Source organism: Pinus tabuliformis, chromosome 4_2, assembly GCF_031772625.1.
Source record: "Pinus tabuliformis cultivar Carrire ecotype Pingquan chromosome 4_2, CPIR1, whole genome shotgun sequence".
In the NCBI taxonomy this organism is placed as follows: domain Eukaryota; kingdom Viridiplantae; phylum Streptophyta; class Pinopsida; order Pinales; family Pinaceae; genus Pinus; species Pinus tabuliformis.
Genome location: NC_142304.1, coordinates 653,285,567 through 653,357,655, shown reverse-complemented (window position 1 = coordinate 653,357,655; position 72,089 = coordinate 653,285,567). Strand labels below are relative to the sequence as shown.

The window sequence follows — 72,089 nt, the reverse complement described above, 5'->3', positions numbered from 1 at the left end:
TAGGTGTCTAGTCAATTCATTGATCAAATATTTGCATTAGTAGCCTTATTCTATTATTAGTTATAATATATGAAAGTTTCATGAACTTTTAGAGAGTGGTGTGAGTCTTGCCCTAAAAAGCTAGCACAAAGTATGAGTTCATTGGCTTAGAAATAGCTTAAAACGTTCACATTTGATGGCATGCCCTTTCTATGGGAGTGACCAGAAGGCCTCATTCCCATGCATGGCTTTTCATGGGAGTGGCGGGGGGTCCAAGTCAATAAAATTTCAAGTTTTCTCAGGGCTTGGTCACCTCAAATGGTGGGTTGGCTTCTGAAGGTTTTGTAGCATGTATGGAAGGTCATATTTGTTTGGTTTTGTCATTTCAACTTCCTTAGCTATACATGGGGAGTTAAATCACATCATAGTAGGCTCTAGTCACATATTTAACCCAACAGACCAGTTAAATTTTGTAAATTTTGGAGGAGGGTGTTACAAGGATCCTTATTTCTCCATTGTCATCAAAACACTCAGTTTCCTTTTCATAAAAATTGACTTTGGTCCTATGAAGATACAACCAGTCGATACCCAAAAACATACTTTGTGATCCCAATGGGGAAAAATTCAAATGTGCCGATGTATGCATACCATTCAACTCAAATGCACAACTTCTTACCCAATTATGAACTCTTTTCTTTGTACCTATAGCCAAATGCATGAGCCAAGATTTTGCATGCACTTCTGTATTCAAACCACACTTATCCACCCATTCAGGATCAACATAACTATAATTATATCTAGGGTCAATCAAAATAGAAATAGGCTCATCACAAATCTTATCATCCATGTCAATAATAGATTCCTAGTGATTTGCCTGCCTATTATATAATGTTGCATAGGCACTTGGAATTCTCATTCCAACATCCCCAACATTTTGTGTTTCCTATACACTGCATATATGTCTCCTACCACCTTGATTCTATGGAAAATACCTCTTTAGATGGTCCTTACCACATGTCCAACACTATAACTATCCCTTAGCATCACCTTTATTTTTTTTCCCTCTAGGTTGTGACCCATGTCCCTGTCCAACTATATTAAAATTATTCTAAGGAAAAACATTCTCTTTATTAACTACATCTTGAGGTCTTGCTCGCTTCGGTGGCCACTTTCCCTTAGAGTTTTATTTCCCTTTCCAACCTTGTTGAGATTTTGCTTCAACTTCTCAACAAATCCTTGAAGTGACTGAGGCTCATCATACTATATCTTATGTTTAAATATTATTGATATCCACTCACAAATATATGAACTTTGGATTTCTCATCCTTAAGATATGGTACATACCTCAAAAAATTCAAGAAATTGGTCCTATACTCCTCATATATCATTGATCCCATATTTAGCTCATAAAATTCCTTAGATTTACTATCATAGTACCTCTCTTACAAATATTTATGCATCAAAAGTCCCTTGAATTCATGCCAACTCAACTCTTCTATCCCGATACCTCTAATGAACTTCTCATCTTCCCACTAGATGTCTACTTTCCCTTTGAGTTTGAATATAGCAATTTTGGCCTTCATGTTCTCTATGTAATCATTCAGCTCAAAGAAATTCTTCATCCTAATCAACCACACCTCTAGATATTCCAATTTCATCAAGTCTCCATCAAAGGTAGGCTGATTTCCTTTTTTGAACTTCTCTGGAAATTATACCCTATTATTCCTCTTCTACGGATGATAATGATGATGACCATGGTACTTTTCGAAACTAGAACTATAATAAAACATTTTTCCATCAACTCTCCTATCTAGTGTATCCTAGAACCTGCCATGTTTGATCATGTCATCCCTATTCAACTTGTGCCCACCATTATAACTACTATGATATGCTCTGTTAGTCCTGTCCTCCTATCCATGACTAATCCTAAGTAGCCATTGTCTCTCAAAGTTTGACAAGATATGAAGGATAATTGTATTAAAATTTTCTTGTTTCTCTTGTTGTTAAATCATTTTTTCATTATCTAATTTGAAACTTATTATTTATGCCAACTTCTCAATGTGTTTTTCGTGTCACAAGAGTGCCCATCACCATGCTGCTCATATGATCTATAGGGATAATCTTTTTATTTGAAATACAAATATACCACAATAAGAAAATAGACCACAAGAATAGAGAACACATATTTAAATGACATATATGCACGAAAAACACATTCTACCCATCCAGTCCAAGGGGTGAACCATGCTCTCATACCACTCTATAAAAACATCCTCCCACATTTACCCAATCTAATTGATTGACCGGGATAAACATGTGATGGATTGTTACTATGATTTGATTCAACTTCCCATGTACATTTAAGGAGATGGAACCGAAAGGACAAGACTAATATGACCTTCCTTATGAGCTTCAAAACCTTCAAGATCCAACCAACCCCTCTGGGTATCCAAGCCCTAGGCCAACTTCATGATTTTTTTATCTATACCAACAATCACTCCCATGCCAAGCCTTCCATGCGACTAGGACCTCCAGTTTGTCCCACAACAAGGATTCCATGTGACTGTGGCCTTTTCCAAGAAGTTTTGTGCCAATGACCTCGAATTTTGAGCCACCTTTCAAGTGATAGGACTCAAGCCTCTACCTAGAACTTCATGAAAGTCTCATATATCATAAATGAAAATGAAATAAGGCTACTAATGCAAACACCTAAACAAGGGATTAAATAGACCACTACAAGCCATGACAATAATTCCATCAAACATATCATAGACATGTAATTTATAGGTAATAAAAACACATATGAACATTGGGATCCGTCATACTTATCTGAGATTCATTAAGAATGTCTGATCCCCTCTCACAATATCTAAATTATTGTCAATTAGGAAATACATTCATTAACCATTCATCTACTAATAAAAACATGGTGAGAGCCACAACCAAAGTCTATCATAAACCATGCTTATAATGACCATATAACCAACATATTAAGAATTCTATAGTAACCATTAAAATCACATAATAAAAAGTACATTCACACATAAAACACAAGAGGAAAAGATCCATTATTAACATATGTAAAAGAAAACCAAGTCAGGGACTTCCATGTACCACCCAACCATAGATTCAACTGAACCAAATCATTATTTTAGAAAATAACCCCTATGCCATATTAAAAGCATGAATGTGAGACTCACAAAACACTGATGAGGGATTCCTCAGGATTTAGCGTACATCCTGCCAATACCAGTCAAGGATTCCTAGGCCTGAAACCATCATATATACAACTAGGATTTACTACAATCCTGTCAAGGGATTCCTAGGCTCAAACAAGAAACATAGACTACCAGGATTTAACGCAATCCTACCATATACTAGTCTAGGGATAACTAGGTCTATACAAGCATCGATGGCTCAAAATATCTCCACATAAATCTTGAGGGATTTGTTTGTCTACTCCCTCTAGGATTTACTGTATATCCTTCCATTTACTAGTCGAGGATTCCCATGCCCAGTGAGGGTATACACAATCAATATTTACCACAATCCCACCTTCATTGGTCTATGGATTCCTAGGCCTTGCGTTTCTCCCTGAGACCATCGAACCCAGTTTCAAAACCATCTGGGAATCCATCTCAACAAAATAAGAGAATCCACATCACACCATGGCTATCTAGAAATTTCAATGCAAGGATGAAACCACTATCTAACCTGGCAAAACCCATGCAAATGATAACAAGAGAACCAAATACACACATGTGCGTAGTATGCATGCCTAAACTAGTAAGGAAATCACATATGCACCTTGATACCTATTGATCGCCACAATTGTGCTTTTTTCAACCCTATCTTTGTCCTAAATACACTACCTAATCCTATGTTTTACAATTAAAATTAAACCTTTACACACAATTTTTGGTCCTTTTCTGTGATTTTATTGGAGGATCGTAGGGGCTTATTTGTTATTAAAAAGGTTAAATAGATTTGAACTCCTTTGTAACTTATCTTTTCATATCTCCTTAAGGCACAGTGAGTAAATGTCATTAATCAAAAGTGAAGTTCAGTTGGTGCATGATCCACAGTTCCTGTATCGCCCACCATTCCTGTACTAGGTGGACAACTGACATATTAAATTCCAATCAACTCCAAAAATACTACACCTGATAAATATATATGCACATCTCTCATTGAGGGTTTGTTCCATTCTCTTCATTAGGGTTGGACCGTTATGGATGAGCTAAAGATAGGTTTGGAGTGTTATGGATAAACTAAAGATGGAGGTCGGTTACTATTCAAGCGTATTTTCCTGTTAAGTTTGATTATGGACATGAGCCTAGCTTTATGTATAAATTAGGGATTCTAGAGTAGATTTAGCAAGTGATTCTGTGGATTATTTTTGATACATTACAGATGTAAATTTTGTAGGTTTGTATCACCCTATATGTCTAGGATGGATCATGGTTCTACAATGTATATTTGTAGAATACTTTGAATAAAAGGAGCTAGTGCCAGTTTTATATTAGGAATTACTGCTATCATTTCTAATGTTTCCTTCGTACATTTGATTTCATAACTTTCGTAGAGGGAAATGAGTTGGTTGGCTAGGTCACAGGCAGCCCAACTCATTCTCTCTATTTTCATAGTGTTTATACCTGTTTATGGCGGTGTGAGAAAAGTAGTTTCCTTTTACATTCTTGAGCTTGCGATTTTGTGAAACGTTTGTGTGTTTTTTTTCACATGTTCTTACATCTCAGGGTTATCCACTTGTTGGGCTAACTTTTGTTTATAGTCTTTTCATTTCATTTGTTTCCTGAAGCATTGAATGGTGTCTCATTTTTTTTATAAACATTTTCTAAGTTTATTTCCAAAAGATTGGTTAAAGTTATAGGATTAGGTGATTTAAGTTAAATTCATTTATTTCTAACATAAGCACACCCTCACATGAATATAAACATTGATGATCCAATAATAACTCTGTATGTGAATATTAAGTTGTGACAATTTCACATATTATTATAAGTGAAACATTATTTGTAGGAATTAGTTACAATATCTTTCTAGGTTAATGATTTTATGAAGAATATATTTCAAAACATAGTTTTCTTGCTATCATGACTAAGATCTAAAAGGGATGGAGTTTTCTTACTTTTGGATAAGCATTTTTATTTACATCTCAAGTGTGTTTCCTTAATGTTATTGTGAGATTTCCTTTTGAATTTTTCAAAGTCATTTCTATCGAATGCTTGTTTTGATTGGGAATATTTGTATTAATGGTCAAGCTGAAGTTCTTCTCTCTATTTCATTTACTTCCAGTTTTCTAGATAAAACATATTAATATCTAAAAGAAAAGTGATTGAAACTAGATTGTCCTAGCACAGGAACAGTGCATCCTAGTGCAAGAACAATGAAGTTCTAGTGCATGAACAATGAATTCTTAGTGGAGGAATATAGTTTTTCAGTATAGGAATAAAACATTTTAGTATACGAACATGAAGTTCTAGTACATGAACAAGGCATTCATATACTAGAATAGACCCAGTGGGGGAACATAATTCATTTTAGTACAGGAATATGAGTGCCCCAGTATAGGAATGATATATTTTTAGTAAAAGGAATAGATTTAAGAGTATAACATAAAACCATTCTTTATGTTCTTTTAAGCATTGGATTTTGTTCACAGGAGCATATTTTATTTTCCAATATTATTTTTTATTGATTTCAAGGCATGCTTGAATTTTTATGGCAAGTATGTTCTTGAATTGAATCTAGTACCCAGAGTGGCTTAGCATTGTTTTGCTGAAAGGTTTCCTTTTCAATTTCATTTTCTGATTCTGCAAATATAGTTAGAGAATAGAAGTAGAATTTACAAAAGTTAAACTAGACATTCTTATCATTTCCTAATCTACACCTCTAAGTTTACGTAGCCCCATGTTGACAAATTAAGTGTCGAAGGCATTTACTGAACTGTAACTCCGATACCCAACATTTTGGCATCATTGCCAGGGAGGTGTTGAAGAAATTCGGTAAATATTTTTTATTTTTTTATAATAAAGGAAAGTATGATTTATTTTTTCATGTAGTGTGCTTCTATTGTTTGAAGGAATTTTATTTGAATCAATTTCTGTGTAGTTTTTTTATTGCAACATTTGATTGAGTTTTTCAACAAGTTTTTCAATTTTTATTTTTCTTGGTTGATTTATTTTAAAATGTATGGCTAGAAGAGGTAGGGAACTGAAGTCCAATAAGGTTCAACAAAATAGTGATAAATTGAATTTCGTTTCTCATATTGGGCCTTCTCTTGGAGGTAGAAAGTCCAAAAAAATGTAGACCCACCACGCGGGCACTATTCACATGGATTCTAGAGATAATAGTTCATGAGTTTTGTAGCTAGCATGGGGAAGAAAAGAGACTACTCGAACTCAAAATATCAATCTAAACCATAGTAAATTTTCACATTTTGTTAAGAGTGGTTCGATTAGGAGAATAAAAATGGCAGATAATGAGGATCATGCTGAAAGGACTGGTGAGAATAAACCAAATGAGGAACAATCCACTTTTGGATTTCTGATTGTGGATCTGAATGGAGTAGTTCAAATGAAGAATATTCCACCATCCATTCTCCCTCATTTCCATGGTAAGGTACATGAGGACCCAAAATCATTTTTATTTGAATTTGATATAATATATAGGATATATGGTTATTCTTTAGATGCTGAAAAGATAAAACCATTTCCTGAAACTCTCACGTACTCAACATTATGCTGGTTGATGGGACTAGGAGGGAATACTATAGTTACTTGGGACCGGATGAAGAGAGTATTTTTAACTAAATATCAAGAATATTGCAAAACAATAGAGATGCCTGATGAGCTTTCCACTATTGTAGAAGGTGAAAATGAGACCTTGGAAGATTATTTAGAGATATTTTTATATATTCTTCAATGGTTGAAACATAAATTTGATCCAAGTACTATTGGAGCCTTGTTTTTGTGACAACTTACTGATAATGCTAGGAATAATTTGAACTTGCTAGGACAAGGGGATATTTCTCAAAAGAGATTTGTGACTTGTGCCACAAATTATTACGGAACTAATCTAGATCTAGTAGAGGAATTCATAGTTATTCTAAAAGTAGAAGATTTGAATCCACAGATGCTATGATTATTGGTTTAGAAAATAAAATAGAAAATATGAAAACTGAAATTATGAACATTGTTAGAAAAAAATAGATTCTTTAACATTTCGGAAAAAATTAGTAGAATAGAAAGAGACATTGCCCATTTCTTGTCCTAAGTGTAGAAAAAAAACACATTTTACATGAATTTTCTACATATATTAAAAGTGCTAATAAATTTGTAAGATGTACAGGAAAACATCCTACAAAGGAGGGCGCTTCGATATCAGGATTGAAAGCAGCATTCGAAGGAGGGAAACAAGAACCTAAACCATTGCATGTTATGCGAGCATGAATGTCATGGCCTCAGGTAAGTACAGGTATGACTCCTGAACATATTCCATACTTTTTTGGTTATAATCTGCCACCATAGTCCTATAAAAATGTAAATTTCTCACAACCTTGTGAGCATGGGCAACAATTTTAGTATGGACAATCACCTCCACCTTGGAAACAAGAATGGAGAGGATTACCACACTATCATTATCCCTATTATGCAGCAACATAGTCATATCCCACCACTTATACGCCCTATCCCATGGCATAGTCTACAATGCCACCAACATTTCCTTAGCAAACTCAGGCCATGCCATCATTACCATTACCACCACCCTTTCGACCACCTCCACTACCTGCAAAACCAATACCAAACCCAAATAATAAAGTGCTGAAAATGATCCATACTATTAGGCCGCTTCCTTTCCTAGTTTATCAGACTATGTTGGTTGGGGTTAATGAACTTCAACTAATATTGTGAAGGGTAGTAGATCTAGAAAACCAAAAACAAAAATGAGCTATCGTGATCATCGACGATAAAAGTGAGGAGGAAAATCCCAATCATTTGAAAGGCTGTGTCGCCATTCGACCCATTCCTACATGATCAAATCCCTTACCATATTCTTCAAACCAACCTCCCTTTCTAGAGAGGCTAGTTATGGAGAAAGATGACCCCACTCCCGAGTCTAACCTGGTTACCGAAGTTAGGAATATTTGCATAAAAGGTTCCTTTTCTTCAAGACATTAAATAGATCCCCATATGTACCAAAATTATTATGGATCTCTATCTTAAAAAACGAGGGAGGAAGAGAGTAGAGCTTCATACCATCCAGGTCATTGGAAGAGTAGTTGAGTTAATGACAATGAGTGTTCAAATGGAAAAATACATTGATTGTGGAAACCCAGTTGTTTTTGTTTAGATAGGTGATGTCCATTTCTCTAATGTGTTAATAGATCTGGGAGAAACTATCAATGTTATGACTGGGAAAACCATGTAACAAATTTGATTGGACTACATGCGTCCTACCCCTACTATGATTGAACTGGCTCACTGATATAAAATCAAGGCAGATGATGTATTAGATGATGTGGTTGTTTTGATTGATTCTTGGGAATACCCCATGGATATTATTGTTCTTAAGCCAAAAAATCCTATTGGAGGACATCCCTTGATTTTGAGACGACCATGGCTAGCCACAATATATGCTTACATAGGATGTCGCTCTAGTGATATGTATATTTCTCAGGGGGAGGCTAGGAAAGAGATCACCTTGTACCCACTTGCTAGATCCATTTAGGAGTGTTGAGATACCCTATGGCTATACTATGACAATGGTGATGAGGAGACTCAATCTATTTCTTTCATCCATCAATATATTGAGTTAGCCTAGGAGAGTGAGATTCAAGATTTCTTGAACAACTTGGAAACTATGCTAAATTTTGACTCACTTTCTCATATTTTTAGCACAAGTTATAAAGAAAATTATGATTCTTAGCCTTTTCCATTATAGAGTTTAGCTACATCTACTAATATTCTTGAATTTGAGACCACTCTTGTTGAAATTAGTCTAGGAAAATCTTTATATATTAGTTCAGACTTGGACCAATCTCAACAAGAGTAGCTTGTGAGCTTGTTATGAGACCATCTTGGTGTCATTGCATGGAGCTATGAGGACATGAAAGGAATCTTGATTTAAACTTCCACTCATCACATTTATATTCAGGACGGAGCACAACCTATTTGATAGTCCCAAAGGTGCATGAATATTGCAGTATCAGACATTGTTAAGAAATAATTACAAGAAATGTTAGATGCTGGTTTTATCTATCCTATATTTGATAGTCAATGGGTCTCCTCATTCGTGATAGTTTTGAAGAAAGATGGGAGATGGTGTATCATAATTGACTATACAAAACTAAACAAATCCACTTTCAAGGATTAATTTCCCCTTCCCTTTACTGATTAGGTGCTCGAACCCTTGTCGGTAATAAGTACTTTTCATTTTTAGATGGCTTTAGTGGTTATAACCGAATAAAAACCACACCCAAGGATTAAGGAAAAATCACTTTCACTTGTCCATGGAGGAGATTTGCTTATCGAGTGATTCCTTTTAGACTTTATAATGCGCCAACTTCCTTTTAAAGGGCTATGTTGGCCATTTTTTCCGACCTTGAGTTTGTAGAGGTTTACGTGGATAATTTTTCAGTATTTTGTGATTATTTCCCAGAAGCCCTAAAAAATTTAGAAAAAGTGTTTTTTCATTGCCAATAAGCTTGTCTCACTTTAAGTGATAAGAAATGTAGACTGATGTGCAAAGTGGGGTTAATTCTTGGTCAACTTGTCTTTGACAAGAGTATTCAAGTAGGCCCAGATAAAATAGAATTCATTTTACATCTTGATGCACCTAAAACGCAAAGGGAAGTAAGAGGATTCATGGTAAATGTGGGTTATTACCATAGATTCATTGAAATTTTTTCTAGGATAGCTACCCCTAATTTTTTACTTTTAGCTAAGGATAGTAATTTATCTTGGACTAAAGCCTGGAGACAAGCTTTTGAGCCGAAGGAAAATGTAGTATAGGCACTAGTTTTGAGGGGACCTAATTGGTCTTTTCCATTCCATATTTCCTCAAATGCCTTAGATACTTCTATTGGTGCAACTTTAAGACAATAAGAAAATCAACAATCCTACACTATCTACTTCATTAGTAAAAAGTTTTCACCTGCCGAATTGAATTATACTGCGACTGAGAAAGAGTTCTTAGCTATGATATTTTCCATTAACAAATTTAGACACTACATTAAGGGTTATGAAGTGCTTATACATATAGATCATTCTTCCATAAAATACTTAATGAATAAACCTTTGAATAGTGGTAGAGTGACTAGGTGGTTACTTTTACTACATGAATTTAATGTTACTATTATCGATAGACCATGAAAATCTAATGTTGTAGCTCATTATATTTCTAGATTAAACAAACCAGGTGAAATAATTATTGTATATGATTATTTTCCTGATGAGAAACCTTTTTTTGTATCAACAAACTCTCCTTGGTTTTCTGATATAGCTAATTATTTCGTTACATGAAAAGCACCACCTCACCTCTCCCCTCAAGAGAGGTAGAATATTATTCTGAAAGGTGCCTCATATTCTTGGATTCAGGGAGATCTCCTTTACACTCGACCAAACCTCATTATTCGTAGATGTGTAAGAGAGGAAGAAGTGTTTGAAATTTTGAAGCTTCTCGCGATGAACCTTGTGGGCACCATTATGTGAATAGAATGATAGCATACAATATCCTCCGCACTGGCTACTTTTGGCCTTCCTTGTTCAGGGATTCCAAATAGTATGTGAAACATTGTGATAAATGTTAGCGAATTGTGTAACCTAGTCAAACCAATAAAATGACTTTGTGTCGTCAAGTTATGATTGAGTCCTTTCAAAAATGGGTTGTTGATTTCATAGGACCTATAACTCCCACATCATTAAATAGAAGACATATCTTGGTTTGCATGGATTTTGTAACAAAATGGTTAGAAGCTATGATTGTTTCTTTTTCCACTAAAAAATTTGTTGTTGAGTTTTTATTTAGGGAAATATTTACTAGATTTGGTGTTCCTAAAGAAATTGTTATTGATAATGGGCCTCAGTTTGTTTCTAATTTGGTGAAAGGTATTATGGATCAATATAATATCTGGCATAGGAAATCAACATCATATCACCCACATGAAAATGGCTAGGTATAATCCACTAACAAGGTGATTGAGTCCATTCATACCAAAAAAATGAATCTTCATAAGAAATATTGGGCGAACATATTACCTAAAGCCTTATGGGCTTATAGAACTACCTAGAGGAATAGCATGGGTCACACACCTTATCAGATGATGCATGGAAAGCAGGTCTTATTGTCAATTGAATTCCAAATTAAAACTTTTATAACAACATTCCAATTAGGATTGGATCTTGCAGAAGAAAAACAACAGTGTATCTTATAGTTAAATGAACTTAAGAAATCAGAAGAGATGTTATTCAACAAATACATTAATGCAGCAGTAGCGTAGGAAATGACACGACAATTTGATAAAGAAAAATAAGTTCCAACCAGGTGATTTGGTAGTCCTTTATGATTCCAAATTTAAACATTTTAAGGGAAAATTTTGCACACATTGGATGGGGCCATATGAAGTGGTGAAAGTTTTTGAAAGCATAGTGGTAGAGATTAACACCATTGATGGACATGAATCAACCTTCATCGTGAATGGGCATAGACTCAAAGTATACTTTCAAACCACTAGCAAGGAAGAATTCATACAACAAGTACAGCATCAACCGAAATTAAGGATGGTAGCTGGTTATTGGGCATGGGATCCCCCACAGCAGGTTTTAGGGCTCAAATCCCACGTTTTGATCAAAGATGGTGTAGAACTCCGTGAAGTACGGGTGCTGAGTGAAAATTGTATAATTGAGTCATAGGGTTGTCTACCCTAAGAATTGTAATTTAATGTAAAGATGTGTTGGCCTACCCATGGTTTGCGTACCATGGGATTGTATAAATAGAGTGAGGCTCTAAGTGTAAAGCTAAGTAAGTAACAATAGATAGAGATGAAAAGGCATGGTTAAATCATAGAGTTCCATTTGAGGAGTATTGGGTCATAGTAGTAGTAGGAGGCTCTACAATTGAGTGCACAGAGGCCTAGTAGAGTCTGTAGCTAAGTGCGCAGATCCCTACAGCTGAGTGCGCAGGGCAGAGTCAGGTATGTATTTGGAATTGCAAGTTAATAAAGATAAGTTTACTCTATGCATCTGTTCTTGGATCTGTGGTTTGATGTTATGCTTTTCTTTTACTATTTTATTTACTACACGCCATTGATAAATACTTGTATGAATGCTTTTATATGAATATAACCTAAGTAATAAGCTAACAGAGCCTAATTAAGGAAGTCTTGGGTAAATAACATGGGTCGCGCTGTGGGTAGACCCACGCGAAGACAATATCACAGGGTGTGGGGTGCCCACTGGTGCGCATAACACAATAAGTGTGAAGGCTGGACCACAAATCAATAAAATCATATCAGACATCCCTAGGGTGCAGAAACCTAGTTCTAGCACCCTCCCATACTACTTTGGGTAAGACCTTAGTCTGTGCTCTATGGACTGTTGCCGAAAGGGCTAGTAGTACCAGTATTTGCTTGGCTAAATCACTTCTGAACCTAGGTCAAGGCATACGTAGCCAACAAATGGTTCTATTTTTGATACTGGGATCTACATAAGGGATGTCTAATGTTGTTCCATTGGGACCAAATAAAGAAGGAAATTGAAGAGTGGCTGGATAAGAAGATTCACAAGTTCGCAACACAGGAAAACAAAACTCCGCAAGTATCTAAGGTAAAGTGGTTGGAGTGCTACGTGTGTATGGAAATCCATGAGATTTTCTTTGCATCCATTCCATTTGATCTGTATGAGTGGATCACAAAGTTAGCGACAGGCAGGGAAGGTGCAGGCTCGAAAAAACTAATAGTGTCGACTTCAGAATTAGTGCGCAAACTAGAAGCATCAAAGGACAAGATCACGCGAGATGTGGAGAATTGGCTCAACCAGATAGTAACAGGGTTTATCACTAAATTTGTAGTAGACACAACTGTGAGCTACAACGAGATAGAATGATGCTTTCTCAAAGTGTCGCAAGGTAAGTACATTAGATCTTTGAATAGGTGGATTAAGATGCTATTGTGTTTAAAATGAGTCATGCGAATACATTAATGTTTGGGACTATGCGAAGTAGAAAGATCTACAAAAGCAACAAAGAATTTGAAAAAAGTCCCTTAGTTTCACCCTTGTGAGAGAGCAAGGAAGAGCTTGCTAAGGTCTCTCCGAGAAGCGCGATTAATTTGATAAGGCAACGCATTCTGGTGTTACCACCTCCACCTGCGCCACCACCCACTTCACATCCCTCACCTCCATCTCCACCCACTCCACCTCCACCACATCCACAGTTTAGTATGGTGAGCACGATCAAACTACCAGTTTTCAGAGGAGTAGGGAATGAAGATCCAGACCAATTCTAGTTCATGGTAAGAGTATTACAGGAAGCACAAGGTGTCACAGACGACAACATTAAGAAGGCTACAATCGTAAGTGCACTGCAGGATCGCGCATTGACATGGTATATCAAGCACTCTAACTACCACCCAAATGCACGGATAACAAAGTTCTAGACCATGTTGAATAGAGAATTTAGCAGGCCAAAGTCAGAATCACAATCAATCATCGGGTTTAAATAAATCGTGATGCTCCCGGGTGAGACTCCCTGGGATCTAGATCAATGACTGAAAATTATGATCCATGAAGCCAATATGACATTTATAGATGGACAACATTGCACATGGTTTGTAGCATCTCTGACACTGCACTTGAGGATGGTGTTGTCACAACAGAAGCTTTCCACCCAGGCCAAAAAATTGGAAATGGAAATGAGGTTACATGAGACCCCAATACAAGACCGTAGGTTGGGAGTTGAACAAATCCATGTGCAACTATAGAATCTATCTTCGGAAATGCAAAGTTTGAAGCAAGATATGGCACCACATCCAGAGGTGCATGAGCAAGTATGGTGCATAAAATGCAAAGGCCTGGGCCATGACAAGGATCACTGTCCAGTGTTCGCGAACTACTTGGCAGGAGGAGGGCCAATGCCATTGAGACCAGAGGCATAGGTAGGACCGACTATGGCACTCACATTATGGCGCGATATCTATCAAATAGGAGAGATACACATGACGGATAATTGTCATTTGTTGTAGAAGTATACACAGACACTCCAACAATTGTTTTGTAATTTCTATAGGTTGGTAGGCCACGATGAGTGCACTTGCCACAAATATGAGCTAATGATGGATCAGACCCTGGCCTATAGGATGCAGATAGAAACGCAATCCCCCGACCCTACTGTTGGGATGGCACATGCTGGATTTTAGGGGTGAGGTCGAGGACAAGGAGGAATGGGACCAGGAAGGGGCCACAGACAATTAATTTTTTCTAATTGCGGAGGACCAGGGCACTATGCAAGTGATTGTACCAACCCGACAAGGATATCATGTTTGTATTATGCTCAGTTTGATCATGAAAAAATAGATTTTCCTACATTGATTACATAGATGTGTGAAAAATGGGTATTCCATCCTCCTGGAACTCAGAATATACAAATGATGAGGTCTAAGATGCGCGAAGGAGACCATAATGTGAACATGATGCTTAGAAGTGGTGCAACCATGAGAGAGGATAAGGAGAAGCAACTAGAGGAAGATACATGGATTTGCAAGGCTCCTACAAAGGAACCCAAGTTTGACATAGAATGCATAAAGGAGACATTCATGGAAGCTAAGAAGAGCTTCACGGAGGCCTTCACTTTAGGTAGTAAGGATCAACCAGACCCAGGAATGGATCCTTCAATGCTCACTACCTTTCTAGAGACATGCATGAAACTACTACCTGACAGCAGGGTAGTTAAAGGACTACAGGAGCTGATCACCAGGTGCGCGAGGTCAGGAGAACTGTGCATAGTCTGGAAATTAGGGAAGAATGCATTGCACACCGGAAGGGAAATGAGGTTGGGATCAAGTAATCCTAGATTTGAGTTCGGACGCAGATGTATTACCAAGCAAACATGGGAACGCATGGGCAGGCCTGGGTTACAATGGTCCCCTATTCAGTTACGAATGGTGAACCAACAGAAGATTTTTCCCATGGGAGGGTTGCAAGGGATAACAATTGATATTGAAGGCACAAGTGCGCAGACAAATTTTGGGGTGATAGAGATTTTCGATGACAAAAATTCCTATCTAGAACTATTAGGAATAGACTGGGACACTGATATGAATGGAGTCATTAACCTTAAGAAGCATAAGATGACCTTCGAGAAAAAGTCACTACGCATAGTAGTCCCAGTAGACCTAGCCAAAGGAGCGCGCTACATTGAACTAGTGCTTGACGATGAGATGGATTGTATTTACAACATAACTGTGTGAGACCAGGATTGGGTGAATCCGACTGTAGACAGGAGAATTTCGTGGGATAGCGAAAGCTCCTGCACTTCAGATTCAGATGAAGAATTAGAGCGATGGAAGAATTGATTGCATGAATTGACAATGTTGAACTGCAACATGATGGTTAGATCACTGCGTTGCGTGACAACAGAGGCAAGAGAGCTACTGACATACGATGGATTGACAACTGTGGATGAATTCCTTAGCAAATTTGAAGGCATGGTACCAGAACAACAGCAGTTCGATGCGTTGAAATGGGCATTGCGGACAACACCCAGACGATGGTGGGGTACAAAAAACGGAAATTTTGAGGACTGGCGCTGATGTAGAAGGATCATGTGCCAATGGTTTGGAAGGCACCAGCTTCGAACAAAATTTGGTCAGCAAGGACGAAGCAACTTACGTGCCCACCTATCTCGATGGTTACAGACATGTGTTGTGTAGCCTACAAAAGCACACTCCAAATTCAAGATCGAAAATCGGAACAGGACATAGCAGAAGGAAACGCGATGTGCACCACAAACGTTCCATGTAGTAGCATTAAAAAAGGTATGCAGTGTCTTGAACACGGTTCACCAGGCGAGACAAACTGATTGGGACCTGTGCAAGCCAGTGGTTCGATGGGCCTATAGGGCCATGTGAAAATGCCTGAGCATGGAGATGATTCCAAAACTGAGGAGTAGAGTCAAGACCATAATTTTGGAGGAAAGGAATCCTCATTCAATAGCTCCCATAGTTAGGACATTATGCAAGGACTAGGATGAAGGAATTATGCAACTATGCGAGGGTGAACATATGCATATTCAGGAAGCCATTCGGTGAGGGAACCTTGGAGAATATTGAGTATGACTGAGGAAGAACAGCATGTTAATGTACGCGGAGATCAAAAGACTAGAAAAGGAAATCGTGTAAGCATGTCTCCTTGATAAACTCAGAGTGACCAGATAAGATACGGATAGCCAGACTGTTGCAATAGAAGATTTTTTTCGAGGATTTGTGACTCTACTACCATGGTTGGGACCACACCTTACCAAACAAAGTAACCAGAGGACCGCACCATAGAGGGAAGAATGCGCGGTGCTGACTGTCGCAAGGATAATTGAAGAGTGCCCACGGGCTAGGATGGAAGGTGAAGTGAAGTCTCTCACAGGTGCTGTGACCACCTCACTAGTCGTCGGAAGCACAGTCTCAACGCTCCAAGTAGTTGAAAGAGAGCATGGGACTATAAAAGAGTCTGTGTGAGAACTACGCGATAAGGAGGTAGCGCGCAGGATCAATATATCACAGGGGTTGCACCCGCACATAGGGGGCTATGCTGCCGCACGGGTAGGCTGGAAAGTGACCATTGGTGTCACTATTCATGACAAGATGACAAATTTAAGACAAAAAGGAGTGGGTGGCGGGCAATTAAGACACAAAGTTAGAACTAGATTTGGGACAATCTGCTACCAATCTAGCATTAATGGGCCAAAAGTAGGGGGAACAATCAAATTTTAATTCAAAAAGGCCTATAAATTATAGGTGACTATCCAGTGAACAACCCTTGGCATTTTGAAAACTCAGTTATTGTGCTATCAAGTGTGTATGGACCTTACGAATTTTGAGGCTTTGAAAGCAAGTTCAGTGTTTGAGACATTGTTAAAGGAGTCACTGAACCTCCTAACTAGAATGATGTCGACACATAAGGAAGTCACAAAGAGCCCTACGATGCAGGTGGGGGATGTACCAGAAATTCCAAAATTTCCTGGGACACCCAGGCCCAAAACGGATCCACGGGCAACGGGACCAATTCGCATGTCCCTTCGAAATCCATAGTTTGGTAAACATTCTGTGGAAGATAAGGGAAAGACTATTAATCTTGAGAGAGATGATGAGGAGGAGGACCTCTAGGCTTTCATAGAAGAGATAGAGGCAGATGATGAAATGGAAGAAGACACTTAGACGGTGCGTGCCACAGCAAAACTGCCCATGTATGTCCCTCCATGGAAAGGGAAAGCAAAAGTACCCACGGATTTGGATGTCATTAAGCACTCACTCCAAAACCTGATCCTCCCAGATGGAACTCTATTTGAAGGTTCGGCCCTCGGCCATGTGCCCATAATGAAATTTGAATATTGGGACCTCACGGACAACGAAACGTTCCCACATTTGGAGACTAGCAACCTCATGAAGCAGGGCAAGGATGGGTCATTTATAGCGCTAGAGCTGCAGAAATGGCTACGTGTGTGGAGAAGGCCGGGCTACTCCACCTACTATGGATTCCACACTTTCACCAGGCATTGATCACGATCTTTATCATCAGGCAGCTGCTTTGCCTAGTGCACGATTGGTACTTGTGGTTGGAGGAGCCTATTCCCATCACGACAGAGCTTATTCATAAGATTTCTCGACTTCCCTGTACGAGATGGGACCCCACAGAAATAGCTGGCAAAAGCAGAGATTTGGTGCTTACGGAGGCCATGAAGAAGAAATACAAGTTGGAAAATAAGCAAAGAGGCTACGTAATTAGTAGCATTCAAGACAAAGGGGTGCACGTAGCCACCCACCTGCTAGGCGGGAAGATAATGAGAAAATTCTGTAGAAACGACGTACCAGCGATGGTCGTCACGCTGGCCAAACAATGCACGGAGGGGGTCCAATTCAACTGGGCCAAATTCCTCTGTGAAGAATTCCTAACCAAATGAAAAGAAGCTTAGGAGTAGGGTAAGACCTTACACTACACGTGGTTGCTCTTGTCTATCTTATTCGTGACAGGGGAACTACCTGAGGACAGTCAGTTCCCTCCTCTTGAACAATAATTGCTAGAGGTGGAAAAATACGCGTCACTCTGGGTGACGAAAGATGCCACAAGGATCTGTGAGACCAAGATCTTTTGGGTGCTCATGGAGGCGAGCGTCCAGATGTGGATCAAAAAAAGGCCATGCCTATCCCCCACAGTGTACAACAGTCTGCGGAGCTTTGTAGAATTCAAGGTAGATATGCACAATGTGTATATCAAGGCACGTAAGGATTCAGTGCAGAACTCGACAAAACTTCCTCTCATCACGATTGATTATGCCATCTTCATTATGCTCGACTCATGGCCACCTGAGTGACGCGCACCTCGTTTGGCGATGCATGATAAGACAATGGTACAAAAACAAAAGGATGCCACCAAGCTTCTGGCATAGCAAAAGCACAATGAGCAGTTGGCTAAGGAGGTAAGGGCTTTCTGAGATGCAACGAAGGCCACTGCAGATCAAACCAAGGCTACCGAAAAAGTGGCAACAACATCGACAATGGGGGCCACCACTACACAGGAGCAAGGAGACCTAGACCTGACCACGGGACAGGGGACAAAGGACACGATGGAAGGCATGGACCCAAGAACGACATCTATACAACTGAAATGGTTGTGCAGTATGGAACAAATAGGCCCACGAAAGGAGATCAAGGCTTCCAAACTGAATGGTGAACCCATTACATTGACCGAGGGTGACCTATACGACATCGACAACACAATTTGTGAGGTCACCAGGAAAGAAATCTAGGAAGCGATGACGGAGTAGCAGAATGTGTTGGGGGCCCTCAGGGCATAACTACAAAAACTTTAGGTGTGGCCCCCAGAAAAGGGAATGGTAGCCGCATACGGTGCCGCCAGTACATTGATAACGGAGTAGTTGCTGTGGGTTGAAATGGCTAAAACCGTCATGCTACTAGAAGGAGCACTAAAAATGGATAGCATGGAGGACAGAGCCATGGTGGGCTGGCCCAAAGGACTTGGCCTAAACATGGTGACCCTTCTGCGGGATACATTATACTAGATACAAGACAACATGACAATAGAACTCTGCGCTAGGGAAGGACACACCATAGAAATGCTCAGCAAACAACGAATCAACATCGAGCAGATTAGTCTACAATGCGATGAAGTGCTGGCACAGAATTAGCAGTTGAAGCAGATAGTAGAGGAAGCATGTCACCACACTCTTGAGCTAGAAATTGTGACAAACCTACTAGTAGGAGTGCGAATTCACAAATTGGCTAGTGGATTCTGTGAGGCAAAGGAGGAAGCAACGAGGAAACAACTCGACCTCAACCTTCAAATTGCTGAACTATGATTAAAGGTGTAGTCATCCACACCCCTTGATTTTCGTGAACAGCCCACTGGCGCTATCAAAAAAGGGCAGGAGGAAATAGGACAGGCAGTGCAGACCTGTACGATTATGTTGGAGGAATCCTTCACAGTTCTCACTTCTTTACAGGAGGAACATACCATACAACACCTAGAAATAGAGATGCGGGAGCTTCAAGTGGAATATGACAGTGTGCGTGGAATGACGTAGACAGTGGTCCTGACCCAAGAGCTGGTGAAGCTACAATAGGCAAAGGCATTGAAGGAACAGGTCGATGTCGTGTGCCAAAAAGAGGCAGTACTTAAAGTTCACGTCCAACCTTTGATTGATGAGGTCTTCCTCATCACTACCGACATTGAACGAAAGCTCACATAGATGAAAGTGATGCATGCCTTAAGATGGGGATTTTCCCTTGACAGTGAGCATTCAACCGAAAGAGTAGAGCAGATCCAACAGATGGTCAAACTATGCACTGTGGACATTCGCGCAACACGGGCACAGTTAGATGGGCTCCATGCCAAGATCACCGCACAGTGACTCGGGACAAGTCATGATGATTGTGTTGGGGGTCTCTTGGGCGTGGGATACCCCACAGTAGGTTCTGGGGCTCAAAGCCCATGTTTTGATCAAATACAGTGTAGAAATCCGCAAAGTATGGCCGCAGAGCACGAATTGTATAATCAAGTCATAGGGTTTTTCGCCCTAAAAATTTTGATTTCATGTAAATATGTGTCGGCCTATCCATTGTCTGCGGACCATGGGATTGTATAAATAGAGCGAGGCTCTAACTGTAAAGCTAAGTAAGTAACAATAGATAGAGATGCAAAGGCATGGTTAGAGCATAGAGTTGGATCTGAAGTGTATTGGGTCAAAGTAGTAGTAGGAGGCTCTGCAGCTGAGTGCGCAGAGGCCTAGTAGAGTCCGCAGTTGAGTGTACAGACCCTACAGCTAAGTGTGTAGGGCAGAGTTAGGTTTGCAATTGGAATTGCAAGTTAATAAAGAGAAGTTTACTCTGTGCATATGTTCTTGGATCTATAGTTTAGGTAAATAACACGGGTCATGTTGAGGCTAGACCCACGTGAAGGCAATATCACAGGGTGCAGGGTACCCACTGGTGCACATAACACAGTGAGGGCGAAGGTTGGACCGCGAGCCAATCAACTCATATCAGACATCCCCAGGGTGCAAAAACCTGGTTCTAGCACCCTCCCATACTACTTCGGGTAAAACCTCAGTCCGCGCTCGACGGACTGTTGCCGAAAGGGCCAGTAGTACTGAGATTTTCTTGGCTAAATCACTTTTAAACCTGGGTCAGGCCCCATGTAGCCAGTATTGGTGATGCCAACCTAATATGAATATGATTTCTCTTTTCCAAATAAAATAAAATAAAATAAACCAAAAAAATAGCAAATTGAAAAAAAAAAACATTTACCTATGACTATGAAAATCATCTTGCTGACATGGTTCTGGAAGGATCTACTTGAAATCCAGCATTATGGAGTGTGGATCGATTTTTTTAATAAAAAGGAATGTTACTTGATTGTTATAAATGATGATTTTCATTGAGAAGAAGCAGGTATTTGTAAAAAATTTCTAGTGAGAGCAGAATAAACTGGTAAAACCAAGCCCTTATTCAAGTTCTAGGAAATTGACATGGAATACTTTGTACAAGTAACAAAAAACTCCCACTACAATTAATTCATTCAAGGAACAACATTATGTGGTACATATATCTGTGGACTGAGGTAAAAACTTTGTTTTTCTTCTTATTCCCTTTCCATAATTTTCCCTTGATTTATTCTTTGGTCCTAGTTAAAATTTCTTTCCCATTCTTAAAAAAGATATATTCTCTACCAATTTCTATTTTCCCTCTTATCCCTACAATTTTCTTTCCCCATTCCCACTTTCCTATATCCCTCTAGTAGTTTATCTCATTCTATGTTCCCTTAATAATTTTCTTCACTTTCAAAAAAAATTACCCCCACCCTACTTCTTTCTTTCCCTCACAATTTTTTGGAGGATCTAATTAATCTTTGAAAACCTTACTTTGATCAAATCAAGAAAGAATACCAACACCCTGAAATTGGTGATAGAAGAAGCTACTTTGAATTCCACACACCTTATTTTTATTGATGAATTCAACCTATGTATAACAAAGAAATTGTGAGTTTGTGAGGGTCCCTTATGTAGTATAGAAGCCACAACTTTTGGTGTAGGAATATATTTCGATACAGGAATGATGGGTTCTCGTGTAGGAACTCGATCAGAGTACAAGAATGCTACTACAATCATGAACTTTAATGAATTATTTTAACTCATTGTTTTGCAATATGATGTCTATTTTTGAATAGTCACGACTGTAATATTTTTTATTTGATTCACATTATTTCTCATTGTTGCTAGTAATAAATGTTTTAAGTACGAGGATATTATGAGTCTAGTTAACCTTATCTTTAAAAAGTACTACCATATTCCGTTTAAAATTATAGTGAGGATCACGAAAGTGTGTAAAGTATTTTCTCCCAACTGATTGATTACTTGAACATCATCATTCCTTAATATTTTAGTGGTTATCATTTATAAACCATGTGTTTTCCCCTTGAAATTTTAAACCACCGTTGCCACCAATAGTCATCATTACCCTTCTCACCTCGAAATCATACCTAAATTTTGGCCTTTCCAATCAAAATTCTTACATGTATAGGGTGGCAAGTGTGGTAATCACCAACATGAGTGGAGAAGATGTTGAGTAATGTGAATTAAGGCACCAATTCATGTAATTATAATTTGATAAATACAAAGATTTTAACCACAGCAGTAGAATTTTGAATTTTTTTTGTCAAGAAGGGTATTTTCAAAATTTTATAGGAGAGTAGACATAGTTTAGCCTTTGAGCACCATGGCACCAATCCGTATTGATCAATGGTATTTAAAGGAGCTGGAGGGGACAATCGTGTATGAGGGCAATTTTCCCTTATTGCGAGAAACATGGTTTGTTCCATTCCTGCTTAAATTCTATTGTTGTGACTCCACTGTAGCTTTAGAGTTTACACGGACCTTTGATGGAAGGACAACAACAACTGGCCCTTTAGAGTTCCAAGTGATAGAGATTTCTATTTTTCAGGCCATGGAGCTACTAGCCAAGGGTGAAAAATGGTTCAAAAAGGGTGAATTAGAGAAGGGTGTGTGGCACTGGTTTCTTCTTGAAGGAGACCATGATGTGAATTGGAAAATCGGGTTGCAAAGGAATGAAATGGTTGAGAAATTGAAGAATTTGTTGTACAATCTCTATAATTTACTCACTTGTGAAGGGAGGTACACATTAACCTATCTCTATCACATTCAAATTTTGTTACATTTTGAGTCAAGGAAATTGATCAACTTTCTTCATTTCTTATTGAAAAGTTTATATAAGATGTCCAGAAGCGTGCAAAAGAGTAGGGAATATTAGAGAGGTTTTAAATTATGCCATTATGGTTTGATAATAAAATTGGTTAGAAAGGAGTTGGAGAATAGAGGCACTACATGGGAGGCATTTTTGGAGACATTTTAGGGTGAAAGCAGAGTAAAGTGACCTCATGGTAGGAATCAACCATAGAAGGGAAACAAGAAGGCAGTTAAGATAGGGGTTAGCTAGCAATAGGGAAATAATCCACCACCTTCAAAAGGTGGTAAAGGTGGAAGAATAAAAACTGACAAACCCCAATCCAAGAAGATGAAACCTAGGAAGAAGGAGCATAGTAAAGAACAAAGTGAAATTGAGAAGCTTGGACCTTCACAAAGGATTACATGGGGTTAATTAAAAAGAATCGATGTCTCTCTTATGAAAGAGCTGACTATGATATCTAATAAAATGGAGGCAATTGAGGACTCTAAGGAGTGTATTCCTTTGGAAAACCCTCCTTTTGAGGATCATACAAAAAATATATATGGTTCAAAACAACCTTTATATACTAGTGGAAGTTGCACTCATGGGTACTTTGCTCTATAGCTCGAGTTATGTTGAGGAGGTAGATGAAATTCCTCTATCATCATTGATGAAGGAAGTGAAAAATAAGAAAGTGGCCCATAAACACGGTGCCAGAAGTAGCATAAAACCCTACAATGGAAGAACATGAGGATACTATTCCTCTCTATTTTGGAACATAGGAATTGGAAAAGTAAATAGAAAATGATGACACTTTTTATGAGTCAATGGCTTAGAGGGTGATAGTACAAGAAAAGGATGAGAAGAAACATGCTGACTTTGGTGTAATTTAGGAGTTGAAAGAGCATATATATGAACTTGAAGTTCTAAATAGTTGTGTAATGTATCAAAATATTACATTGAAGAGAAGGAATGAGAAACTGTTAATGATGGTCCATGAATAGAAGTGACAGGAAAGGAAATGGAGATTTCTTGCATCTCACTATAAATATCATCTGATGAAAACTGTTAAGATTTTGAGGGGAGCTTGAATTAAGAAGTTGAATATGGAGAGATCAAGCATCAATATTCAAATCCAGCAATAGAGGAAGGCTTTCAGTTTTTCCTTTTTTTTTAGAAGGCTAGTAGTTGTGTGAGGACACACAACAAGATGAGATTGGGGGGATGTATTTTTCCACAATTGTGCATCATTTAACCCTATATTCTTCCTAACTACACTACCTAAGAATTTTTTTTACAATTAAAATTAAACCTTTACACATAACTTTTGGTCCCTTTCTGTGATTTTATGGATATGGATCGTAGGGGCTTATTCGTTTTTAAAATGGTTAAATAGATTTAAATTCCTTTGTAACTTATATTTTGATATTTCCTTAAGGAATGGTGAGTAAATGACATTAATCAAATGTGACTTTCGGTCGGTGCAGGATTTGTAGTTTATGTACTGCCCGCTATTCCTGTACCAGGTGGACAACTAACCCATTCAATTGGCATTGACTCCAAAAATACTACACCTGTTAAATATTTGTGTGCATCTCTCATTGAGGGTTTATTCCATTCTCTTCACTATGGTTGGAGCATTATGGATGTGCTAAAGATAGGCTTGGAACATTATAGATGATCTAAAGAAGGAGGTTGGTTTCTTTTCAAGTTATTTTTTTGTTATGTTTTATTATGGGCGAGAGCCAAGTTCTATGTATAAATTAGGGATTATACAGTTGAATTAGCGAGTAATATTGTGGAGAATTTTTGATACATTACTGCTGATAATTTTGTAAGTTTGTATCGCCCTACCTCTCTAGGCTCGAACATCATTCTACAATGTATATTTGTACAAGCTTTTGAATAAAAGCAGCTAATGCCACTTTTATATTTGCAATTCATGTTATCATTTTTAATGTTTGCTCCATATAGTTGATTTCATAACCTTCATATAGGGAAATGAGCTAGTTGGCTAGGGCCCAACAAACCCAGCTCGTTCTCCCTATTTTCACAGTGTTTAGATATAGTTATGCTAGTGTGAACATAATAGTTTTCGTTTACATGCTTGAGCTTGCGATTTTGTGAAACCCTTGTGCGTATTTTTTTGGCATGATCTTAGATCTGAGGCTTTTCCATGTGTTGGGTTAATGTTTATTTCCATTCTTTGCATTTCATTTCTTTCTTGAAGAATTTAATGGTCTCTCCTTTTTCCAAGAAAAATTTCCTAAGTTTATTTCGAGAATATTGGTTAGCGTTATGGGTTTAGGTGATTTAAGTTAAATTCATTTCTTTCCAGCATAAGCATGCTCTCGTATGAATATAAAGTTTAGTGGTCCAATAATAACTGTGTACCTAAAGACTAAGTTGTGATGATTTCACATACTATTATAAGTGAAACATTATTTGCAGGAATCAATTACAATATCTTTCTTAGTTAATGATCTTATGAAGAATATATTTCAAAATAGGTTTTTCTGGTTATCATGACCACGATCTAAAAGGGATAAAGTAATCTTACTTTTGGATAAAAAATTTTATTTACATCATATGTTTCCTTCATGTTATTGCGATATTTCCTTTTGATTTTTTCACATTCCTTTAAATTGAATGCTTGTTTTGATTAGGAGTCCTTTTATTAATGTTCAAGATGAATTTCTTCTCTCTGTTTCATTTAATTCTTGTTTTCTAGATAACATTCATTAATATTTGAATGAAAAGTGATTGAGACCAGACTGTCTTATTACAATAACAATGCATCCTCATGCAGGAATGATGAAGTTCTACTACAGGAATAATGTGTTCTTAGTGTAGGAACATAATTTTCCAGTACATGAACATAACATTCCAGTACATGAGCATAACATTATAGTACATGAACAAGGCATTCGTGTACCAGAACCGATTATCTCAGTGTAGGAATGAAATTCATTTCAGTACAACAACACGAGTGGTTGTTGGAGATCAGAAGCACAGCAAGCATAAAAAACACATACACAGCAATATAAAAACATGCACAGGGACACAGCTATTTAACGTGGTTCACCCAACCACTCTGGGCTACATCCACACAACTAAGGCATCGGCAATATTATTATTAATCAAACAGGAGATTACATCAATTCTCACACACCACCAGCTATCCGTATGACTACCTATTTTATAGCAAGGAGAATCTAACTGCTTCTCACATCAAATTTAGGATGCATTAAATCTCTCCCAACAACCTGGAGATAATCCAGCAACAGATTTTCTATTGTTGTCACACACTGGGATTTTGCCTATTTTGACTAAAACAGAAAAATCTCAACAATCTCCACCTTGACAACAATTAGCCTGATGCCCAGTTTGTTTATTATTTCTATCTTTTCTGCAAGCCAAGAGAAGCCAAACACCAACGTAGCTTCTCTAACAAAACTGGTTTCGTGAACATGTCTGCACAGTTTTCCTTTGTATGCACCTTTTCAAGAGAAACGCCCCTTTCAGTGATAACCTGTCTTACAAAATGGTACTTAATTGGAATATGCTTTGATTTACTATGATTGGCCAGATTCTTAGCCAAATGTATTGCACTTTAACTGTCACAAAATAACCTGATGTTGTCCTGTAACCTACCAAACTCACCAAGCAATCCTTTCAACCAAACCACCTCTTTGCAAGCATGTGAAGTAGCAATGTATTCTACTTCAGTAGTGGATAAAGCAACAATGTTTTGTAGCTTTGACATCAAGATAACAGCTCCACCTGCAAGAGTAAAGACATATCCTGAAGTTGACCTTCTCTTATCCAAATCCCCTGCAAAATCAGAATCAACATATCCGCAAACAGATTCACTACTCTTATTGTAAGTAATACAATAACTACTTGTGCCTCTCATATACCGAAGCACCCATTTCACTGCTGACCAGTGCTCTTTACCCGGATTTGCCATGTACCTGCTGACAACCCCAACTGCATGTGAAATATCTAGTCGCGTACACACCATCGCATACATCAAACATCCTACTATATTGGCATATGGAATTCGAGACATATAATCCTTTTCTTCATCTGTACTAGGACATAAACTGGAAGAAAGCTTGAAATGGGAAGCTAAAGGGACTGACACAGGCTTCACATTATTCATACCAAACCTCAAAATTATTTTCTCAACATACTTCTGTTGTGATAGCCACAGCTTACCATTACTCCTGTCTCTGAAAATCTCCATGCCCAAAATCTGTCTTGCTGCTCCTAGATCTTTCATATCAAACGTCCTTGCCATCTGAGCCTTCAACCTGTTGATTTCTTCAATGCTTTTGCTTGCTAAAAGCATATCATCAACATACAACACTAAGATAATGAACATGCCATTATTTAGCTGCTTAAAGTAAACACAATGATCATATTCACTTCTTACATATTTCTGACTCAACATGAAAGAATCAAACTTCTTATACCACTGCCGAGGCGACTGCTTCAGGCCATATAATGACTTCTTGAGCCTGTAGACAAATTTCTCATTACGATGCTGAACAAACCCTTCCGGTTGTTCCATATATATTTCCTCATCTAAGTCTCCATGTAGAAATGCAGTCTTAACATCTAATTGCTGCAACTCTAAACCAAGCAAAGCCACTAATGCTAACACAATTCTAATTGAAACAATTTTAACCACTGGTGAAAATATCTCATGAAAGTCTATGCCAGCTTTCTGAGAAAACCCTTTTGCAACCAGTCTCGCTTTGTACCTGTTTTCTGTATCATTCACACCCCGTTTCACCTTGAACACCCACTTGCATCCCACAGTTTTCCTACCTTTGGGAAGTTCAACCAGATCCCATGTGCCATTCTTACCTAAGGCCATCATTTCTTCCTTCATGGCTGCTTTCCATTTGTCACTATTTGAACCTTCTACAGCTTCCTGATAACACAAAGGTTCATCATCATTAGCGGTCAAAGCAACTGAAGTAACATAATCATCATACCTTCTCGGAGGACGTTTGATCCTTGTAGACCTCCTTAAGGATGTTTCTGGTGCTTCCACAATTGGCTGTCTATCATCTGTAGGAACTTCTTCATGATTTCCATCTGAGACCTGTTCATGTCCTCCATCTGAACCCTGTTCATGACTAGAATCTGAACTATGATCATCATGACTATCATCAGAAGTGCTGTCAAACTGAATGTGTTGAAAATCAGATACATCATCATGTTTCAATTTATTATCTACATCTAACTGTACAAGAGAGGATTCATTAAACTTTACATCTCTGTTGATGATGATTTTGCGGGTAGTAGGATCCCACAATCTAAATCCTTTGTTCCATCACCATACCCAACAAAGACATACCTTTTTGATTTCGGATCTATTTTAGTTCGCTGATGTTTAGGCACTAGAGCATATGCATCACAACCAAACACTCTGAGTTTAGAATAGTCAAAAGGGTGTCCTTTCCATACCTCTTGTGGAATCTTGCAGCCTATCGCCGTTGATGGAGATCGTTTTATCACATAACAAGCTGTTGCCACTGCTTCTGTCCACAGCTCCTTTTGCAACTCGGCATTACTCAGCATACACCTTGCTCTCTCTAGAAGAGTCATGTTCATGCGTTCAACAACTCCATTCTGCTGAGGAGTATAAACTGTGGTCTTATGTCTCTCGATCCCTGCATCCTTGCAATAGCTGTCAAACTCCTTGGAAGTAAACTCACCACCATTGTGAGTTCTTAAACATTTTATAGTTCTACCAGTGTTGTTTTCTACCAATGCTCTAAACTACTTGAAAACTGTCAAAACATCAGACTTCTTTTTCAACATGTAGACCCACACTTTTCTAGAAAAGTCATCAATAAACGATACAAAATAAGACGAGCCACCATACGACGCTGTAGGGGCTGGACCCCAAACATCTAATTGAATATAATTAAGTATTCCTTTACTAGTATGTTTGCCTGTTTTAAACTTTCGTTTACTTTGTTTTCCAAACAAGAAATGTTTATAGAAATCTAACTTTCCAGATCTTAGATTAGGAAGTAACTTGCGGTCAACCAAAATTTTCAACCCTCGTTCGCTCATATGGCCCAACCTTTGATGCCACAGGCGAATGGAACTACTGTCCTGTTCAGACACCGACACATGATCTGACCCAGTTCTACCTTCTAATTGAAAAAGATTTCCTACCTTCTTAGCCTTCATCACTAGTAAGATACCTTCATAAATTTTCATAACTCCACCTTGAATTACAGTTTTATATCCATTCGTATCCAGTGCTCCTAATGAAATTAGATTTTTTCTTAGATCTGGTACATTTCTCACATCAGTTAACATTTTGGTTGTGCCATCAAACATTTGTAGTTGTACACTTCCTATTCCAATAATACTGCAAGTGACATCATTACCCATGTACACAACTCCATCATCAACTGATCTATATGTCTTAAACTAGTCTCTATGTATACACATGTGGTTAGATGCCCCAGAATCTAACAACCAATGTTGATCATGTTTTGAAACATTAACAGACAATACCTCATCACTCATACCTGAACCAGATACTAAACCTGTATCTGTGGTGTTGGCTTCCTTCTTTTCTGTCGAAGAGCCTTCTTTAGTAGCCTGCTTTTGCTTCCAACAATCCTTTTTCAGATGTCCATCCTTGCCACAATGCCAACACTTCACCTTTGTCTTTTTTCCTTTGGACTTTGAACGAGAGTCGCGATGCTTTCCCCCAGAGTGTCTCTCTCTTGAGCGACCTCTGGCCATCATTACCTCTGATGTAGAGGTGTCTGCATTCGACCTCTTCCTCGTCTCCTCAGCCAACAAGGCTCCAACAACATCGTCAAACTCAAGGATGTCTGTTGTACTAAAGCTTATGGAAGTAACAAAGTGATCCCAGGATTCGGACAATTAACACAATAGAGTTATTGCCTTATCCTCTGAATCAAATTTCACATCTAGACTGTCTAATTGCACCAGTAAGGTATTAAAAACATTCAGGTGATCAGTAATTGAGGTACCTTCTTTCATCCGCAAACCATAAAGCTGTCGTTTCAGGAGAATCCGATTTGTCAAAGATTTCGTCATATAGAGCTTCTCAAGCTTCGACCACAGGCCTGCGGCGGTTTTCTCTGACACAATGTTGAACAGAACATTGTCTGCCAAACATAACCAAATTGCGCTCAGAGCTCTATCGTCCATCACATCCCATTCATCCTCCGTCATGGAAGGAGGCCTTTTGTTTTTCCCCAACAGCGCTTTCGCCACACCTTGTTGAACCAGCAGATCGTGCATCTTTACCTTCCAGATCTCGAAATTATTTTTTCCATTAAATTTCTCTATTTCAAAACGGGCACTCTGAGTTTTGGCCATCTCGTCTAAAAAACAAATAATCTCCAATTTCAATTTAATAACAAAACAAAATTGAATCTGAATCAATGCCTAGGCCTTAGATTATTTTCGCCTTTAAAAAAAAAAAAAAAAAAAACCTCTGTGCTTTGCTGTATAAAACTCAGATTAGCATGTAAAATACAAATGGTGCTTGCTGACCAGCACCTGAACCACGCCAATTAAGAAACGCTATGAGTGATGACAAATTAGCGCGTTTATACCTTTAAAATTCGCGCTCACCCGAGAATTGGCGCATTGGCGCACTTAAATAATACATTTCTGCGCTAATTCTGTTTGTTGGCGCGACTGCATTTGAATTGCCCGCGCCAATCCCAAAACAAAAATAAAAAACGGAAAAAAAAATAGGCTGCTCACATTTTTATTTGACACGCATCAGCATCAGTGGACATACAATACGTTCCACGCACAAGGTTTACCTTGCAGCTCAAGTCCACAGAAAAATTGACACGCAGGTCAGCCCCACAACGATCTGGTTACCACAACGCTGTTACATATGGCTGTTCCAATGTTCAGCAATCGCTTTCCACGTACAACAAACGTTTACCAACAGCCCACGCAACACTTGGTTATCCCACTGCAATACCAACAGCCCATGCAGCACTTGGATAGTAATACACTTTGTCACTTGTGTTTGAAGCCCCCCACACAGCAGCTACAGGTCACTCAACAGCGCAGTTCTCCATGCAGGTGTCAAATATTCCAACGTTTTGTTTTTAAAATTATATATATCATATATCCATGCTGATATATAACATAACCACGCCTTTTTTTAAAGTAATTCACACCGTTTGTAAAATAGATCCATGCTGTTTTTAAAAATATATATATCCACGCAACAATCTATATTTCACAACGTAAGTTACCTGCACCAGATCGGATTACCTCCACCACGCAACAGCACCCGAACGACTTTAAGGTAGCCAGCGCTCCACCTCCAGCAGTGCCGCTCCTCCAACGCGCTCTGATACCAATTGTTGTAGATCAGAAGCACAACAAGCATAAAAAACACATACAGAGCAATATACAAACATGCACAGGGACACAACTATTTAACGTGGTTCACCCAACCACTTTGGGCTACATCCACACAACTAAAGCATCGGAAATATTATTATCAATCAAACAGGAGATTACATCAATTCTCACACACCACCAGCTATCCGTATGACTACCTATTTTATAGCAAGGAGAATCTAACTGCTTCTCACATCAAATTTAGGATGCATTAAATCTCTCCCAACAACCTGGAGATAATCCAGCAACAGATTTTCTATTGTTGTCACACACTGGGATTTTTCCTATTTTGACTAAAACAGAAAAATCTCAACAGTGGTAAAATACAGGAATGAGATATTTTTAGTAAAAGGAACAAATTTAAAAGTATAACAGAAAACATTCTTTATGTTCTTTTAAGCATTGGATTTTGTTCAAAATAACATATTTTATTTTCCAATATTCTTTTTGATTGATTGAATGTCATGCTTTAATTTGTCTTTCAAAATTTCTAATTGTGTATTTTCTTGAATTGAATCTAGTACCCAAAGTGGCTTGGTGTTGTTTTGCTGAAAGGTTTCATTTTCAATTTCATTTATTGATTTTACAAATTTAGTCAGAGAATACAAGTAGAATTTATAGAAATTAAACAAGGAATTCTTAACGTTTCCTATGCTACACTTCTAAGGTTACATAGCCCTGAGTTGACAAATTTAGTGTTGAAGGACTTTACTGAACTGTAACTTTGGCACCCATAAATAATTACAAGTAATTCTCATGTATCCACTTGATCCAACTCTTCCATGATTCATATTTGTTGTCATTTAATTTATTTTCCTTCCTTTACCTTCCTTACTCCAATGGTAGAGTGCTCGAAGAATACTCTAAGTCATTGAGAGTATGAGAGAGTAGAAACAATAGAGAGAACTCCAAAACTGAATTGACAAAATGTTAAACTAAAAAAAGGTAACAAACTCACCCTGAAAATCCTTTTTATCAATGAGGCCTCTATTTTCTTCAATTTCCCCTATTTTCCTTCAATTTCATCCTCACATCCAACCTCTGATATTTCACCTTCCTTTTCTCCTAATTTCCTTTATCTTCATAAATAAATTTCTAATTAAAACCTCTTTGTCTTTTCAAAGAGTTTTCCATGTCTTTGTCGCTTTCTGTAGCCATAATAAACCGAATTATCACCTACAATATGATGTTAGTCCTAACATTCAGCTTCGAATATGTGTCTAATGATCTTGGTTATTATTTTGACTTTATCAAGTTTATTACGTAAATTTTTAAAGTGGCGCTATTGCAATCACTGAATGAATTGTGTCTTAATATTTTATTTTCATGTTTAAACCATATTAAATAAAACACTACCGAGGAAGAAACTGGTTATTCTAGTCTTGATATATACATCTTGTGTTGTAGGGTCTGAAGCATTTTAATGAGATATTGCAAGAGGGAGTCACTATTTTTCCTTCACGGGGTGACTTAGGGATATGTCTTTGACCATAGAAGGTAACCTTTTTTAATTGCAATCAATTGTTTGCATATATACATTACCTGATGTTTTTCCCTTAGAAAAATAAATGTCGGTATCGTTGTAATTTAACTACGACTCTAGTTGTGTTCTTACATGGTGATGTTTTAGCGCTTTTACTAAATTAAAACCTAACGTTTTAGTGCTTTTAGTAAATATTATTTTATTATGGATTGCAATTTTCTTGTTAGAATTTAAATACCACATCTAATTTATTTTTAGCCCAACAATTCTTTATACCCAGAAAAATGTTTATGCTCTAATAATTCTAAAATTGTTGGAAATAAACACACCTGTAATTTTGACTTCAGAAAATAAAAATTATCTGGTGGAAATAAATAGGAAAATGAACACAAGATCATAAGAGTTCTTTTTCTCACAAATATCCCTTCATTTTTATTAATCTAGAGAATCTAGGGACTTTCCCCATAGAAAATGCACAACAATTCTTTGAACGTAGAAATGGCCCAATATTTTTTTGCTCTAGAGAAACATTTACTTCTGAAAATCAGCTTCATGAAGAAAAACTTATCCTTGGAAAATTGTTGTCTAGTACCTAGAAGTCTTAGCCTCCTTTTGGCTATATCGTTGCACCTTGGACTTCTCAGCTTTCTTGGTAAATTCAGCCTCCAAGTCTTGGCCTCTCACAATTAGGTGGAACATATCCTCCTGTCTCATAGTGTTAGCAACTAACATTTTTAGCCACTCCTTCTCCAAGTATCCACCTCATCTATTAGATTCTTGGCTCCATAATTTTTATCTCTGGAAAAACATGTTTTTTGCTCTTAGTTCAATCACTTCAGCTTTTCACTCCTTGAGAAAATCATTTCCTTAATCCCAATGTGTCTTCACTTCCCTAACTCTCAATCTCCAAAGTGGTAGATGGTTAAGATTAATTCCAAAACCTTTTATATTAATAATAGATATTAGATCTAAGTCACTTTAATAATTAAATTATTTAACCTTATAAATTTAGACCAATAGCCAACTTTAATAAATTAAATTAATTAATGTGCTTTTCCTATGTTAAACTTAGGAAAGAAATCATAATAACAATTACACCTCTCAAGAAAACACCTAAATAGGAAATCTAACATTTTTTGCATGTTAATGCACCAAGCCCTTGTAGGATAAACTGTATGAGATAACAACATCAACATTAATGCTATGAAAGGAGGCTCCAAATTTTGTACAACTTGAAAGAAAAATCAATATAGTAGTGTGAATAGTTATACAAAAATCATATTATTTCTAAAACAATCAGTAAGTCGTTGATGTCATGTTTTCACTATCAAACTTTTTCATATGTCAAATTAGCTACAAGGGAATATTTATAGTAGTGTGAATATTTATAGAAAATTTGTATTGTTTGTAAAACCATCAGTAATTCATTGATGCTATTTTTTCAATGCCAAACATTTTCATATGTCAGATTAGCTACAACAGAATCTTTGAGATGGAAGGTAGTAAACTCCTTGTAGTAGTATTGTTGGTTTATATATTATAAGTTCTTGCGGAGTATTATCATCTTTCCTATTAAAATTCTAATTCTTATGCTCTCCCTTGAATATGGATTCTGTTATTATATAGGCTCTTATTACGATTGACAGAGTGAGCAATGTTTTTTTAAACTAGGACTCTGTATTCATTTCAATTAGAAACAGAGTTGCATCCCTTAAATTCCAAGGCTATAGTACTACGAGGGATTTATGTTATGATTGAAATATGAGTTTAGTTTTTATAATTAAATCAAGCATTTGATTTATGTCAAAATTAGGGGCATTAGCCTTAGCACATGAAAATCCAATAAGGGCTTGAGTATTGTTTTTGTACTTAGCTGTTTCATTATGTTGTAGACGCTGCAATACCCTCCAAAATTTTGGATTACACTCAACTTCATATCATTCCTTGGTATTGTACATTGTTTTCACAAACATTAGATCTTATTTTAAATAAAGATTCCATACATGTGGAGGTAATTCTTTGAATAGTGTGGAATAACATGTTGAAGAGTTATATAACCCAACGTTTTAGACTACAAAAATGAGTCCTTCTTCACAGGAATGCAATCACTCTTCAGAATATTGATATGATATAAAGAGCTAAGATCACAGTATATAAATATGTGTCAGTAAAAAAAATGATGCTTAGTTGATGGATTGGCTAGAATGATAATCCAAAATTGGATATTTAAAATATAATTTTGTATTTATGCTATTGATATTTTATAATAAGTTATTTAATTAAATATTGAAGTAATTATAGTTTTATTTAATAGCTTAAATAATTGGTTAATGATATTATAAAATAATATTTCGCTTATGTTATTAAATTAAATTAAATTTCATTTTAATAAATAAAATAATTAATTTTTAAATTATTCTTAGATTTAAATTATAATTAGTTAATGATAATACTAGATTTAATTAATGGTTTCCAAGGGCTACTTAGTTTTAAACCATCGCCATGGTTCAGATTTTTATTCCTTTTTTCAATTTCAATTGCTTATTTAAATTTTCTTTCTAAATAGTGGTCTTCTCTTTTGACAATCTTACCTTCTTCCATGCAAATGTAATGTGGGGATGAGCATGAATGTTCAACTAAGCCAAATTTTATGGCTCTTTTTCTAGAAAGATAATCAACATGTTGTTTTAGCCTTATGTTGATGGGTATACCTATTTCTCCTATGGATTCTTTACAACATGAAAAGGGGATTGTGTACACTCCTTTTTGGTGATTAGGGTTTATTGGATATTTAATGGGATTAGCTATTTTTGAATGGTATTGGGTGGGCTGAAAGCCACATTGATAATGTAATTATTTGGAATTTTAGTTATCTTGTCTATGGTACCTTTTATGTAAGGAAGAGATATCTTTGGTTTGTTTATGAGCATTTTTATGAGTTTTCTATTTAAGGTTTGTTGTATAGTTATGTTAATGGTGCTCCTATGTATCCATTCTCTTCAAATACTTGGCGAATATTGTTCATCTCTTGGTTTAAGTGATCATGATATGATATTCTAATAGCCCTATTCATTAGGGTTTTAATGATACCAGATTTTTGTTTGGGATGATAATGAGAGTTGGCATGTAAAAATATTTCAGTGTGAGTCTTTTTTCTAATGACTTGAAAACTTAGGCCACCCTCTTTCTTGGTTAGAAGGATATCAAGGAAATGGATCTGATTGTATTTTTCAATTTCAATCGTAAATTTAATGTGATCAAACATGTTGTTGATGTGATGAAAGTGTCTATGCTAACGTCAACACTCTCGTCAACAATGCCATGAAGAACTCATAGGGCAATGCTAAATCATCATCTTACATGGTAACGATCTCCTCGTGCCAGATAACTGAACTCAACAATTTCCCTCTCACACTCACTCCTAACACACTAATGATCTCTTCGAACATTTAACCCTTCAACCCTAAGTTTATTAATCTAGTCAACATTGAATTGGACAATGCCACAAAATCACTATTTCATAAAGGTCTCAATTTCACCATAGCACCCAAGAAAATCCTGGTAGATGATGTCGTTTTCTATATTTAGGTTTCCATCAAAGAAGATGACTCTATTGAAGATGAAGAAATTCAAAAGGATGTAGCAAAATCTTCGATAAGTGTCAAACCTCCTCCCTGCAACATATCAAAAGACGAGAACAGGGCTTTAATCAAACTCAGAAAAAAATAAAGTTATTGTCATTTTAAAATATGTTAAGGGTAATGCTATTGTGATTATGAATACAACTGATTATAATAAAAAAATGGAAGAACACCTAAGCCAAAGTGGCTACCACACAATTATAAACAAGGACCATAGCAACAAAATCCTCAAATAAGTCACTAAGAGAATTAATGAATCATCTCTATATGATATTATTAAAAATAAAATCACTCCCAATAACTCAATTAATACAAGAATATATGGATCTCTTATATTTCATAAGTTTGGCATCCTTTTGACACCGATAGTAAACACCATAGGATCCCCTACTTATGCTCTTATGAAATACCTTAGAAAAATTTAGACGTTTATCTGGAAACACGTCTTCATACATAAAATATTCTATATCCTTCAAAAAATGGATATAAAACCTAAAAATGAATTAAGCAGATTTGTTGGTTAGTTTTGACATTGTATCTCTCTAGACTATGATACCTATTGATGAAGCTATAGACATCATGAGAATAATCACTGACGAGGAAACCACATACCTTATAAAAAATTGTTTAAAATTCTCACATTTTAGTTTGAATGGGAAAATTTATGAACAAACCCATAGAGTAGCTATGGGATCTCCTTTATCTCCCATAATATCCAACCTCTATATGGAACACTTAAAAAAAAAAAATCCCTAAACTCTTTCTTGTATAGTTCTGATGAATGGAAATGATTCATAGATGATGTTTTCGCAAAATGGAGACATGGGAAAGAAACATTAGAAGCATTCATTGCTCACGTCAACAACATATTTGATGACATTAAATTTAAAATTGAAATTGAAAAAGAGAATTAACTCCCTTTCCTTGATATACTTCTAACCAAGAAAGAGGGTGGCCTAAGTTTTCAAGTCCTCAAAAAAAAGGCCCACGTAGAAAGATGTTGGCATTATGTTACAAGTGTTTTCCTTGATAGAAGCTCACTCATAGGTCAATTATAATTCGATAAAAGACAATTCATTATGTAACAGATCAATTCAGAGTTAACAGGGCATTGGTACAAAAGAATAGCAAGTTGGAACAAAGGTCTACTGATCAAAATCAAGAAGTTGAAGGAAAATGACGTTTCAAATAGTTGAAGCTATATACAAAGGTTTAACTTAACAAAGAAGCATATACACTATGGTTCACAGAACAAAAAGAGCGTATACTTATGCACACACTTTCACAAGAGGACAAGTGTGTATGGGTTCTAAAATCAATAAAATTCAATAGTAAAGAATACTAAGGGTCAATACCATGGTATAAGCCCAAAATATTGAGTAGAGTAATGTTTATTTGATCCCATCCAAGAATACCATGGCTCTAAGTGTTTTTTTGGTTTGAGGTATTGAGGAAGGCCAAAACTATATAAGGAGGATAAGATCAAAGGGAAGGGTGTGCAAGTGAAAGGGTTTCTCAGGAATAGTTATATCTGAAGTATATTTGATGTTGCAGGAGCTATGGTTATGATATAATCTGAAATATTTTGTGCACCTTGAATTCAATGTTGCATTGGAGTCATGAGACCTGAAATGACTTATCATTGAATGATATGATATTGGTTGCGCTAGATCTGATTTCTTACACATGTTTTATTCTTTAAATGTCATAATCTGGGCATGTCTCAAGTCTGGAATACCAACGAAGTTGTAAGATAATATTTTCAAATATATACACTGATTCGCCTTCGTAAAGGCGTGTATACATGTAGGTTCGAATCTTATAAGTAACGTATGAAATAGAAAAGTCTATTGTTTAGAAATTATTGATCTATCTGATTAGTTCTACTATTCTACTCTTGTCAATCAATGAAGTCTTCTTAGATCCGAAAGAAAAACTAAATGAATAAGGAGTTTGTGTCTGATTGATTGATTGATTAAGTGAGAAGGGTTATATTTGCTGCTAACTATCTAGATCTCTGCAATTGACAGTAGATGTTTAGAATATTACTGGTTGTTACATATCTGATTTAGAAATTTTTATGATTCAGTAGTTTTGGGGGTATATGTAGGTTTTATTGTAGGAAGTAGTGTATACATGCAGGTTGGGATCATTAAAGTAGTGTATACATTCTGATGTATGATTCTTGAGGTTGCAGCTAGTTCTGAAAGATGATGCAAGATTCTAGGTTCAATATAGTCTTTTTGTGACAGTGATCTGAGTATTCAGATTAACTGATTGTTGGTTGACGTAGTTTGAGTTTCTAAGTTTTCGATGGGTCCAGTATGAAAATTTGATGAAACGAGGCCTTCATATTGTATTTTTGTGTACTAGAAACATCCAGTCTGAAATTTAATGAAACGTGGTCCCTGGAGGAAGAGATAAGGTCGTATCCTTCTGTAGGCTAGTGCCTACCTACTAGTAAATATGTTGGCTAGTACAAGAGGTTGGGGGTTGTAGCTTTCTTCCAGTAGGAGCTGGAAAATGAGATAAGGTTGTAGCCTTCTACAGGTGGGTGCCTGCGTACTGGTATGAGTCTGCACCAATAGGAGATTTTAAACAGATTTTCTTTATATTAAAAGAAGATAGAGATGACAATAGTAGGTGGTTTTTCACCTGCATTGGGTTTCCACCTTAAATCTTGGTGTTGATATGTATCGCTTATGTGTGATTGTTTATTATATTATTATTGTACATAGATACTATATATTAAGATACTGATGCATTTATTAAATATCAACACATGATAAATTGACTAAATCATAAGTTATCTAGGTATACACTGGTTTCTTTAATCAAAGTAGCGTACATATGCAACTTCAACTCACTCAAGTAGCATATATAAATCTTATTGGGAATTGAAAATTATTTAAGTGTAAATACTGATTCACTCTCCCCCTCTCCCTCTTAGTATTATTTCCAACAATTGGTATCATAGTAGGTCCTTCAGAAGAAGCTTGATCGCTTGAAGGGAGATATTTTAAGATGAATAATCACGCAAGCATGGGATCTATCAGACCACCAATCTTCAATGGGAACAACTTGGTTGGTTGGAAAATAAGAACCATATCCTACCTTCAATTGCTTGGAGCCGATGTTTAGGAAATTGTGGAAGGAGGATATCCATTTCCATTAGCAATACCTACAGATACAACATGTAAGAAGTCATATGAAACTAATGCCAAAGTAGTCAGTAATTTTTTGGGAAGTTTGTTAGAATTAGAATTCGTCAAAGTCATGCAGTTCAAGACAACCAAAGAAAAATGGGACAAAATCATTCAAAGCTACGAAGGGGACTTCCAGGTAAAACGTGCTAAGCTTCAAATTCTTAGAAATGAGTAGGAAACTATTAAGATGCATAGTGATGAAGGTATTGCTAGTTACTTTTTATGTGTAGATGAGATTGTTAATCGTATGAAGAATATGGGTGAAGAGATAAAGGAGGCTACTATAGTAGAGAAAATTTTGAGATCTTTGTCTTATAAATTTGAGTCAAAAGTATTTTCCATAGAGCAAAAGCAAGATATTCAATCTATTGCTATGGTTCAACTTCATGTAATTCTAACTTCCTTTGAAATGAGAAAAGGAGGTGCATCATATATGAGAGAAGCTGCTTTCAAAGCTTCAGTAAAGGGAAAACAAAAGGAAGACCACAATGAATCAGCATATGTTTCAAAATAAGAAGATGAGGTAAAATTTGTCAAGAAGATTTAACGGGTTCCGAAAGATTTAGAGGTATGTTATCATTCAAAAGCTTTTCTTGTGGTAGAGTCAGCCATTACACTACAAAATGTCCTGATAAAGATAAATATGAAAAAGGAAAAGAATATTCCAAAGGCAATAGTAAACATGTTTTCAATAGAAGAAGTTTCTATACCCATGAAGATAGTGATGGATTATCTAATAGTGATTAATATGAAACTAAAAAACGTTATAAACTACTCATGGCTTATGGAAATGATAATTTTTTGGATGCCTTAGAACAGGAAGACTTCTTGAAGAAATCACAAAACTCAATTTTTTTTTTGAAGAAAAGAATATGATCATAGACACTTTGACACAACAACTCACTGAAAGGGAAAATCACCATGAAAAACTAGAATGTGAATTTGTGGGTTTAAGAAAATAATTTGAGAAGACAAAATATCTTAATCTTAGATTTTCTAAAAGATCAAAAACTTTAAATCAAATCATCAAAGTTGAGTGTTCCCCTTTTGTAAATACAGGTCTTAAAAATACTAAAGAATTATCCCAATCACAAAATTCATCAACCTCTACTAGAAGCTATCTTGATGCAACAAAGACCATTGAACAATATGTCAATTTTTAGAAAAATCCGAAAAGTACTCATCAGGTAAATCATGCTCAATTTAATCCAAGTATGAACATCAATAGAAGCATCAACCAATAGGTAAAAATTCCAAAATATTCTATGATCACAGAAACTTCTTTAATGGACAATGTTTTTCATGCCATAACTTTGGGCATAAGGCTGCTCAATGTGTTTCTTACAAAGCTATCATGAGTAGAGAAACACGAAACCAAAGGAGCATAACAGGAATCAAGAAAAGTTCCTATAATAACTTTTCTCATCTCAAAGATGGAATTGAATATTCATTTTTTACTAACTTTGGTCATGAAGAATCTGAATGCATAAGAGAATTTAGGCCAACACTTCAAAAAGAGAAAACATCATCAACTTCCAAGGTATGGAGAAAGAAGGAATTTCAATCAAAAATATGTGGCATAACTCTATTTGCAGAAGGACAAGAGAATTAGTGCTACATTGACAATGGATGCTCCAAACACATGACATGTGATAAAGAGAAACTTCATTCATATAATAACTTAGAAAGGGAAAAGAATGTCTCCTTTGGAAATGGCACACCATCCATCATTAAAGGTAAAGGTTCTGTTTATTCAAATGAAAAGGTTAAATATATATGTCATGTATGTTGATGGTTTAAAACATAACTTGTTGAGTGTCAATCAAATGTGTGATCAATGAAATGAAGTTTTGTTTTGATCAAAGAGATTTGTGGTTCGTGAGCTTGATACAAGAAATAGCGTAATCAAAGGTACAAGTACTCCAAACAATTTATACATACTCAAAGGAGGACAAAATCAATGCTATCTAAGAAAAATGTATGAAAACTAGTTATGGCACAAAATATTGGGACATCTAAGATTTTCTCAAATAAGAAAAGCATGTAGGCTAAAGGCGGTCCATGATCTTCCAAATATCAGAATCCTAGAAAATACCATATGCAAACCATCTCAAGTCGGTAAGAAAACCAGATTTCATTTCAATGAAAAAGAAGGATCAACAAGTAAGCCTCTTGAACTCATCCATACTGATTCATATGAAACAACAAGGAAAAATTCACCTCGTTAAGAAGAATACTTTATTTTATTCATTGATGATTTTTCTAGAATGTGTTGGATAGGTCTACTAAATCATAAACATGAAGCATTTGAAAAGTTTAAAGACTTCAAAGATTTAGTTGAAAATGAATCGGATCGAAAACTCAAACGTCTTAGATCTGATCGAGGGGGACAATTCATATCAGATGAATTCTTTAATTTTTGTGAACAACATGGAATAAAAAGGTAGTTCTCTGTTGCCAGAACTCCTCAACAAAATGGTGTAGTAGAAAGAATGAACATAATAGTTCAACAAATGGCTCAAACTATGCCTGATGAATCTAGAACTCCTACCACCTTCTGGGGTGAAGTTGCATTTATTGTCATGACTATTCTCAATGAAGATAATTTTCGAGTAAAGAGTGATCAAACTCCATATGATCTTTCATATGGTAATCCTCCTATTGTAAAACGCTTTAGATTTTTTGGAAGAAAATGTTTCATTAAAAATAATGATGACAAACTTGGTAAGTTTGAACGTAGAGTAGAGGAAGGAATTCTTCTTGGTTATTCATCCAGAAGAAAAGGATAAAAATGTTATAACAAAAGACTTTGGAAAATTGTTGAATGCATTGATGTAGTAAATTTTGATGAAGGATGCAAAATTCTGGAACAAATAAAACCAACAAAGGAATATGACAATGAGGAAGACAGTGAACGCTTTCCCTTATGAAATCAAAATGATATAGAGGAAGAAACCAATGAAGCATCAAAAGAAGATACAACAAACATGGAAAAGACTCCATCCAGGTATGTTCAAAAGAATCACCTAGAATCTCATATTCTAGGAGAAAAAGGGTTTGTTTTACAGAAAAGAAGAACTCTTACAGGAACCTCAAGTTATCTAGCATTACTATCCTCCATAGAACCACAAGATGTAAATGAAGCTAGAAAAGATGAATGTTGGGTTAAGGCCATGGATGAAGAACTTGACCAAATTGAAAAGAATGACACTTGGGAATTAGTTCCTAGACCTCATGATAAAAATGTTACAGGAACAAAATGGATATTTAAGAATAAGTTGAATGAAAATGGAGAGGTTATTAGAAAAAGAGAAAGACTTGTTTGTAAAGGGTATGCTCAACAAGAAGGTATAGACTTTGAAGAAAATTTTGCACCTCTTGGTAGAATTCAATCCCTAAGAATGTTTCTTGCTATTTCAAGTTTTTGGAAATTCAAAGTATATCAAATGGGTGTAAAATAAACTTTTCTTAATGGGGATTTAGAAGAAGAAGTTTATATTGAGACACTAGAATGGTTCATTCTAGGAAATGATGAAAAGCTTGTATGCAACCTAAAAAAGGCTCTATATGGTTTGAAACAAGATATAAGGGCATTATATTATCGCCTTGACAAATATCTAAAACAACAAGGTGTTACACTAAAAAATGTCACCATGACTACTTACAGTTAGTATGGCTCAAATCAACAGTCATGCTACCCTCTTAGGCAAGTCTTATGCCTCTGCTATCCATCTCAAACTCAAAGAAGAGAGAAAGTCTTGTCAAAAATATGTTTATCTCTGGGGTCGCAGGTTCTCTCTAGCCTTACCTGCGGGGACGCTGACCATGTTCACAAAAGGTGCGTCCTTGGACGCTCTGTATGTTAAGGGACAGGTGCGTCCTTCTGTAAAAGGCAAAATGCGCAAGTTTCATCTTAAAAACGTTACTTGTGGTTACTTCTAGAACTTTCTAGAGGTCGGTTTGATGAAATGGATGCGCCTCCAGTTGGTTCATGTATCCCTATTAAGGAGGAACTTATCCCATCAATAAGGGAGCTATCCCACCCAAAGAGGGGGATTATCCCATTGATGGTGGACCTGAATAACCTCTTTACAACACTATAAATAAAGGCATTGAGCCAGAGGGAGGGGAGGTTGGAGCTATACATTTTCTTTGGGTAAATGCTGCAGGAATTAGGACTCCCATTTAGAACCTTGTGAGGAGAGATTGTCTTTGCTTGATTCTACTTGGAAGTGGGTGAGCTTTGTCAAAGTAGAGGAAAACCCTTGATGGACCCTGGGAGGAACTTGCACAACACCAAGGCCAGGTTGTAAGAGTTTCTTTGTTTCGTTATTAATACAAACTGGTTCATTTTTCTCAATAGCTTGTGTTAATGAGTTATTTCATGTGTTCCTTGGTCTGCATGTTGAATATATGTTTTATTATATGAGATGCAAGTGCTTGGTAATTGTTTGATTGTTTGTGGTTGCAGGAATTGATGTGAAGGAGGAGCTCATCCGGATCGGCAAGGACGGACTACAACAACAGCGTTTTGGAATAAGGTAAGCCTAAACACTTGTAGTTTTCATGTTTTAAAAGGTGTATTTAGAGAAAGATCGCTCCATTTTGTCTTGTTTGTCGCTAGAGAGTTTAGACTCCTAGGGAGGTCAGTTGTGTCCGCACAAACGACTTTTTCCGCCACGACACAAGGTTTCACAAATGGTTCTGCAGGTGACAACTTATACAAAAGGATTGAAAATGACAAACTACCAATTATTCTTGTTTATGTTGATGACATCATATTTGGTAGAAAGGAAGAATCCATGAGTCAGAACTTTGCTTCCATTATGCAGCAAGAATTTGAAATGTCCTTACATGGTGGACTTACTTATTTTCCTGGTCTACAAGTACAACAATCAAAAGATGGTATTTTTATTTCAGAAACTAAATATCTCAAGTAGATTTCAAAGAAGTACGGAATGGAATATTCTAAACCATTATGTACTCCAATGGTAACAGGATGCAGTCTCAGTTCTATTGATGAGTCTCCTACAATGAATCAAGAAGCATACAGATCTATGATTGGAAGTCTTCTCTCTAACCGGTATTAGACCTGATATCATGCATGTAGTAGGAATTGTTGGAAGGTTCCAAGAAAATCCAAAGAAATCACATCTTTAGGGAGTACAAAGAATATTGAAATATCTTTAAGGAACACAAGACTTTGGTCTATGGTATCGTAAAGATACAGATCTTACTCTTCATGAATATATAGATGCATATTGGGCAAGAAATGTTGATGATTGAAAAACCACTAATGGAGGTGCATTATACATGGGATCACAGTTAGTGTCTTGGTTAAACAAGAAACGAAGTTAAATTTCCTTATCTACAGCTGAAGCAGAATATGTGGTTATTGCATCTTGTTGCACACGACTACTTTGGCTAATACAAACATTGCAAGATATTCAAATCACATGCACTCCACCCATCTCTATTCTATGTGACAATACAAGTGCCATTAGCATTTCGAAAAATCTAGTCATGCACTCAAAGACCAAGAACATACCCATTAAGTACCATTTTTTATGAGAACAAGTTCTTGAACAAAAGGTTAAATTGGAGTATGTTCCCTCCAAGGAAAAGATTGTTGATATATTCACCAAGTTGTTTCCCAAGGAAACATTTGAATATCTCAAACAAAATATGGGAGTAGTTTCTGCATCATCTTGCTTTTAAATCTAGTTTTTCAGCAGAAGGTTTCTATACACAGGTTCCATGAAGGATATTCACGTATATACACGAGGTTTTGTGGCTACAGGAGTGTATATGTTTTTCTGATAGAAAACAAGTGCGTCTGATATGGGTGCTCAGTCTGATATTGATGATTACAGTATAATGACATGCTTTGTTCATTGATTTTTATCTGACTGATGAAGACGCCTTTGATGAATGATTTGTTTACAATGCCTAGATAACATAGGTTTAGGGGGAGGATTAACCTTATCAAATTTTTTCATTGTTGACATTATGGTTGCTGATTACAGCTATGGTTTTAGATATTGATATCAATTGTTGCATAGGTCATGTAGAGATCTAGGGTGTAATATGCCTCCTTCTATCATAGTTTATTTTTGAATGAGTCCTATTGGGCATATGATGTAAGTTGTATCCCCACTTTGCATGGGAAGGATGATGTAATAATTGCTATATTTCAGTCTTGTATAAATAATTGGTATATCCCCACTTCGTTTGGTGGATGAGTCAAATTTGGTGTATCCCCACTTGGTTGGGTGATTGATGTATGTATGATTCTTTAGTATTAGGGAGGTCATACTCTCTTAGTTGAGTTATAGAGTCTTGTTATTATTTTGAAACATATCTCTACAGATTCTGCATGTACTCAGCGGGGAGAATATTTTGGTTTGCCCTTTTCCCTTGATTTCAAACGAGGAGAGTATTTTTGTGTTTCTTGGTGTCTCTAAAAGTTTCTATAGCTTGCAGTAATCAACACTAATATGGTTACCATCAAGTCCAAAGTGGGATATTATTGGCATTATGATACAAGTGTTGTTTGTGATGGATACTTACTCACAAGTCAGTTCAAATTTGATAAAAGGAAACTCATAGTGTAACAGGTCACTTCAGAGGTAGCAGGGCATTAGTATAGAAGAACAAGAAGTTGTAACAAAGGTATACTTATTAGAATCAAGAAGTTGAAGTAAAAGGATGTTTTCAGATAGTTTAAGCTGCATACACATGTTTTGCTTGACTAAGAAACATATACACATTGGTTCATGGAACAAAAAGAGCATATATGTACGCACACACTTTCACAATAGAAAAAACGTGTATGGGTTGGAAAATCAAGAAAATTCAATCGTAAAATATACCAAGGATCAATACCATGGATTAGCCCAAAATATTGAGATGAGTAATGGTTATTTTATCTCATCCAAGAATACCACATGCTCCATGTATTGTTTTTGTTCTGAGGTATTGAGGAACGCCAAAATTATATAAGGAGAAGAAGGTCAAAGGGCCAGGTGTGCAAGTGAAAGGGTTTCTTAGGAATACTTCTATCAGAAGTATATTTTATGTTGCAATGGATATTATTATGATATAATCTGAAATATTTTTTGCACCTTTAATTCCATGTTGGATCAGGATCATGAGACCTGAAATGTCTTATCATTTAATGATCTGATATTGGTTTGGCTAGATCTTATTGCTTACACATGTTTTATTCTTTAAATGTCATGATCTGGGTATGTGTGAAGTCTAGAATAGCAACGAAGTTGTAAGATAATATTTGCAGAACTCTACGCCAGTTCGCCTTGGTAAAGAAGCGTAGACACATAGGTTTGATTCTTACAAGTAGTGTATGAAAAAGAAAAGCATGTTGTTCAAAAATGACTGATCTATCTGATCAGTGCTACTGTTCTACTATTTTTTTTCAATGAAGTATTCTTAGATATGAAATTAAAACTGAATGCATAAGGAGTTGTTTGTGTCTGCTTGATTAATTGATTAAGTGAGAAAGGGAATCTTTGTTGTTGATTGTCTAGATATCTATAATTGATAGTAGATGTTCAAAATACAACTTGTTGGTACAACTTTTATTAAAAAATATTTATGATTCAATAGTTTTGGAGGTCTACGCAGGTTTTGTTGCAAGAAGTAGCGTATACACACAGGTTGGGTTCATTAATGTAGCGTATACATTTTGATGTATGATTCTTGAGGTTGTAGATGGTTCTGAATCATGATGTAGGTTTTTGGGTTCAACAAAGTGTTTTGCTGACAGGGATCTGACTGTTCATATTAACTGATTATTGGTTGATACAGTTTGAGTTTCTAAGTTTATGATGGGTCCAGTGTGAGAATTTGATGAAATGAGGCCTTCATATTGTATTGTTGTGTACTAGGATCATCCTATCTAAAAATTAATGAAACATGGTCCCTCAAGGAAGAGAGAAGATCGTAGCCTTCTGTAGGTCGGTGCCTACGTACTAGTAAACATATCGACTAGTACAAGAGCTAGGAGGTTGTAGCTCCCTTCTAGTAGAAGCTCGAAAACGAGAGAAGGTTGTAGCCTTCTACAGGTGGGTGCCTGTGTACAGGTATGAGTCTGCACCAGTACAAGATTGTAAATAGATTTTATTTATATTAGAAGAAGACGGAGATGACATGAGCAGGTGCTTTTTCTCCTGCTTTGGGCTTCCACCTTAAATCTTGGTGTTCATGTGTTATTCTTATGTGTGATTCTTTATTGTATTATTACTACACATAGTTATTATGTATTAAGATACTGATACACTGATTAAAGATCAACACATGATAAATTGACTAAATCATAAGTCCTATGGTTAGACGCTGGTTTCTTTAATCATAGTAGCATACACACACAAGTTCACCTCACTCAAGTAGCGTATATATATCTTATTGGGAATTGAAAATTATTGAAGTGTAAATATTGATTCACCCCCACCCTACTACTATTATTTTGAACAAAATATATATGCATGTCAACACTCATTGCCATCCCAAACAAAAATTGGTATCATTAAAACCCTAACAACTACAGCTATTAGAATATCACATATTTCTCACTTAAACCAAGATTTGAACCATCTTCGCCAAGTATTTGAAGAGAATGGATACGATAGTGGCACCATTAATAAAACTATCCATCAAACCTTAAATAGAAAAATCATAAAAAGGCCCATAAACATGCCAAATATCTCTCTTCCTTACATAAAAGGTACCATATACAAGATAGCTAAAAATTGAAATAATCACAATATCAATATGTCTTTAACCGTGCCCAATGCCATTAAAAAAATAATTGATTTTGTTAATGATCTAATAAACCCTAATCAACAAAAATTAGTATACACAATCCTTGGTTCATGCGGTAAATAATACATAGGAGAAACAGTTAGAGTCATCAACATAAGGGTAAAAGAACACATTGTTGATATTTCAAGAAATAGAGCCACAAAATTTGGTTTAGCTGAACATGCCTGCTCATCCTCACACTACATTTGCATGGAAGAAGCTAAAATACTCATAAGAGAAGACCACAGTTTAAAAAGAAAAATTAGAGAAGCAATTGAAATTGAAAAAATGAATAACCTAAATCGTGACGATGTTTAAAACTAAGTAGCACTTGGAAACCATTAATTAAATATAGTGTTTTTTTTCCGAGGAAAAAAAACGAACCTTTTTATAAGAAATAAAAAAGTTACAAGCACATGAATTAACATTCCAGCTGGGTCTGTGATCTTTAGACCACCATCAGTCCTCAAAGCGAAAAACATGCTCCCCTTTGAGTCACCATCCAAGCAAAAACCAAAAAACACATAAGCATTTCTCCGCCTACTTCCAGCACTGTACCGTTGCCTACTATGGGCAACTCTGTCAAGTGATTTTTCCAAGACAAAAAATAACGTGGGCCTCCTATTACCGCAGGAAAACAACCCACGGAGCTGTTTTTCATAAAAGAGTTTTTAAAGCAAATCCGATGAAACAAAGATAATAAAAAACCAGCACAGATTTTTGATCTGAAGCAGAAAAGAAGTGCTGTAGAAAGACTGTCAATACATCCTGTAGCAGCAAAAATTAAGTGTAAGGAGGTAGATCTGACACACGGATCTGATCATTCATCTATTCAGCTATCCTCCACGAGTCCACAACGAGCTGCAAACCCTCTTTAGAAAGCCTATCTGCATCTTCGTTCCTGTCCTTGTAGATATGTTCAATGGAAAAAGTATTAAAATGAAGTTTTAAATTTTGAATCTCTTCCAGAAGTGGTCTCAACATATAATTTTGACACCTGTATTTTCCAATGACCCAGTTAATTACATTCAGGGAATCACCAAAGATCTGAATAGTGAAAATGTTTCTGTTTATGAGCCAACAGAGAAGGAGTTTTAGAGCCAGGAGTTCAGCAAAATTGTTGGTGCCTGGGCCCAACCCCACAGCAGCTTTGAGAGAGTGAGAGGGATTGATATGAATAACAATACTAGCACCCGCGGTAATGTTTTGAGCTGCCCCGTCAAAGTAGGCCCACAGAATACCTTCCTTGATCCGTTCTTCCTTTTTTTGGACTGAGATATTTGGATCCTCGGGCTCCGGGATGCTAGAAAGGATGGCTGAACTTTGAATTGCAATCACCTCCGCTAGAGTAAGCTGCTCTCTGAAAATGCATCTGTTTCTAGCAATCCAGATACCCCAACAGAGGATGGGGGGGAGATTCCTAAGGTTCCTTTCTGGGTAATGATTCCACCAATATTCCCAAGCAGAGAGAAAAGAATCCCCTTCCCAGCGAACATTTTTTCCCAAGAGCTTTTTCACTTCTTCCCAAACTTTCCTTGCAAACGGACAAGAGATGAACAAATGGCAGATGGATTCTGAATCTAAGAAACATAGGGGGCACCTACCTGGACCCTGTTTAAATCTGGATTGAAGAATGTCCCAGGTAGGGATTTTCTTTCTTAAGACACACCAGAAAAATAATCTCGCTTTCTTGGGACACTTCAATTTCAGGAGGGGCTTTGCCCACCATTCTGGGATTACCCACCCTTTCTTTTTCATCAAGAAAGCATACCCCGCCTTTGGGGAGTAGACTCCATTTTCTGCATGAGCCCACACCAATTGATCTGGCTTATCTTGAATTCTGACATTTGATCTCTTTAGCTCCTGAATGAAAACCCCCCACTCATTCCTCCACCTGGGATCAATTCCTAACTCATCTTCGGATTTCCATGCTTGACCCCAAATGGTTGACTGACCCATATTTGCAATCTGATTTAAACCAAAAATCCCCTTCGAATCCAGGTGACCAATCAGTTCAGGAGGAAGGGCGAAAGATTCATTGCATCCAACCCAAGGGTCTCTTCCAATTTTTACGTTTTCACCATTTCCTACCTGCCAAGCCAGACCCTGTTCAATTACTTTGAAAGCATCTACTGTGGCTTTCCATATCACAGAGAAGTTCCTTCCTTTCTTGTTTGTGCTCCTTATCCAATCTTCTAGGGGCATGGGATCTATATATTTCCTTTTTACTACTTTGGTCCAAAGATTCTCAGCAGAGATTAGACGCCATCCAGACTTTGCTGCTAAGGAGGAGCTGAAGTCAATGAGATTTTTAATGCCCCAACCACCCCAGTCTTTTGGCCTTGCAATTTTATCCCATGACACCCAAGGAAGCACTGAGTCCTCCTTTGTCCCTGACCAAAGAAATCTGCTGCAAAGTTGTTTGATCTTGTGAAGTATACCTTTTGGGATCCATGTTAGAGCTGCCCAGAACACAGGCATGGCCTGGAGGACAGAATTCACCAGAGTCAACCTGCCTGCTCGGGACAGCCACTTGAAACTCCAATGGGATATTCTTTGTTCAATCTTAGCCACCAGCCAGCTCCAGTCCTGCTTTCTGTACAAAAGAGGTTTTAACCAAAAACCAAGATATTTGAAAGGATTCTCCAGTTTACAGGCCTCAAATGGAAGGTAAGATAAAACCAGAAGTTCCTCCTGTCTATTGAAACCCTCCAGAATAAGCTGGGATTTTCTAGAGTTTATTTGAAGGCCTGTCGCTTTCAAGAACAAGTCAAGAATGCTTTTAAGCTCTTTAATTTCATTTAAGCTGCCATTTGTAAATAATAAAATATCATCTACAAATAGGAGGTGGCTAATAAACACATTTACAGCTACTTCCAAACCTTTTACCAAACCTGATCTTTTGGCAGATGATATCAATCTACTGAGGCCTTCAGCAGCAAGAAGAAAAAGCAGAGGAGAAAGGGGACACCCCTGCCTCAATCCCCTTTGACTTCTGAAAAACTGGGATGCTGCCCCGTTTATTAATACTGCAAAACTTGCATTTGATATACATCCCATGATCCAGCTTATGAAATCCACCTTGAATCCCAGGTGAGTTAGCAGCATCCTTAAATAATTCCAGCTGATTCTGTCATATGCTTTGGACAGGTCAATTTTTAGCACAGCCCCTTTTGCTTTTGAGACCCTGATGCTATGAATGGTCTCCTGAGCCACCCCTATAGCTTCATGTATTTGGCGACCGTCCAAGAAACCAAATTGTTCTGGAGAAATGCAGCTTGATAGGATCGGTTTCAGGCGAACTACAATGGTTTTTGCAATGATTTTGTAAATGCAGTTGCACAGAGAGATCGGGCTAAAATCCTCAAAAGATTCTGGATTCTCCTTTTTAGGAATAAGGGCAATGAAAGTAGCATTGAAAGGGGCATAAATCTAACCTTTTCTCCTTGATTCCTCCACCACCTCCGTTAGTTCTTCCCCAATCAGATCGAAGAAATGAGTGAAGAGTTCAACAATCCATCCATCCGGCCCCGGAATTTTGTCTTTTGCCATTTATTTTACAATACTTTCAACTTCCTCTTTTGTCACCTCTCTAAAAAGATCTTCTGCCTCTTCCCCCTCCACAAACCGAGGGAAAGCTTGAGCTGTTCTGATAATTTCGGCTAGAGAAACCCCTCCTGGATCCGAAAACAAGGATTTAAAGTGATTCTTCCCCAGGGTTGACAAGTCCTCAAAAGACGAGACCTCTCTGCCCTCATGGTCCTTTAGCTTCCAGATTGTATTTGCATTTCTCCGACCCTTTGCATAGTTGTGGAAAAATTTTGTATTCTCATCCCCTGCTTTTAACCAAATTGCCCTACTCTTTAGTCTCCATTCTTCCTCTTTGTCTAGTAAAATCTTAGCTCGCGCTTTCTCAAGAGCCACGATCCTATCCTTTGACTCCTGAGAAGCATAAGCGTCCGCCTCAGGATCTTCTAGAGTTCGGAGCTCTACATCAATTTTAGTCAAGGCCTCATTTTGAGATTTCCTTCTTTCAAAAGCCCACTGTACAGTTGCTTTCTTAAGTCTTTTAAGATTTTCCATAAAGAAAGCCCCTTTGGATCCAGAAGAGTCCCTACCCGTTTGTCTCCAAGTATTCCTGAACAGCATATTAAAAGACTCTTCTTGCAGCCATGAAGCATTGAATTTAAAAGGAGCTGCAGGCTTTGGGGTGGCTTGGAGAGTTCTAAGAGGATGGGGAAGTGATCAGAATTTCCCCCTTCACCCACCCATTGCCTGAACATCGGGACATTAGATGCCATCAAGTCATTTATAAGGAAACGATCAAGCCATTTTGCTATCCTCTCTTCCCCAGTTCTCCTGTTTCGCCAGGTGGGCTTTGCCTTAATAAAGTTTACATCTATCAGCTTGTGAGATAGGAGAAGTTGGGAAAAATAATCTGATAGAGGATCAGTTCTGGCCGAAGGTCCCCAAGCCTCCGCATTCCCCAAAGAGAAGTTTAAATCACCTCCAATTATCAGATTTTTTCCTTTTAGGAAATCTTTAGACATGAAAGCGTTCCAGAAAGCAACCCTTGCCTGGCAGGGCCCGTAGACATTTACTACCAGGAAAGAGAAATCGAAATCTGGGTAGATAACCTCCATACCCATCGCATTGTGCATACCCCAGAAGCTCAAAATTTTCAGTCTGCCGTCCCTGCATCCCATGGCGAGACCCCCCGAATGACCTACTGCATCTAGGGCTACAAAGGTCCATCCCGGGAGGAGAGAATTGAGGACAGGTTCAATATCTACACCCCTTCCCAAAGTTTGTTGCAGAAAAACCAAATCCGGGTTGTAGCGCGAGATTAAATCCTTCAAAGCCAGTTTTATGGGTTTACTGGTTAAACCCCTACAGTTCCATGATAAACAGATCATTTATAACTGCCTCAGGGGGTTTTGCTGCTCTAAGCGCCCCAGAAATCAATTTTTGTTTTCCGTCGGCCACATCCATTTTTGCTTTAACTTGGGCTTTGGACAGATCAGACTTTCTCCCTCTACCCTTTTTCTGAGAGGGTTTAGACGAAGAAGGACCTAATCCACCCACAGGATCCCCCAAATTAGGAAGAGGGTCAGACTTTTTGCTGAGAGATCTGAGATTATAAGTGCGGGCAGGTGTGGAAATGTCTGTGGCCGAAATATTTAGAGATAACACTTCACTTTTCAGATCAATGGAAGGAATGTCTACGGTTAATTGATCAATGTTTTTACAAATATCTTTGCAGTTTGAAATCAGAGGGGACTCCATAGAAGAGAGTACAGTATTTGACTCTGGAAAGCATACAGTGGATGGAGGGATTGATTGCTTACCGAGTAGATCATTTGCATCGGCCTCAGTTTCTCCGCCATGGGGCTCTTCGGCTCCGCTCAGAACCTCGGCCGCAAGAATCGGGGCTCCTTCTGTCTGAGCCTGAGTTTCATCCACCTGTAGATGCGCTCCTTCAGTGGGCTTGTCCTCTGAGTTAATCTTCCATGTCATATTTATATCGTCAACCTTGTTCCTCTCCCTCTGCTCGACGGGTTTTTGAACCCTCCTTCTGCGCCGCCCCATAGGACAATCCCTCGCCAGATGTCCGATCTCGTGACATCTGTGGCACCTGAACGGAAGTAATTCGTAGTCCAACATCTGTTCAAATACATACTCCCTGTATGCAAATTTATCGAGTCTACAAGCCGTTCACTTGGATTCAGACGCACCAGTATCCTTGCCACCGCCCTTTCATGAGTGTCTAGAAAAGACATATCAGCTTCCAGAAACGTACCCAACGAATTCCCAATAGACGTGAAGACAGACTCCACCCAGAGGAACGGTGGAAGTCCAGGTGCCCTTACCCAGACGGGAAATTCCTCCACCTTTTCCTTGGATGCGTCGAAGAGTGGAGACCATCTTTTGAAGAAAACTGGGCGCTTCCCAAAAGCCCAATTCCTTCCTTCAGCCCACTCCATGGCTTCTTTGCTATCGAACCTGATCATGAACCAACCGTTTACCAGAGTGGCCGTTTTGAAGGACTTTGCCGGGGTTTCCATCCATAGACGCTCCGCCCATTGTTGTAGAGACTTGCCCGAGATCGGACGCCCCCTTACACGGCCCACAAGCGTGCATTCTGCCACCTCCAATGCATCCTCTACTTGAACATCCATTCCAAGTAACAGGTTCCCGGCTAACCTTCTCGATTTTAGGGATTTAGCCTTCTTTCGCTTTTCCCCGACTCTGCCTCGTTCCAGATCCGCCTCACTGACAATGCCTGCAATGTCTGGTGCCCTTAGAACTCCATGCTCAATACCCGCGATAGGGTTTCCTTCCTGTCCTAGGGGCAAAAAGCTCAGACCTCCTGCAACGCTTCCTTCCTTGCCATAATCCTTTTCCCCCTTCTCTTCCGACCTTCCTGAGATGGTGATTTGGTCATTCTTCCCCGGAATAGAAAGTTCGGGAAAGATCCCCTTAGAAATCGGCCCGCCTGGAGCCCAACCTGCTGATGAAAGTGGTCGATTGACCGTCAAAGAGCCACATTTGTCCCGGCCTTCTCTGTCATATCCCTGAAAACCCCCTATAGTCCTCCATAACCCCTGTCTAGAATTAAAGTTTATAATATCTTCAAGACCTCCCGACGGACTGATAATCTTTGAGGGAGAGATAACCTTACCTTCAAGAAACCCTTTATCTTTCTGATTGCAGGCCTCCTGACGCGCACCAGAAACTTCTAAGCGATCACCAGTATTGCCAGGTTCCACGGCCGGTCCTAAATTCTCCTCCAAAGAAACCCTAGGCAGAGTGCTTCTCCACAGACCTCCTGCAGTAATTTTGTCAGGTGCGGTAAAACCCTCTTGTCCGAAAAACTTGTCCAGGTTTTGATCCGTGACCTCCTTACCCCAGACCGAGAGGATATCTTCAGGAGCAGGTTCCAAATCCACCGCCTCGCTGTGGAAAACCATGTTTACTAAACCGCGTAAATAAATGACACCTCACTGAAACCCGTTACCACAAAGCACGCTCCTTGAAACGCCAGGGGACAAAAGCACCAGAATGATTTAGGTAAAACTATTCAAACCCGTCACGGGCTAGGTTTAACAGAGGTAAAAACTCAGGGTACAGCGGTCAACACCTAAACCAGCAGCGCTAAACCTCCGAGGACCTAACCGTAGTCACCAAAAAGGGAAAACCGCCCATCTGTCAACCGCTAGTGTACCTCGAAACCGTGGATCCACGGAGGGTCTACCATCAGCCCTGCCCGCGCCTGCTTGATGAAGAGTAGCTTGTCAGTGTCGCCTAGGCCCTAGGCCTAGGGTTTCAGCGTCGAACCCTGTGCCTTCCTCCGCATATCTAATTAAATATAGTGTTATCATTAACTAATTATTGTTTAAATTTAATAATAAATTAAGAATTAATTATTTTATTTATTAAAATGAACTTTAATTTAATTTAAATAACATATGGGAAATATTATTTTCTAATATCATTAGCTAATTATTTAAGTTAATAAATAAAATTATAATATATTCAATACTTAATTAAATAATTTATTAAAATAGATGTTAATTTAATTCAAATAACATTAGGACTAAATTATAATATCATTACCTAATCATATAACTTATTAAAGTAAATTTAAGACAAATTTAATAATTAAATAAATAATTTATTATAAAATTTTAATAACATAAAGACAAAATTATATTTTAAATATCAAAATTTGGATTATCATTCTAGCCGACCAATGAATAAACATCCTTTTTTTTTACTCACACTTATTTATATGCTATGATCTTAGCTCTTTATATCACATCAATCTTCCCAAGAGTGATGGCGTTCCCCTAAATATTGACTTATTTCTATAGTTTGAAACATTGGGTTATATGATAGTGTTCAACAGGTACACACTATTCAAAAAATTAGAGCTTATCTCATGAGATTTCTTGTAGTGTTTTGTTCCCTTTTGCATGTTGGATTAAATGTCATCTTTCGACATGTTTGGATTTCGCGCAATTTTTATATGTCAATTTTGATGGTTTCAAATGTCTATCATTGTGCATGTGAGTTATTCTATGTAAAAATCTATCGCACTCATTCACAAAGTTCTGAGCATTGTCACACAAGTGTCGTTAGGGTCATCTCAAAGTCTATCTTAAGTGTGGCACTTGTCACATGTTATCATAAAGTAGTCACATAGAGGGAAATTATTTGTTCATTGTTTATATGATATATGTTGTCATATGAATCCCCTTCCTCTCTCCTCTTACAGCATTTACAAGGACGCTTCTATTGTGGCTACCTTTCGTTTAAGAGGTGGTTCCTTTAGGCAGACCTCCTCTGCCCCCTCTTTCTCTTATAAATATGTAGTCCGCAAAGACGCTGCCCAACCACAGCACTCTGGGAATGTAGCCCAACCTTCTGGGGCTAAAAAGCCATTTTTGGTTGAAAAATTAGAGGAAATTCCTTCCATCAATCTCTCTCATCGTGGGATTGACGATAACTATCAGCTTTTTGCAGAATCCACACTCATATGCAGATTTAATGGGCTCTGGCCTCGCACATCAGATCTATACCAATGGATCCATACCAACTGGACTAAAAAAGCGATATCTACTTATGTTAAAAAGGATTCTTCATTGTGGCTTTTGACTCAAATGAAGATTACCAGAAGGTTTTAACGAGATGCCCTTGGTTCTGGGGCTCGGCTGGGATTTTTCTCACCCCCTAGTTTCCAGACTTCGACCCTTCTATAGCTGTCATCACCAAGATTCCCATTTGGGTCTGGCTCTCGAATCTTCTGGTGCATCTATGGAATATCTCAGTCTTCTTAGCCATTGCAGACACTTTAGGATGCTACCTGTGTGTAGATTCTTCATGAAAGGAAAATGGACTCTACACCTACGACAAAATTTGTGTAGAAATAGATATTAGCAAAGGACTGTCGAATCAGATTAATATCAAGTATGGCGATTTCCACTGGACTCAAACCTTGGATTATGAGAATACAGCCTTCCGTTGCCACCATTGTCATCAAACAGGGCACCTCCAGAGTTCTTGTACCTAGTACCTCGACAAAAAGAAGAATTTGAATCGAAAACCCAAATCCAAAAGTTGAATCCATGTGTGCCTACCCCTCCTATGGACGATACAGATTCCTCTAGTTCGGATGAGGAAGAAATTGTAGCAGGTGGACAGAATGTGGAGATTCTACTGGATGCTCCCTCAGTCGGTCCGGCAAACCCCTCCGCCGCTAAGATCTCTCAAAAACGTTCTCATTTATCTTTGTCCTCAGGCTCTGATAAGGATATTCAGCCACCAGGGCAGAATAATCTCCAACTTGTTACGGCTCAGCCAAACTCGTCTGGATGGGTCGAAGTAAACAAGAAAAAAGGCAAAAAATGTCATGTGGCAGTAACTGCCCTCTCAGGGTAGATCTCTCTACATAGTACTAGCTTTTTGTTTGCCCATGTTCTCTATGGTCCTTTCCTTGTTTGTCTTTACGGAGCGAGGTGGATAGCCTTTCACCTTCGACTCCCTTGCTTTTCTGCTTCGCTTGTATGCAAGCTTGATTGTACTATACTTTTCTTATCTTAATAGAATTAGTATTTATTCAGAAAAAAAAAAAAAAAAACACTCAAGGTTCACAAAAATTCATCACCTATCTCACCAATCCCACACATAGCCATTTTTAGAAAAACATCTTGATAGAGAAGCCTACCTTCACTAGGACCCTTTTGAGATACACATTTCATAGTATCATCCCTCTAGCTGTGACCTTTCTACTTGGTATTGTGAATTGTAATGTTCTTATCTCCAAGGACTGCTGCACTAGACAATTTCTCCACCCAAGTCCTGGCCTTGACCTCCAGAATTGCACAGTCATGTCCTACAACCCAACTTAAAATAAACACTTCACATCCTCAATAGTGAAGCTCATCCCCCGAGTCCTTGAACTATGCAGCTGCATAGAAGCTCAACATCCCTTAACTCCGAAAACTACTCAGTTGTCTCTCGTAGTGTTTATTCTCTCAGCCTGTCACCACTGGCTCTGGTTACTGTGCAGTATTGTCCTATAGGCCTCCCTGAGATGGACACTCCATAATATCATATCTCAATATTTTCCCTTGGCTTCTAGAAATTTGCACTGCGTAGTCACTAACTCCCTCTTCCCATCCTATCATTTGTTCCTGGATCATTTGGTGGGATCAAGATGTATCATCTTAGACTAGGTGGTATTGGGATTGATGTCCTCTCATCATGAGTGAACTGCAGGAACAAGTACCCTATCATGTCGTGCAAAGATGATGAAGAATCAAAAGGAGGGAAGAATGCCTAAATATGCTCTTGTTGTTGAGCTAACAAGTTGAACAATCAAGAGAAAGCAAAGGGACACTAGTTTGCAACAACTATCCAAGATTGGATACCATTGGAGATTTCGAATCTCCAAGCCATGCGTAGGTGAAGAGAAATAATATACAAGAAAAATCTAGCACTTAGCAAAAACAATGACTTGACATTTCCACATCATCAAGCAATCCACGTCAGCAGTGTCATGTCATGGCATGAGTGGTCATATGCCACATCACTATTGTGGATCATGTATATTGTATTGAAATTTATTGTAAACTAGAAGTCCGAAGGAGAGACATGGAATGTAAAGAGTCATGTAAGTTTAAAATTCATAGGAATTCAAACAATGATGAGGGTATTCAATGATTCACCCTTGGTTATACATACTCCCTCACTGTATGAGAAAAGAACTTTCCACCATGGCTCCTCCCATAAGTCATTAGAGGGATAAGCTAGTTCTTGAGGAGAAAGGAGTGCCTCTAATGCTCCACCACTGGAGTTATTGATTTATATTATAAACATATTTCTTGGAACTTTTACTCAATAATAGAATCCTTCAAGGCCAACACATTCTTTCTGCATGGACTATGAATGTTTGTAGGACTATCCAATGTATGTTTGTATTTCATGTTTTCTTTCACATTTGCTAAGATAATTGAACTATTTTGACTATTTTAGTACTTGTGTTATTGAGAATGTGTTTTAATGGTCGTTATTGTTGTCCCATCCTTGTAGAATATTTCACGAGATATTAGACAAACATTTCTTCATTTGTTGGTTGTAATGATTGTTGCATCCATTTTGGACTATTCTGGTGGATGTTCAATGGACCCTTGTGGTTCATGTGTGTCTCTTCTTGGGTGGTATTATTACCTCACACTTAGAAGCTTAATTTTTTCTACTATTTGTAGTAGAATAACCTTGACACAGTTTCAAATCAACACACATCAGGAACACATTATTTATTTACAAAGATACCATTGCATCCGTCTCTTTTCCTCATAGTTAGAGCCAAGGAAAATCTTTAAGAATTCAAAAAACAAGACTTTCTAATAGAGGGGGCTCCTACACCAAACAGTGTGAGCTCTAATTTGGACTTCACATCAAAGAGATCCCATAAATGTTAGCAGATCCAACATCATCAACATTTTTGGCACTAGAAGGAGGGAAACAAGTGTTTTATCGATGATAACCCCACTGATATGAACATCTCAATTTATGGTCGAGGAAACAACATTCATTGCACCTAGTACCATTCCATGACCTCCTTTTTCCTCTTGAAACACATCGTTTGCCTACATTTTTCCTTCATACATCTCTTAGACCCCTTGAAATTGATTAGTTAACTGTATTATAGTTGTTAGATGCATTAAAATTGATTTATGAGTTTTATGTTAAAGAATTAGGGAATTTTGATAAAAAGACTACAGGAAGTTACAACATCCTGTAATTGGTTTATTGTTTGACATATCGCATGACAGCTAAGCTAAAGCAAAGGGTAGGGATGAAAAATAGAATGTACAAGCATGGACGAACACCTATCCTACAGCAGAACCAACACTCCTGAATGCGCGGTCAATGATGGTCAAAGCACAACATATTGGCGACAAAAGCAGCAACATCATAGGGTTCTAAACCGATTTAGTTTTGTTCCTTTTTGAAATCGGTTCAGAATGGAAACAACTTAAAAACTATTCCATAACAAAAGCAACAACAGCCGCATAATGAATGTACATTCGTTCCAAAATGTAAACGGTGTTAGTTTTTTTAAAAGACATATGTAAACATAGTTATGTGTTGTTGGTTAGTTGTTATCTGTGTATCGTTTTGAAGAACAAAGATTTTGAACTTAATACTAGAACTCAGTTTCAGTCACGATTTTGTTATTGCGTTGATTCTATAGTTGCTTGAGCGCAGTCCAGTATACCTTTGAAATGCGGAGGGGCACTGCGTGGAATGGGTATACTGTCATTTTATTTTATTAGCAAATTTTGTATGCATAGTGATTAGAGTTTGGTTTATGCTTTCGTTGATTTAATTAGCAATTCGTATGAGTGAATTTTATGATGGTGGCTTGAAGGATTCATCGCTGAGATCGTTGAACTGTATCCTGTAAGGGATCTAATCTTTCGTTATTTTTAAAAGCATCTTCATGAACCCTGTTTCTCATGTATTTGAATTTTAAGTGTACTTATGATTTCAGTATGTTTCAATCTTTCATGAATGATAAACATTGAATGTTGAGTGTTCACTGAACAGGGGTTTTATGCACAACATCCTCGTAAGGGGATTGAAATCTTGGTTTAAGTAATGCACAGTTTTTTTAGAATAGGTAGATGAATTGAGTGACCTGAGTGTCCAAGTGATAGGGAGCATACCTCAACCTTCCGTAAAGAAGTTTTGTAACCTACCATCATGAACACTTAGTTAGGAATCCTTTATGTCTATAGATTGTAGACGCATGCCTCGAAGTTTACTTATCCTAGTCGATAATAAATATAGCCTAATCTAGCACCCTAGATAGTACACTACACCTACTCTTTTTCTGAAGTCGGTGACTCTTCCCATCCCAAGCCTGAATGAACTTATGAAATCCCATACATTGATATTTGTGCCATCCGTTCTATAACCCGTTAGTTTATAAAGGGTGCTGGATTGATTCCAAGAGTAATGAATCTCCTATGTTCTTCAGAGAAGAACAAGACCACCCCCAAAGGGATAGTGGTTTATACCTTTGAATATGTGGTTCTTGATAGTCTTGAAGAATTATTAGACTTTGTGGAAAGGAAAGAAGAGCCTCCACTCTCTAATTCTAGCGATAGAGATAACGTTGTAACCTCATACACAACCTTCTGTGGGTCAACGAAGAGGAGGAAGAGGAACCAATAGATTTTGAAAGAAAAAGAGGAGGAGAGTGAATTAGAATACATGGTGGATCAAGATTTGGAGTGGATCACTCAGGGCCCACTTTCACTTCTGCGTGTTCTACACAAGATGCCAAAGAACTTGGAGAAGCTCTTAATGAAGTACAACCCTGATAAATTAGCAAAGCTTGAAGACAACTTGGACAAATTTTACCTACATCTACAAACACATGAGGTATGCCATGATAATTGCTCATGTACCTTGAAAGGTATAGTAATTGTATGGTATCACATCCTTCCTTTGAACTCCATCTAGAATTGGAGGGGGTTTAAGAATATCTTCCTTGAAAATTTTGTTCATGATAATACCCCCAAGATGTTATTTAATGTGTTCAGTAATCTTAAGATGGAGAAAAAGGATAAAGTGAACAATTTAAATTATAGGTTCAACAACATCTTGAATAAATTTAGAGAAAACATGAAACCTCATGACTCCATCACAAGAGATTACTACATTTCTATCTTGTCAACTAGCATTGTGCAGTTTCTGAAGTGAACTGCGAAAAAGACACTAATGGAAAATTACGAAGAGGCCATTAATGTTGAGAACGGCCTACATGCAATCATAGTCATATCAGATGATGAACCAACAAAATACTCCATACACATGGGTAAAAGGTATCATGCCTCCATGAGGAAGGCAAAATAGAAAGAACAATATGATATTGAAAGCTTGACCCATCTTGTGAAGACTTTATCAAATCAGATGATAGAGCTCTAATAGAGGTCAAGTGAGACCACTGTGTGTAACGAGCCTCCCATAGTCAACCTATTTATAAGGAATGAAACTTCTAGTAGTACTAAAAACCAATTGGGAAATTCTTGCTCATAGCTCCAATGTTGTATTGAATATTGAAGACTTGTGAATAGATCAATACTATTCATATCATCAAAAATGTCATTCCGAGAAAATGTGCCCACAATAGAATCAAGCCATGATCATGCTTTCTATGGATATTTTTTATGTGATAATGGCTGAGGAGTGTACTAAACCTAGAGAAGAAGAGGAATAAGTTGTTGAAGGTGATGAAACTCCAAGTGTTGGGCATTTAGTAAACATGTTCAACTGTATACTCACAATAACGAAAGCCTCTAAATGGTGGTCCAACCCAAAAATAGACTAACTGGTACAACCTAAGAAGACAAGGGACAACCACTACAGTCGAGTTATTGGAGCATAAAATTAAAGAAAAACTACTGAGGAAAATTAGTCCACTTGTCAACTCAACGCATAACACTTGGAGGGATTTTGGGAAAGTAGTCTCAATGAAAAGTACTTCTTCAATAAGGACAAAACATTCACTCTGGAATTTAGAGTCCAAGTTACATCCTCAAATTCTTGATCCATTCTTCCAGTTGTGGACTACAACATAGTTGAGGACATGTAGAAGGTTCGTGCCCACATTTCTTATTAAATTTTGAAATATTTAATTTCAATGTACACAATCGTTTGGTCAATTATCATGCATCAGTGAGCATAATGCAATTATATGTTGCCAAGAAAATAAATGTAATATGGGACAAAAAAAATTCACATATTATTTATATGGATAGAATTCATGTCCATGCAATTGGTGAACTCAAATATGTGATCATCCCCTTATCATTAGATGGACAAGTCCACAAATGTATCAACATAGTGATTATGGACATTCTGGAAGCATCTAGAGTGTTGTTGAGCAAAGACTGGTCCAACAAGATAAAAGGGTACTTTTCTATAGACTTGTCACATTTATGGCTTTTGTATAAGGGAAAAAATAATTGGATCCAAACTGATTTAGAAAGATACATGAAGAACACTATCACTCCCTTGAACAGATAGAATGAACCGGTGGATTTTTTAGAACTAATTTTGGACAATTACTTCCTGGAAACCCAACTAACTTGTTATCTTCTGGAACCATCTCCTATCCTACCAGAGAGAGAGTTGGAGCTCCTTCCTAGTCCAACTAGTGAAAATGAACTTTATACAGTTAGTAGTAGTAGTAGTAGTGTGGTTCCTAGTCCCTTTACATATGTTATGTGGACTTTGGACTTCGATGGTTCTAAAATGCAACAAGGCTTTGGATCTGGTTGTGTTTTAATATACCCACAAGGGAGAAATAATTTTATCTCTAGCCACTTGGAATTTGAGTGCACGAAAAACACTATAGAGTATGAAGAAATAATCTTGGACTTGCAAAAGGGTTGTTGACCTCAATGTTTGCATCATGAAAGCAGAAGGTGACTCAAACATTATGGTGTGATATATATGCAATACCATGCATTGTATCTCACCTCATCTAGGAAGTTATCAACAAGAGTTATGGTGTTTGATTTTACATTTCCAATATTTCAATATTATTTGTGTTCCAAGAATGCATAATACTGCAAGAGAATTAGCAAATGTCGCTGCCAGGTTTTCACCATTGAGGGACAATTTTTTCTATCGAAATTCTTTATAAGCCTTCAACCCCTAATAATATTACTAATTTACATGTTTTCGTGATGACAAACAATTATTATGCTTCATGGATAATGTTGATGTGTTAAAAGACACCGCGATTAATGAGGATGAGCATGAAAAGGCATTACAGGATGCTACTAATGAAATTAAAGGAAATATTATCCCAAAGGGTATGGTATCATTGAAGAAGTTGTATGACCTATAGAATCACATTCGGCGACTTGCTAATGCTAATATCCACAGTTCCACATTGTCGCACAAGTAGATTAACTTAGGAATAGAAAACATTTGAGGTATGTTAATCTCGATACTTGTCGTACACCACACGAATGACAAGATGTGTTCAAATGGACGTATGGTGAGCATAAAATATATGACATGAGAATAATCCATCATGTCATACCAATAAAAGAAGGGACCAATCCATTGTAACAAAACTTGAGAAAATTGCATCCAACGTTTGAGCCTCTTATTCAAAAAGTGTTGATGAAATTGTTGGATGCCTAGACCATATAGAGAGTGCGGAAACCAACTTGAGAGTCAAATTTGGTCTCAATGAGAATTAAGTATGAGGAAATGAACTTGTGTCTAGATTTATGAAATGTCAATCATGCCTCCCACAAGGACAATTACCCTATGTCATCAATGGAACAAATATTTCAAACAATATCGAGGTCATAAATGTTTTATTTGTTAGACAGCTATTACGGATACAACGAGGTTCTGGTTGTAGATCTAGACAGACTTATGACTACTGTCCAAATGAAGTGGGGAATGTTCGAATTCAAAAAAATGACATTCAAGTTAATCAATGTTGGTGTAACATTTCAATGTCCTATGGACATCTCTTTTCTTGGACTAATTGGACAGAGCATAGAAACTAGCTCACGAAAAGGTAGAAAAGAAATATTAACGCCTTACAAATCAACCTCTTCGAGGGGGAAACCTCCTTTACATTACAAAAATGAACAATTATTAGATGATACAATTGACAAAACCTCCTTTCTATATATAGGAGTCTAAGGGGTCACAATATAATTAAAGCTGACATAACAATAATAATATAAGGGCAGAACAATAACTATAGTGGGCTTTTATGGAGCACAATAATAACAATATGGGGACAATAGGGGCACAACAATCATAATAATGGCTACAATGACAATAGTAATGGTGGAATCACTAGTATTATAGAGACCTAATATGCCCCTCTCCATCAAAAAAATGTTTTCCTCAATGGTTGAGTAGTTCTGTATGCTTCTGTATAAAATTATATCCTCCCATGTGGAATCTTCAGTAGGTAAGTTCTTAGACTTAACAAGATACTCTGAAATTCATCAATTTCATAGCTATTGAGTTCTTGTCTCTATGATTTTTTCAAGTTGAAATATGATTTTTCCTTCCTCGTCAAGTTTTAGAAATATTTTTTGAACTGGGAGATTGTCACCAATAACCTTAGTTAAGCATGAAACATGGAAAATTGGGTGCACTTGGGAAGTTGCAGGAAGCTCCAATTTGTATGCCATTGTACCAATATTTTAAAACACCTTGTATGGACCATAATACCTTGCTGACGATTTATTATCATTCTTAGATTTATTGAGGCACATTTATTTGTATGGTTGTAGCCCTAGAAATACCCAGTCACCTATATCAAAACTTCTTTCGCTGTGATGTTGTCTGCCTATCGTTTCATTCTATTCTGTGCCAAAGTTAGGTTATCCTTTAAGAGTTGGAAAACTTGTTGTAGATACTCGATGTGATCTTCGACTGCTTGAACCTTAGAATTTTCTCTTAAATATGATGTGATGGATGGTGGGTTATATCAATAAAGTTCCACAAATGGGGTTATTTTTGCTGCAGTATGGAAGGAAGTGTTATACCACCATTCATCCATAGGAAACAATTTGACCCATTGTCTCTATTTATCAGATACAAAGAAATGAAGATATACGTCGAAACATTTGTTTAGTATCTCAGTTTACCCATCAGATTGAGTACGATAAGATGAGTGATGAGATAACTGAGTATCAAGACATGAAAATAATTATGGACAAAAATTTTCAGTGAAAATGGGGTGTTTGTCACTTAAAATAATCTTTGGGTGTCCATGTCGATTTTGAATTGTCTCCATAAATGCAGTAGACACTGTATTAGATTTAAATAGATGAGATAATGCACACAAGTGTGCATACTTGGTATGTCTGTCAAGTACCACCATGATCATGACACTCTTTCCTTCGGACTTGGCTAAGCCTATGATAAAATCTATTGAAACCTCCTCCCAACATTTACTTCGAATGGATAAAAGTTGTAATAGACCCGGGGTATTAATTGTTTCAACTTTATTTTGTTGGAAAACCAAACATTCAGCCACAAAATTTTGAATATCAGATTTAAGGCCATCCCAAAAAAATTCCTCCTTAACCGAGTGGTAATTTTTTAAAAATCCTGAGTGCCCTCGTATGGGAGAGGTGTGCAATTCCATAAAAATCCTTTATTTGAGTTGGGAATTATGACATAGGTATAAATGATATTTGTAAAATAATGAATCATTTTTCCACATAAATGTATTAGATGTACTGCGATCTTGTTGTATCTTTTGAATGATTTCCAACACTTCTTCATGATTCTTCCATTCATCCCTTCCTTATTTTATCCAATCTGGTTGGATTATTCAAATGGCAGAAAGAAATGCTTCCACATCCTCATTCTTTCTTCAGAGTGCATCCACCACAACATTTTTCTTCCCTTTTTTGTATATCATTTCAAAGTCATAACCCAACATCTTTGTGACCCATTTTTGCTGCTCTTCTAAAGATAATCTTTGTTCCAAAAAGTAGCTAAGGCTATCATGATCCGTTTTTACCTTCAAGTGTCTTTCGATTAGGTAGTGTTGCCATTTCTTAAGTGCATGTAGTATTCCCAGCATTTCCTTCTCATAAATAACTTTGTGTAAAAACTTTTCTTTGATTGGATGACTTTAAATAGAAATGTGTCTTTCTTCTTGCATTAAAACAACACAAATTCCATTTCCTGAGGCACCACATTCCATAATAAAGGTTTTTGTAAAGTCAAACATAGCTAAGATTGGTGCTTGGCACATTGCATCTTTAGGATGTTCAAAGGCCTTCGTTGCTTCTGGAGTCCATAAAAATGCATCTTTCTTCAATTATGTTGTTAGAGGTGTTGCTATTTTGCCATAATTCTTAACAAAATTGCGATAATACCCTGTCAACCCGTGAAATCATCGTGTATGCTTTATGGATGTGGGGATTTTCCATTCCTTAATGCATTTAATTTTTATAGGCTCTACCTTAACACCTTCATGAGATACAATATGATCCAGATATTCCACCTCTTGTACTCCAAATAAACATTTGGAGCTTTTTACATATAATTGTTTCTCCTCCAATAGTTTGAGCACCTTGTCAAGACGTTGAACATTATCCTTCCAAGACTTGCTATAGGTTAGTATATCATCAAAAAATACTAACACAAATTTTCTAAGGAAGGGTTTGAAAATGGAATTCATCAAACCTTGAGATGTAGAAGGTGCATTGGTAAGGCCAAAAGGCATGACCAAAAATTCATAATGACCCTTGTGTGTTCTAAATGTTGCTTTTAGAATGTCTTCAGTCTTGATTTTTGTTTCATGATGTCATAAATGAAGATCCAACTTGGTGAATTAAATTTCTCCATGCAATTGATCCAATAGTTCATCAATGACAATAATGGAAATTATATCTTTAATAATGATCTTGTTGAACTCCCTATAATTTGGACACACGCTCCATGATCCATCCTTGTGCACCAATATTATTGGAGCAGGGAAATAACTTTGAATAGGTTGAATTATACAAACCTCTAGCATTTCTGTAACCACATCTTCAATTTCACTCGTTTGAGCATAAGGATATCTGTAAGACTTGATGTTTGCAGGAACACTTCTTGGAATCAAATGAATATCACGATCATGATCATAAATAGGTGGGACACCTTTGGGAGTCTCAAATACCTTGGAATTATTGTCCAATACTTTTTTGAGATTTGGAGAAATAGACGATTCTGATGTGGGAACCTCTAGCGAACATAATTGTGCAATTATGCCTCATTGTTCTTTCTTTAAAAGGTTTGTCATTCCATTAGAGCTGATTATCTTTCCTCGTTTCCCTATGATACCTCTTAATTTAGCTTCCTTTCCTTCAGAAGTGAATTTCATGAAAGGTTATTGCAAATTAAAATATGTTGTACCCAAGGATTGTAGCCATTGGACTCCTATTACAACATCAACACCACCCATCAGAATTGAAAGCATTGGGCTATTCAATACATATTCTCCCATGGATAGCTTGATATTATGGCACTTTCCCCAGCTATTTATGGTTCCTTGACTTGAAACCATCACTTGATAATCTGGTGTTGGATATAGAAAGAAATTCAATTCCTTGGATATCTTACAATGTATAAAATTATGGTTGCTTCTCGAATCAATCAACACTATTACCTTTTCCTTTTGGATATGTCCTTCTATCTTGATAGTTTGAGGAGTGGTAATTCCGACTAATGCATTACAAGATATGGCCGGATTAATTTATTCTTTCTCTAGGGTTTGTTCCTATAGTATATCCTCTTCTTTTAACATTTCTTGTTCCTTTTTTGCCTCCTCTTCACAATCTATGCAAAATAATTTCTTCTCAGCACACTTATGACCTTTAGTGTATTTTCTATGAAAATTGTAAAAAATCCCTTTTTCTCTTTTTTCTTCCAATTGTTGGTGTATCAACCTTGTAGGTTGTGGAAGATTAGGGGGAAAAATAGTTTCATCCTTATAATTGTGATTGGTAGGCTTCCTTGTTGTCATAATTTTCCTTTCCATTTTTCTTGCCAACCTAAATGCCTTCTCCAATGAGTCAGGTTCCCAAAGGTGAACTTCACGTTGGATGTTATCCTTTAAAGTCCCTATGAACACATCAATCATATGGTCCTCTGGAATAGATTTTTCCCTTATATTATATTTTTTGAAGACCTTAATCTGCTCCATCACTAAACCATTTTTGTTTGATGTTTATCAATCGGCTAAAAAAAGTGTTTCTTTTTGTATCATCATAATGTGCTATCATTTCTTCCATAAAAATTTCCCGAGTGACAATTTTTTATAAGAGAAAAGCCATCAATACCATACAAATTGATTTAGTTCCAAACATAAATTTGAAATGCGTAGCTTTTTTGTGTTTTGTACATTATGGAGATTGAAATATTTCTCCATCTCTAGTATCCAATTTGCCGGATCCTTGCCATCAAACTTCCTCATATTACCTTTTCTTAATTTTAGGAGCCCAATCTTGAAATGAATATAACTCTGCAATTTCAGATATCCAGGTTCTAAAATTGCATCCTGCGGTAGCCATCTAAGTCCTCTTTCTAACCATACCAGTCTGACTAATATTGGATTCTTCAAGGAACAATTATACCAAATCTGCTACAATGACTTGATTATAGACTAGTTCAGTAGAGAGAACTTGTATGAAGTGCCATGTGTTAGTGTTTTAAACTTAGGACTTCAAACCGATACACAGAAAACTACAAGCTGTCCTCTTTTTGTCACATTATATGATATTTCAATGTGATGCTAAAAGCAAAATTTATGGCTATTTTCCTGAAGTCACCTGTTTGGGATATAATTTGGGAGTCTATAGAAACTCTAAATGTTGTGGATTGTATCTCCTAAAATATAGTGGAAAAATATTTGAAATTCAGACCCAATGTTTCAAATGATTGCATCTCAAGTGGGTTTTTTTTTAGCTTATGAAACTTCGTAGTGAAAAAGTTATAACAAAAATTCCGCAATCATCTATTTCAAGTAGCGAAACCATAGAATACAAAGCTCTGATACCAAATGTTAAGAAGCGAACTCGTAAAATGGTATAAAATAAGTATCAATGCCTTAGAAATGATCCTCTTCAAGGGGGAAACTTGCTTTACATTACACAAATGAAGAATTCTTGGATGATAGAAATGACAAAACCTCCTTCCTCTTTGTAGGAGTCTAAGGGGTCACAATATAATCAAAGCCGACATAGCAATAATAACATAAGGGAACAACAATAAGAGTAGTGGGCTTCTATGGGGCACAATAATAACAATAGGGGGACAATAGGGGCACAAGAATAATAATAAGGGCTACAATGATAATAGTAATGGGGGAATCACTAGTATTGTAAGGACCTAACACTTTTGGATGCCTAGACGATATACGAAGTGCGATAATGAGCTTGAGTGTCAAATTTGGTCCCAGTGAGAATTAATTCTAAGAAAATGCACCTGTGTGTAGATTTCTTAAATCTCAATCATGCCTCCCACAAGGAAAAGTACCCTATGTCATCAGTGGAACAAACATTTCAAATAATATCGGGGTCAAAAATGTTTTATTTGTTATATGGTTATTACATATATAGACGAAGTGGGGCACATTGGCATTCACACAAATGTCATTCAAGTTAATAAATGTTGGTGTAACATTTCAATGTGCCATGGACATCTATTTTCTTGGACTCATTGGATGGAGCATAGTGTTCGATCATGACAATGTAATAATATTCTCCAAACAGAGGTAATACCACATATGCCACTTAAGGAATATTTTTTAGTGATGTCACAAGTATGAGATATCTTTAAATCCCAAGAAAAGTATCTTTACAATGTTTGAGGGTAATCTCATGGAAAATATCATTTCCAAAAGTGGGATTAAGGTAGACCTAGATAGGGTGAAGACAATTAGGCACTCTTCCTTCCAAGTGAATAAAAAGGCTACATAGTCCTTCTTGGTGAGAATCAACTTCCTCTACTAGTTAATCTATGAATACACCCATATTTTCAAGCCAATACAGGAGATGGTGAAGAAGGATGTAGTTTATAAATGGGATAAAAGGAAAAAGGATGCATTTTCCTGTATTAAACAAGGTATTGAAAAAGAAACCACATTCTATATCCCAAACTTCAATAAATATTTCTTGCTCTACGCTTTTGCTTCTGACAATTCTCTCGCTACTATACTCACTCAAAAATAAGAACTAAACAATGATTGACCTATCTCCTTCATGAGTGTGAGTCTACATGGGCTAGAGCTTAACTAGCCCATTGTGGAAAAAAAATCTTAGGTGGTATACAAGGTAGTAAAGAACTTTCGGCCCTATTTGTGGAAAACTAATTGTGTTATCTTTGTCCTAGACCCAACAGTTAGACCATTGCTTGCACAACAAGAGCTGGATGAAAGGAGAGTGGACTAGATGATTGGGTTACAACAATATGATCTATATATCAACCCAATTGACAGAATCAAGGGCCATGGTATTTTTTGACTAGTGGTAGAAGCAGTAAACAAAAAGAAAGAAGAAGAAGATATTTTAGGATGGGAGGAAGAAATTGATATTTATAACATTGAGTGAGCCTCCCCCACTATTAGAAAAAACTATTGGTATGCAGATGTGCACCAATACCTTGAGCATGACATAATTCCCTCTCATTTTTCTGCATGATATAACAATGCACTCTTACTTAAAGAATTATCCTATGTTGGTGCAAGGGATGTGGTTTAGAAAGCCCCAAAATAGTGTACTTCTAAGGTGTTTGGAAGTGCATGATTCAAAAAAGGTATAATGTGATCGCCACGATGGACCAGCCAAGGGATATTTTGTGGGAAACACAATGATGTACAAGGTCATACAAACCATCTTTTAATGGCCTACATTTTTCAGAGATGCATGTGATTACACCTGTAAGTGTCTGTTTGGTGAGAGGTGTGC

At 37.1% G+C, this 72,089-nt stretch overlaps 2 protein-coding genes across 2 annotated transcripts; both read right to left on the bottom strand.

Moving 5' to 3' along the window:
- Positions 1 to 49,383: 49,383 nt before the first annotated feature.
- LOC149171081 (uncharacterized) lies at positions 49,384 to 52,107 on the bottom strand. The gene is made up of 2 exons (XM_089425833.1): positions 51,993 to 52,107; positions 49,384 to 51,857 (listed from the first exon to the last, which is right to left on the bottom strand). The coding sequence occupies exons 1-2, from the start codon at positions 52,105 to 52,107 to the stop codon at positions 49,384 to 49,386; spliced, it is 2,589 nt and encodes an 862-aa protein (XP_089281959.1).
- On the bottom strand, positions 52,108 to 53,261 carry LOC149171080 (uncharacterized). The gene is made up of 2 exons (XM_089425832.1): positions 52,831 to 53,261; positions 52,108 to 52,693 (listed from the first exon to the last, which is right to left on the bottom strand). The coding sequence occupies exons 1-2, from the start codon at positions 53,259 to 53,261 to the stop codon at positions 52,108 to 52,110; spliced, it is 1,017 nt and encodes a 338-aa protein (XP_089281958.1).
- Positions 53,262 to 72,089: the final 18,828 nt, after the last annotated feature.

Excerpts from the sequence above, each read along its gene's own strand:
- LOC149171080 (XM_089425832.1), bottom strand. The coding sequence starts at position 53,261 with ATGGGATGCAGGGACGGCAGACTGAAAATTTTGAGCTTCTGGGGTATG. Across the intron at positions 52,694-52,830 it reads TCTAATGTCCCGATGTTCAG|GAATACTTGGAGACAAACGG; the intron begins GCAATGGGTGGG and ends TATGCTGTTCAG.
- LOC149171081 (XM_089425833.1), bottom strand. The coding sequence starts at position 52,107 with ATGGCAAAAGACAAAATTCCGGGGCCGGATGGATGGATTGTTGAACTC. Across the intron at positions 51,858-51,992 it reads GGAGGAATCAAGGAGAAAAG|TTCGCCTGAAACCGATCCTA; the intron begins GTTAGATTTATG and ends AAACCATTGTAG.